Consider the following 61,457-nt stretch of genomic DNA (forward strand, 5'->3'; position numbering starts at 1 on the left):
ACTTTTGTGTCCAGTAAAGTTTTGCATTATGAACACTTAAACAACAATAAACCATTTTTATTTAATCAAGATAATGACGTTAAGTACTAAAACGAATCGCTATATTGGCAGCATTTTGTTATATCGGTGTCCTTTATGTTCGTTTAATTAAAGACATTAAACTACTAATTAACCTGTTGCTGCTCCACATCGTATTAAAATCAACCCACAGTTTGTTGTTTTCACATGCGTCGACCTGTAGCTCACTTCTATAAATCAGTTTCATTTATACAGAGAGACACGCATGTTTCTTATTATAAAATTAAAAAAAGTTTTTGTTTTAGCCTAAAATGTAATTCGGGTCACCTTTAAAAATGCAATAGCAAAACTAATGGTGCACTTGGTCACTTTATACTATCCTATGTTTTGAGTCAGAAGACATTCAGTATTTCTTATTTCTAAACTAATTTAATTAAAAATGTATACAACAAAATGAGTAAATTCATTAAGCCCCCCTTATAAACCCAGAGTCTGTGGGTCGTGAACAATGGGAAAAAGGTCTATCAAAAGTGTATTTTTCAGGGATAATAAACATTTTCTTCACATAAATCTTTCCTAAATGATCAAAGAAACATTATTCAGTTTATTAAATCAAAACAGGCTAACAGTGATGGAGATTACAGTTAACTCTCAAGTTTTTTGTTGAGTTTTCTATAATGGTTCAAAAATTAGTTTTTAGTGAAGCATAAATCAGTTTTGGGGGCTGGAATTTAAAAGGTTAAATTTACTTAGTTAGTTTTGAGTAACATTTCAACAGAAATTCCACCGTAAAATGTTGATACAGTTTTAACAAAAGTTAGCTCCAAAAACAGATTCAAAGCAACATTTGTAACTGAAATAATGAAAATAATAACAATCTGAGGACCAAATAAGTGAAATATAAAAATGAAAGAGATAAAGAAGTTTTTTAAATGTATTTTTATAATAGTTTTAAGTCACTAAAATACTTTGTTGCATTAGTCTGTCAGTAATAGTTTTGCATTTTTCCTTCCAAGTAGTTTAAGGCTAAATACACCAATCTTACACTACACACAACTACAGATATTTGGTTTGTGCAGCATGAAAAATAGTAGTAATTAAAAACATATCAGGATTAAAAAACAATCACAATTATGACTGCCTTTTTTGTTTTGTTCCCCTCTGAAATAAACCAAAATATTAACATTTCATGCCCACAGCGAGCTCAGAAAACGCTCATGTCCGGCCTTTCTTGCTTTCTTCTCAGATTTAAAACCAAACATCTGGATGTTTCGGAAACATCACAACCAAAAGGCATCAAACCACAACAGAAGAGCAGTCCAGTATAACAAACACAGGGCCGTCAGACAGGATGTATGGCCCAGACGCAACACTTAAACAAAACAAAAAAATCAACTTCTCTGCATTCATGGAAATAAATGTGCACAGTGACATTTTTTGACAACATTGAAAATGAGCACCCAATCTATGTTTTGTTTTTTCTAATATGTTTAATCGAAAAGAGTTGCAGCTATTAGTTACAAGATCAAATATTTTTTCCAAGATCATTTTACCAGTTGACAATGATTAAAGTGTATAACTGAAATGGCGAGACAGGCACATTCCTCACTCACCTTTACCTCTGCACTCTTCTCAGATGGATGTGGTATAAAGATACCAATCACAGTAACTAAGAAGATTTAGTGAAGTATACTTACAAGCAATTTTGAGGGTAAGTCTAAGACTTTCCATTTTATGATACTTTAGACTTCTACTTCATTACATTTCAGAAGGATGTTAATCCACTACATGTATCTGAAAGCTGTAGTTACTTTTGAAATGAAGATTTTAAAATAAAACAAATATGATAAACTGCATGATTAAATACAAAATCCTGGTCATGTTTCAGATGAGATGTTGGTTCCACCAAAGAGACATTTATCTAAACTTCTCACATGGTTTCATTTATCAAGTCTTTGAAGCCCAGAACAGTAAAATTATCCCATATTGAATAGTTTTTTTTACATTATTGTCTTGGTACTTATCCCACCCCTGCAGCTTTAAGAACAAATAACACAAATCCTTCCAAATGTGTTTTTGTTCACAACACAAAGATGTGAAATACAGTTAAATAAATTATTTAAAACAATGTTTTTCAAGAACACCGGGGTCCATTTTCATTGGGGCTGAATGACAAAGAAACAATGGGTGATCGCTCCCAAATTCATTACCACCTTTCCCCCCATTAAGTGAGTAATTTAGAGTATAATGGAGGTTTGAGAAACAGCAGCCAGGGTCTTAACCTTTCAATACAAAGCACTGGAATGACAACAACTCATTGTTATTGGTGATATGTTGAGAAGCCACATAAATGTAATGTTTCAAGGCAGACGTGCTAAAACTCAATCTTTTGAGGAGCGTAAAATCTGCCTCTGACCTCCAGTGTTTTTTTAATCATGTGTTGAATCCTGTGAATTCTCACAAACATAATGTATGACTGTGATACAGTATGGTAGCTGGCCAGCAGAGGGAAGTAGCAAACTAAACACTGTACTGTAAAGACAAGATTGCTTTTTAGCTGTTAGAGAAAGCTCTAACCACTACTTCCCCATCCCTGGAGTTTCTGCAACCTACTGTTTGGCGGATGCATCTGGTTTCCAGACTTTGTGTTCTGCTGCTGATCGATAACATTTCTCATGATTTAACTGTCTCTGGTTTTTTTTGCATGCGGATGTTGCTGCAAACTTGTTGTCCTCAGACAGGGATCGCACACTTTACCCAAAGGTGTACTTGATTTGAGCTTCACTCCTCCTGACCAACACATAAAACTTTTCATCCTGATTCCAGAATATCCGTTGTTCTTCTTCTCCCACCATCCCTGGACACATGGTGGTAGTGGGAGCGCTCAGTCATGACCCCCAACCCCCCACACAAAGCCAGTGGTGGGGCTAGTTCCTCTGCATATGGAAGTGAGGTGGGGGGTTGGTGGACACAGGGAGGTTGTAGACTTCACATCGTCCCATGGGGTCAGATAAAAGCTTACCGCTCTCCTTATTAAACCTCCCCCCTCCTCTTAAAGCTCTGGGCTCTTTGCACAAATGGTACTTAAAGATTTATGTAGGTATCAGTTGCAAAAGCATTTTAGGACACTTCTATATGATGATTCTTATTTTTTGGGGTAAAGATAACAAAAAAGCAGCAGTCACATGCAGGCATGAAAGCATTTTCTTTCTGCACAATTAAACTGAGCAGAAAAACTTCACAGGTGAAATGGGCAACCTAAAACACCAAGCTGGTGACACTTATGTTATTAAAGCCTGTACTTGTGATCCAAAACATCCTTTCTGATACAGCAACACTTATGCCCCTTTCTTTTTACAAAATGGCCTACCATATCCAAGCCCCTCCCACGACAGGGGCCATGAGCCTGGGGGTCTCTGTTTTGTTCTTCCTACAGAAGCCCGGCCACCATTGTCTCCACCTGACCTCTGAGGTCAACTGAACTCACCTCATCCGACCACGGCCCATTCAACTGTGAAGCTTCACGTAGGACAAAAACATCTCACAAGAGCAAGGATCTCTTCAAGCGAGGGGGTGGGAAGACACACACGCACACGCACACACGCACATACGCACAGACGCACACACGCACACACAACGAACACACCCTGCAGTGATTCAGAGTCAGAGGCTCGTTTGTGTTATATTGTTGTATTGTATGTAGTAAAGATCCATGTAGAGGTAGAACAACTTGATCAGAAATGTAATTTAAGTGTGGTCTATTGTAGTAGGTGTTTCCAACCTTTTTTCTTAAAGGACCCCTGACTAAGTGATATAATGCATAACAACAACAGTACAGAGCAACTGATACATTTTTCACTTAACCCAGATAGTGAATGCAATAACTGCAGGAAGTTTGTGTAAATTATTTTAGGAACCTCTAATACATTCTCTGTCTGTATTATGTATTTTTATGTTCTTTATTGTTAACAATCATGCATACTTAATTCGTTTTTTGACAAATTCAGTGTTTTCTGCTCCCTGCTGCTTGGCCTTTGTTCTATTAGCTCTTTTATTGTCTCAACTGTGTACTTTTCTAGTGCAGGAAGAGGCTTTTTAGCAGGAAAGGGAATATACAAATATAGCTTGTGTTCATGTCTTCACCGTGCCCTTATCCTATGAGACGATAGCTTAAATAATTCAAACTTTAAAAATAACAATTTCGTTTAGTTTTCTTCACATACATGAATGAAATGCTGACATGGGCCAACTGTATACATATATATATATATATATATATATATATATATATATATATATATATATATATATATATATATATTTATATATACAGTATATAGTTAAGTTTGTTATAGTTTGTTTTACACCACTAAAAATCAAAAAAACCTCACGACCCCCTGTGAGGCTTGGGCGACCCCCGGGTTGGAACCAGTGTATGAGGGTACGGCTCATTGTACTGAGGGTGGTTTCCCCATTGAAAACATCAGGGGATTGACCGAGACATGTCGGCCTATTAAGGAAGTCAATTATAGAAAGTGGTAATGAAGTTATCTTTGACACATTTTTTAATTCTTCCCACAGATATTTTAAATAAATCACTTGCCTGAGGGGAAAATTGCATTTTGCTGCAGGTTAAGAATGAGGCCATCCACACCTGTCATCTGCAGTCCTCTATTAGAAGTGTACTTATCAGGCTACAGGCCAAAAGGAAAAGTAGTGCAGTGTGGAAAACCATAACCATAATCACTACAATGTTCTCCTTCAAGTTGTGTAAAAACTAAAAGACGATTTCCTTATGTTGCCTGTATTGGTTTAACTTTAGCTGAGCAGCTTCGTTGCTGGATGCACAGAGCACATGTCCTGAAGATCCTTCAGTCTGGCTTTCGGAGGCAACAGTGTCCCCGGTGGACAGGAAGCTCATGGAAGCTGACAGGTTGAAAATGTGCAGCATGATGTGGCTGAAGAAGCATGAAACATGTTCACCCATGGATGGCATACACAGAGCCACAGGAGACACTGTGAGACAATTAAATACGGAGTGTTTTATATATAGATTTTCATTACCTTCACAGATAGCTTGCAGGCAGACTACACACATTTGTTGACCTGAAAAGATGACACTGCTAACACCTCCATGAGCGAGAGGTTTGGAAAGAGTTGTAAAAGAAACATTCTGAGGCCCTTTTTGTATCTTGTGTCCCTGTGGGTACGAGATGATATCATGACGGTAAAGACTCTTATATGAAGAGATATACTTCCACTTTCACACAAACTAAATCAAACTCAGGGTTCCTACGCAGTATGAAAGAGTGTGTCATTTAATTTGAGTAATTTCCAGGTCTGGAAAAGTTTGGAAAAAAGGAGGAGTTGGGAAAAATGTTTGTATTGTTCCCAGACTATTATCTCACTCTCTAAAATAAAATATATTAATATATACAAATCAAAACAAGTTTACTTACGCGACACAGCCGACCTGTGGATGATATGAAACTAATCAAGCTGGCTCTAGAATGGTGTCGGGTCACCATGGTTACCATTCGCCGTGCGACTGCATTTCTCATTTATGGGATTTTTTTCCATACGTGACGTCTACATTTTATTTCTGATTAATTTTTATGAATTATTATTTTATTTATTGACAGTATGTGTACTCCATCTAAAGCCAATGAAGCAATTACTTGCGTTTTCTTTTGTAGTTCCTGGTTTATTGTTCATCCCTACTGTTACTGTCTGTAGAGGTTTCATGTTCATAGTTATTTAGTTACACTCTTTAGCATTTAGCTTGAATAAAATGTTGTGCATTGAACATGTCTCACGTTTATGAGCTATTTTACGTAGGTAACAATGTCTTGTAATTACTTGGCAACATTATGGCATACATAGAAGTTAACATATATGTTAAAATTTGGAACCATTTATTTACATAATAAGCATCCAACAATTGGTATTCAGATGTTTAATATTGACTGAAAAATTACGAGAAATCTGGAAATTTGAGTCTGGAAAAGTCTGAAATTTTGAAATGAAAAGTGTGTAGGAACCCTGCAAACTGTATTTGTGCTTAATGACATTTTCCGTCCATTCAGCCAAACAAAACCTGGAGAAATGCTCACCATGGTGCTGTTCACTGCAGAATGACAGTCACTGTCCCATGAGCACCATTAAGCCATGATGAGACATGCTCCTCTGAGCGTCTACCCACCTAAAATCATTCTCAAAACTGTTTTGAGTTTAAAGTCAGTTTCACCTCAACCACAACTGAAACATGTACTAATGAAAATGTTTAAAAATCCTTTATATATAATATAGAGGCTGAATGTCACCACAAGGGTCTTAACACCATCTGTATGCAAATAGTGCTGCTGCTTAGTAATTTTATAACCACAGAGAAAGCTGTGATCGATCAGCAGTCGACTCTGATCAAAACTTCCTTTCTCTGTTCTCTATTTTTTCAGTTTTACTGCTGCTTTTCACTGTGGTTGGTTTTGGAAAGCAGAAAGAGAAGACAGACACAGAAGAATACTGACAGGTTGTTTTTTTTTTTTTTTTTTATTTTAACTTTCACACCTTTAGCAAATAACAAAATATTTTCCCAGGTTAAGTTGTTTTTTTTAAGCACTGTCCCCTGGTTGTATGTTGAACTGTTTAAAAATAAATGTGTTTAAACATAAGGTGACACAATATTGTATAAATGAAAAGCAGCCGGGAACAGAACATCTGATTTCGTTGGACAGCATTTCAAACAAAGTTAGCACAATTAGCTTTATCTGTTTGTTTGTTTTAATTTATCAATACATTAAAAAACAACAACGCACATTTGGTTTTCAAATGAAGCTGCCATGTGCAGTGGCCGTGAGAAATAGATATGTTTCCTTTGAATGATAAAAAAAACTTAAACCAAACTTGCATTAGCATGTGGTGGAGGAAGTACCCAGTCTCCTTTACTTAATTAAAAGTAGTTCTATCAGGGAAATATTAAAGTATAGAATCTCAATTCAGAGAAAAAATGTATAGCCTACAGCACTATACACTTCATTGTGGATATTTTCTTGCTCAATCTAAATATTGTTTGATTTATGAAATTGAAATCACCCAGAGCTCTAGTGACATCTTCACGTCTTGATTTGTCCAAACAAAACCAAAACCAAACCTCAAAATGATTCAGTTTACTGTCATGTAAGACAGAGAAAAGCAGCAAATCTTCACATTTCAGACCCTGAAAGCGTGAAATGTTTGGCATTTTTGAATAAAAAAATTACCTCAACAATGTGTAATCAAAACAGTCACTGACTATTTTTTTAAACCTGACTTAAACTAACCAGTAATCGACTGATCGTTTGCTCAAATTGCTTTGAGCAGGTCGCGGGTACAAGCGGCCGAAATGGGTTTTCTCAGGCGGGTGGCTGGAGTCTCCCTTAGAGATAGGATGAGAAGTTCAGCCATCCGTGAGGAACTCAGAGTAGAGCCGCTGCTCCTTTGCTTTGAAAGGAGCCAGTTGAGGTGGTTCGGGCATCTAGTAAGGATGCAACCTGGGCGCCTCCCTAGGGAGGTGTTCCAGGCACGTCCAGCTGGGAGGAGGCCTCGTGGAAGACCCAGGACTAGCTGGAGAGACCCGAGATTCATTTCTCATAATTTATCATATTTTTAAAGTTACTCAGGAGTTTTGTAAGTTTTATTAGCAAAATGTACTTAAAAGTACTAAAAGTAAAAGTACTCCCTGTGAGTGATATAGGCTCTATTATATGTTATTGGATTATTATTATTATTATTCATATTTTATGTGCAAAACTTTAATATCAAAATTGTACACAATTAAACTACTTATGGCCTAAATATAGCCTACTAAGGTACATCCCACCACCTGAACATGCTGCACGCTTCCAAACGAACTGAACACAATTATGACACATCAAGTTACTCAAAAAACAAAATGGTTCAACAGTATTTTGTGCAATTGTGACACACAAATAAGAACAAGCATGTGGTCAGTCAGGCTGTCCTCATCCACTGCAATTTGTGTGTAATCCACGTATTTATTACTGTGGAAATTAAAGCCAGAGCAAAGAAGGAAATCAGGTGCAGGTCGGGGTTGAGGACGGGTCCCAAAACATACAACTTTCCCCTGGAGGAGAGGTGTTCGTGTCCTGGAAGTGGTAAGCCAATAAAAACCTTTTTTCTAATCCTCACCAAGTGGTTTGAGTCCCAACCCTAAGCGACACCTCCTGTTTTAAACGCAACCGTCTTCGTCCACTTGCGGTCACCATTTGATGGCGTTAGATATGATGTCATATTTTGTAAGATATCATACAAACTTTTGTGCATAACTTATTGTAAGATATCATACAAACCTGGTTCGGTCAGTGCAGTACAGCTCTCTACGGAGGGCGACAATGACCATCCTTGCAATATTTTTTTTTAAATGCTGTTATCTTTTCTATTATGGGGGGCCTTTCGTGCTTTTAGTTGTATAGTATAGAGCTAGAGGTTGACAGGGAATGGGAGAGAGAGGGGATGACATGCAGCAAAGGGCTGCAGGTCGGAGACTAATAGGAGGAATTTTAGCCTCTGTAGCCCTAAATGCTTTTATCTTGAATAATCACAAGTTAATTATCTCATAATTTTTGCAATAACAATGCTCGTTTTCTCAAAATAACAAAAAGTTGTGATCTCGAAATAACAGCATCAAAAAATAGAATAATTGCAAGGACGGCTGTTCTCCGCCTCCATAGCTCTCACTGATCCCTCGTGATTTTTCTTCACACCCACAACAAACTTTCAAACTAGAATAACAGAAGTGTCGTGTGTGCCAGAAAGTTTAGGATTATCAGCCAGACTGGCAGTAGAGCAGCAAACATTAGACTTTGTAGTAGAGGTTAGTGGGACTCTGGGGCATTATCTCCTGAACGATGTACACAGGGGGCCCGTAGTCGCTGCTCACACGCTCATAATGACGACAGATCATGCTGTCAGAAGCTCGCAGAGGAAAGACGACATCGCTGCGGTCCGAGCCGTTGTTGTCGCTGCTGATGCTGTCCCGTTTTGCCACAGCCAAAGTGTTGAGGGACACGGAGGCAGACTGGTGGCTATCTGGGACACGGCGGCGGTGACGGTGCCTCCACAGCACGACCAGCAGAATTATGATGACCAGAAGGAGGATCACTACGCCACAGGCAACCCACAGGACCAGACCTGGCTCAGAGCCACCGTCGCCACTGGGGTTTGTTTGTCCTGTTTCTGAGCCCGAGTCTGTCGTGGGAAACAGAGGAGAGACAGAAAAAAAGGAGGGAGAAAGTGAGATGAAAGAGTGAACTAGGGCACACGACACAGATTTGAAAACAGTTTTGCTCTGTGTGTGTCCTGGTGCAGCCTGATCAGTACATGTTAACATAAAAAACCTCAGGCAAAGCTGGACACCAGAGAATATGCTCTAATCTTTAGTGTCTTGCTGGTAAACAGCCTGTCAGTAAACAAATGTTTCATGGTCAGGGGAGGTTTGGGCACAAGCAGGAACATGGAAACAGTACAAACTTTCTAATTCTATGCAGAATAGTAACATACTGTTTTAACATAGTTAAGGGTAAGCAAGACATTTTCAAAAAGGCATGGGGACCATTTGTGGATTTTTTTTAGCGCAGTAATGTGGGTGAAATAATGGCTAATGAGAGGAACTCTGGGTAATTTACTATGCTCTGAATGTATGTGGGGCGGCGGCAGGGGATATCAGATTGGCCTGTGTCCCTGTGTATAATCACAAATATGTTTTTTCCTATTGGATCAGACCACTGCAAAGGGTAATTCTGTTTATTTTATGCTGTGACTGTATTTTTCTCTCCTCTTTTAATATGGATTTTGTTGCATCAATAAACATATTGTTTACATATTGTTTAAATCAACATAACCTTTTTATATCCATCAGGAAATTAAATGCTGTATGGGATGTGGGTTGCCAATCAAACTTCACAAATACACAAAAAAAAATCTAATACCTAATACATAATAATAAGTATTTCATTGTGGGAGAATAGTGCATTTGTTTTATTTTAGTATTTAGTTTGCATGCTGTATAATTTTAGTGTTCTTTATTTAGTCAGTGTGAAAACAATTTATATTAAAAATCAGCTTTGATTTTGGATAGTATATCAGCGTGAGTGAAATCTATATACATTTTTGACGCTCTTTGAATTTTTTAAGTATGACTCATACAGATGCTTCATATGAAAGGCCTTAGATGACTGTACTTTTTCTGCATGTTTACCTTAAATTACATAGACTTTAATTTCTCTTCTCCAAAGCATACTTGTTTAATGTGTTGTTCCTTCCCCTTAAATGTAGGAACATTTAAAATACAAAGTATTTATCAGTAAAGATCATCAGTAAAAGTGAGGGATACGTCTGGTTATATTCTACTTTTTGTCATTGTCAGTAAATCCCATGAAAAGACTTAAATCAACAATTAATTGATCCTACTACAATGAATATGAACACTGGAGTTTATATTGAGACTGACCCACATATACTGTCCTGCTCAGTGGCTTAAAAAATAGTCCTCAAAAATATCCTTTATAATCCTGTTTTTGGACGGTTCCCCATTATTTTAGGTAAATATTTTGCCACTTGTGACCTGTTTGTAAAGATTTACATTTTCACTACAAACCAATAGGCTCAACGGCCTCAGCAAATATTTAAAAAAAAGTATTTTTTTACATAAAGTTTTTGCTTTTTCTTCATACCAGTTTTGCTTTTTATCTCCTTTTCTTTTGCAGAAGGGTCCTCGGACTTGGACTTTGGTCGTGTGGGTGGAAACCTGGTGGGGGACTCCTGGAGGGTTGAAAGTGGATCAGAAGAGTCTGGAAAATAAAACAGGACAGCTGAAAATAAAATCCCAACTCTTCTCAAGTCCCCTGTATGGTGGTGTTTTGTCATTCCTGCGTAGGTGAGGTTACGTCATGACAAAATGTTCCTATTTGATGTCCGTTGAATCATTAGTGTTTGGTGTCAGAGTCAAAGCAAGAAGAGCTTCTTCTTTAACTGATCATTTATTTTTGCATCAACAGTCATTAATGTATATCACGGAAGAAGAGAAACCATTTTCTAACCTAGTTAGACCACTAAAAGTTGTGTTCTTCTTTTTTCTTTCTTGACTGGAAAAAACATCACTAATGCTCTCTTTCCCTGCCTATACATTCATGACTGAATTTAGCCATCCATGCATCTTTAACTGCGTGTCCCTTTTCGGGCCAATCCCAGCTGACATCAGTCGTAAGGCGGGGTATACCCTGGACAGGACACCAGTCTATCGCAGGGCACACAGACAGACAACTATTCACACTCACATTCATACCTACGGACAATTTAGAGTCATCAATTAACCTAACACATGTATGTCTTTGGACTGTGGGAGGAAGCCGGAGAACCCAGAGAACACCCATGCAGACAGAACATGGCACATGAAAACATGCAAACTCCACACAGAAGGGCCCCGGCCGGGATTCGAACCAGAAACCCTCTTGCTGTGAGGCAACAGTGCTAACGACCACACCACCTTACGGCCCGATGACTGAATTCAGCCATTAAAAAAAAAAAAATGGAATTTGGGAAATGTAGGGAATCAAAAACCTAAAAGGGCACTCACAATTACACAGTTGTACAATGTCTCCTGGAGAAAAACTAGATCACATGACAGCACTTGAGAAACTTGTAGTGAGTATTTTAATTTTATGCCACTCTGACTTATCTACAGTTCAGAGGAAAATATCAGAAAGTCACCTGTTACTTTTCACATTAATTTCTCGTTTTACATAAAGAAAAATATGATTAGATGATTTTTAAAATGACCAGTGTGTGGGATTTAGGGCGATCTATCATCAGAAATGGAAAATAATATTCATAAATATGTTTTCATCAGTGTATATTCACCTAAGTATCGTTGTGTTTCCATTATCTTAGAATGAGCCCTTCATATCTAAACAGGGTGCGTGTCGTTGTTGCACCGCCATGCTTCTACGGTAGCCCAGAACTGACTAACTTGGCTGGCTCTAGAGAGGGCCTTTTACGTAACTTTTTGGTAACGCCTATATAAGTAAAATCATTCAATATTTAATGAAAAACTTACATAATATATAAAGTGAAGAAGTTTAATGAAAGGGTATTAACCTTTTTGATAGAAAATGTCATAATTTTATCTTATTAAGACATTTGTTTTAAATGGTGTCATAATTCGTGCAGGAATTCTTGAGTTACAGACATCATGAGGTCATACAGTAGTGACCTTGACCTTTAACCTCCAAAAAAACGGATCAGTTCACACTTAAGTCCAAGCCGACATTTGTGCCAACTTGGAAGAAAATCCCTGCAGGATTCCTGAGATATCGCGTTCACAAGAATGGGACGGACGGAAAAAGTGAAAACTAAATGTCTCCGGCCAAGACACGAGAGGGGAAACACACGAGGATCAAACCCAAACATCATAGCATGAATACTGCCAACTAAAGCAGGGAGGAGTATACTCTGCTAATGATCTACAAAAGTGAGTGAGGCTTTTAATATTGTAATACATTAATTACTCGCATGTATGAATCATACATCAATAATAGCCTCTTTTTACATACGATCCATGATGACGAAGGTAAAGAAAATAAAAAATGCATTTGAAAAGTAGCATATTGTCGATATTTTACCCCCCTAAAATTTCCCAAATCATGTTTTAAGATGAGCTCCCCCTGGCTCCTGTGGTTTGCATCCTGGATCTGTTCACTTCAGTAAAAGTACCTGAATACTTCTTACACCTCTGCGTTGTAAGACTCTCACAAGTCCCTCTGCTTTTTGGAAGTAAAATACTAAAGTGTTTCTCTTTAAGTCGAGGTAAGTGGCAGTTTTAATCGAATACAACCAAGCTAAGTATTATATGTATTAATAGCATTTAATGTCATTTATTAACAGACGTGACAGAGACGCTGATATTTTTTTCAACTTGTGAGTCTGTGTGTGTGTCATCATGACAAAATGTGGTCCTGGAGACACCTACTCTTGCAGGATCTCCCCCAGAGGCCGTTTTGAGTATTTTGCTGTGTGTCTCCATGTCTGTCTGTCTGCGGACAGATATTGTCGGCACAATAGTGTCACAACCATGCAAGTGTGACCCCCCAACACACATAAATCATCATTTGCACATCATTCATTCACCAACGGTGTTAAATGAACTTTAATCGCACTATATGTTGCATGGATGTTCAACATAAGTACATGATTAGATTTTTAGTTTTAAAATGTACAATCCGTAAATCCAAATCTAAACAGAGGGGTCGTCACACAACCAAAAATCTCATATGTAGAGATTAAGGCGAGATTACTACTAAATCTGAGTTATTAATGTTTTGCGTTGCTGTTAAAAGGCTTGTTTACATCAGTGATGGTTTGTAAACACAGCAGGAAAACAGCCCCCATGTTTGCAGTTATGATCGGTTGAGAAACACACAAAATGCTTATTTTTCATCTCGAATTCATGAATAATTTATATGAATAATACTTTAGATTCATGAGATCAAAAAATGACATTTTGGCTCTTTAACAGATTTAGCTCTTAAAGTTTTTAGCAACACATAGCATCTGTTTAATTTATCTGATTCTGTGCACCCCAGTAACACCAAACACAACTCTATATGCATGTTTCTTTATATATAATGCTACTTGCATAATAACATGATAAATTACACCACCATACTATTGAAATACATTAAAAATGATATGTTTTCTTATGGATAGGGTGTTACAGTGTGATTTATCCTCATGACATTTAACGTAATGGCAGTGGATGTGTTCAAAATCTGCTTTATTAGTGTATAAATATACTATGTATGTACACTATGTATAATAAGGGCACAAAATGGGAAAAATAAAGGACATTATTCTGATGTTAACGCAGGGGAAAAAAGGATTTTTGACTGCCACAGCCAGTCTGAATGATCGCATGCAGGATAATACTGATGGCCTTAAGCTGCCAGCAGCTTGAATTAAGGATTTAAGATTATTCATGTCGACAATCTCGCTTCAAGAGAATTAATTATGATTGAGATTATCTGACCACTTAATAACTCCAGAGAGGAGGTGATATTATTGCATTACACATAATTAACCAGAGTGAAACAATTGTTACTGTTCCTTTAATATTGTTTGTCAGATATCTGTGATTCAGACACACACATACACACACACACACACATGCGCGCACACACACGCACACACACACACACACACACACACACACACACACAAATGCACGCACACACACACACACACACACACACACACACACACACACACACACACACAAAGTACTTACTCTGGCCGACTCTCAGCACCAGCTTCATGGATTTGGTTTTACACACCCCTCCATTAGTATTATCCAGACCCTGCAAAGAGCCCGCAGAGGTGGCTGACATAGAAGAAGAGAGAGAGGGGAGGCAAATATTAAAGTGTTGTTTAACATTTTATATTTCATGCGACCATCTTAATAAAGATTATCGAGCAATGAATAGTTCTATTGTTATTTCTTTTCAGACGGTTAGGACGGTTGCTAAATGTTGCATGAGAGAAAGCAGACACACTAATGTTTAATACCATATACATATAATCACAAGCGTAAAAACAGCAAAGATTTAAAATGTCAGAAAACTGTGAAAAATGTATATTACAAGAGCCCAAATAGACGTCTCCATGCTGCTTGTTTTGTCTGATCAAAAGTCCAAAAGGAACCAGAGAACGTGTAGCTTTTGCCATAACTGTTAAGCGATTAGCAATATAGTTGCACATTGATTTTCTTGTTGAACCGACTATTCGTCTCAGCCCCAAATGTGTGGTGGGCAAAATGAGATTTTGATTTGAACTAACATAGTAGTTACTGAATATATACACAAACATACACACACACACACACACACACACACACACACACGCACACACACACATGCACACACTAAGAACTCTTGTTCACCCCATCACTCCCACACACACACACATAGACTTGTTAGCGGCATTTAGGTCAGATAACAACATCTCACAGTCTACAAGCCACGTTGCCATGAAAGCTCCCATCAAATCTGCCTGATGCCGTAAAAGCCTTGTGTGATTTGGGGCATGTAAGCCCTTGGAATCACACTGGCTTGCCAGAGCGAAGTGTGCTGTCAGAGCGTGGGGAGGCGGATGAGGCTACATGGTCAGACTTGCTCTCTATCTCATGCATCACTTGCCACTAAGATGCCGGTTCAACCGAGAGCGGCCCAATAACGAGGCCACATTTTTTTGATTCTCACGCAAACTGACAAATTGAGAGGGAGCCGAGGATGATGGCTTCCTCTTCTACCCAAGAAAAAAAAGAAACAGTTGCTAGAGTTGATTCAAATCCACCTGTAGGAACCGGCAGCTTGTGTTTCTGCTGACTTTTAAGTGTTAATATGCACCGAGACGTACACTGTACATGTCTGAGCTGAACATGAGGTTACAACAGAGGCTGTTTTTGAAACATCCTACTGTAATACCTACTGCGTTATAAAACTGTTAAATCGATTTATTTGTCATTATAGTAGGCCAGGCTTATCCAGTTTTAGAAAGTGGACCTGTTGTTGTGACCGTGCCAGCACTTTGCATTGTGGGACACGAGGTAGACTGGTCAAATGCATACTGGAGTTTTTTTTCCGAATCGGTACAAAATCTGACATACTGCAGATTTTGCTTTTGTTTGCATATTACCTGCTATATTTTGAGCAAATCAGTAAAGATGCAAAACTGAACTGTAAAACAAAACTGTTATAAACTGAACTGTTTACTACACAAACCAGAAACAAGTAACTCTTCTTCCGTTGCCTTTATTATTAATGTTTGAATAGGAAAGAGTATTTTTGAAATTAAAGGAAAAACACAAAGAATGAAGCTATACTGATTTCTTTGTTGTTTTAAATAACAACGAGTAATACTTTTGCTTGTGAAAGATTGTTGTATTTTTACAGTATAATCAAATCTGTGGATGGAGATACAACAAAGAGAGAACATTGGATGTTGTCTTGTTTTTCTTCTCCCTAATGTGAAAAACAAACCCAACCACAACTCGTTCTCATCCCCCACTCCGCAGATACCGACACGTTTTGATGCTCCACGGTCACAGCTTTAAACACATGATTAAAGTCTTGAATTAAAACAAAAACTGTTTGGTTTCGGCATAAAAAACGCCTGGCTTTGGTCATAATAAGTACGTCTGTTTGAGTCCTTTGCGTTCGACCGAACCATCCATCCCAACCTGATCCCTAAGTGGAGTTTGAAGCTTGTTACACTACGTCACCTGACTTCTAGAGCAGTTTACCCTAAACGTGTAATATCAATGTCTAGAATTCAGTCAGTAGAAATCCTGATAAGTTGCATATAGACCTAAAAGGATGCATAATTGTTTAATATCAATGTCTGTAGAACAGCCAACATTATTTCAGCCGATCAGGTTGACATAACAAACCAAACCAAAACCGAAATTGTGACGCAAAAAGCGCAACACAAACGGAAACAGTGGCTTGTTGAAGCGTTGCACCCCAGTACCTACTTACTAGTAAACTAGCAAATACAGTGACTCACATGTGATATAATAGTCCCTCCCCTTGAGGAACTCCAGACCCCACAGGTTGGGACTGAACTGTTGGAACTTGAACGTGAACTTTACGTCCTGGTGAGGCTTGTCACAGTTCAGCAGGGGCGTGTCCGTCTTGTCGATGGTGCAGCTCTCCATCTGACTTCTGGAGACCAGGTGCACTCGGTAGAACTCCTCCTTTCCCCCCAAGGCACGGGGACACACAATATCCATCTTGTCCCCGATCTGTGGATACAGGACCAGACCCTGACCTGGACGGAATCTGTGTGTGAGACAAGAAGGTTAAACGATGAAGTTGTTTCAGTCTTTGTTGGATCACAAAGTGTCAAAGTTTTATTATCAATACCAAACAAATGAAAATGTGGGAATGCTCTAAAACCTCCTGGCATAGAAATGAATGAATAAGCAAAAACAGCCAAACGTCATTTTCTCAAATGTTCTGTTTGGTGAACAACCCAAACATATTCAATTAAGCTGAAAGATTTGGCGAGTAATCTATTAGTGCAACTATTTTTAGAATCGATTTGTGTAATTTTTCAAGCATGAAATCATCTTGTTCGGCTTCTCAGTTGTGATGATTTGTTGCTTTTCTTTGTCTTGAATGGCAGTAAACTGAACATATTGGGTTATGGAGTGTTTGTAAAATAGAATAATTAATCTGAAGACATCTTCTTTGCATTTTTTCTGACATTAAATCAGATGAATAGAGAAAATATTCAGCACATTAATGGACAAAGAAAATAATTGTTAGTTGCAGCCCTATTTAATTTACAATAATGTCCAGTTTTATGTGATTAATGGACTAATTGTTTTAGCTTTACAGCCGTTCATATTCTATATATATTTTTTTTTTATTATTATTATTTAATCGTTGATCAACTAGGTCATGCTGACTACAAGGACATTGCAGCAGCAGAAAGTTGCACCATCCCTTACTTTGCGTTGGAGCCGCTCCAGTGGATGGACTCCAGAGTGACCGCACGACATGAGCTAATGACGGCCAGCAGGATCACGGCACCGCAGCTCCATGTGATTCTCCCCATCACAGGAATAACTCGCAGGTCCACAGCGGCTCAGTATCATAAAACCGAGTGGAAACAGGTGAAAACGTGTCGCCCCTGCATGTCTCCAGGTGCGCGCAGAGGACACATTCCTGAATGAAATCCAAGCAAGTTGCGAGTCTTCCTCCTGCAGTTGGATGAGGTTTTCCACATTGTGTGTAATTGGTTAGAAAATCATTGGTGTGACGAAACCCATGTATTGGGGACAGAGATTGTGTGGAGTATTTTAGTCATCAGCTGACTGACTGGACCGCCCATCCAACTGGCTCATGCGTAGGGGAGACCGGGGCAGGGTGGCACAGTTTATCTCTTTGGTGGAAATGGTAGAGATGGGTTTTATCCTCTCAGAAAACAATTTATCTATTAAAAAAAAAAAAAAAAGTGTACCCACTTCCCCCCAAAACATACTCCCAATATACTACTCACCTTTATTAGATCAGATATTTATATATCTGATTTTATATCAGAGTTGTTTCTCATCATAATTAAAGACTGTAAAGCCCTTTGAGGCAGATTCATATTTATATAAGTAAAAATAGACTCGACTTTTTGTTTGTGTTTGTGTTTCTCTTCATCAGGGTTATTACATTTCTTTTCACTTATTGCTATGGGTTTTTTGTATCTGATCTTGCTTCCTCAAACACTTTAGGTGTATTTTTTACATGTTATAATTACACTTTTAACTGAAAAAACACAAATCTTATTAAAAATAAATACAATTTCATACTATGTTCTTATATGTTATGTTTCCTGTTTCCTGCCACAAAACAGAACATACTCAAAAAGGTTTTTGTGGTAAACAGAACACTTCAGAGTACATTAAAGGAGGCAAAGGGAAACAGGAGGAGGGATGGCTGAAGATGCTTTTGTGTTAGCATCCTTAAAGACCACTTATGGGCACTTTTGGATATTAACAAAGCATTTACAGACAGAACCATCTGCACTGCTGTTTCCTGCTAAAGGGTTGTGAACAATAAGTTAAAGCTGCATTGTTTTATGATATATGATGTGTTTATTTAAGTGGGGAAAACTGTGAGGCGTTTGAATAATGATTTGTGAGATATGTGTTACTGTTTATAAAGTTATCTTACATCTACTGTATTAGGAAAACACACACACACACAATTACATTTTTATCCACTTTTACTCTTTTTTTAAGTTGGAATTCTTCTCAGTGAAGTAACCATGTGAGGAAGTTCATGACAAGAGAGTACAGATTTGATTGTTTGTGCATTTTGTGGTCTCCCCCGTTGATGTGGTGACAAACAGAAAGTCGAGCTTTGACTCAGTGATCACCTCAAATGAACCGACTCTACCCAGAATGCACAGACTTTAATGACATCAACGGTTCAAAAAGATGTCCGCAACTCTAAACACTCAGTTAATTTCTCAAAGAAAAAAAAAGCGACCACATGAGTTTGGGAAATCCCGAGCTTTATACATGATTTTGTGGATCAGTATAGTCGAAATTATCACGGATGGATGGGTTTGGATCAGTGTGTATTCTGCATTTAAGGAGCCAGGCAGTAAATCTCCTCATTTTCAGTGGTATTACAGACATTACACGAGACTAAAGCACCACAAATGAAGACTGAACTGAAATGTCCGTCGATATCAGGAACTGACTGGGCTGCATGTGTGTTTAACGTTCTGGCAACATCTTTCATATTTATAATTCATTTAAACCTCTTTTTTTTCCATGGACTACACAGAAGACATCAGATTCAGACACGTTTTCTTTGATTTTATTTTTCTTGACATACATTTACAGATTCCAAACAACATAAATTCAGGTCCCTTTTGTCAGAAGCAGTTTTCAGTAAACCAAAAGCAAAAGGCTTACAGAAATACAGAAAGTAAAACAAATAATTTAATCACAAAACAAGTCTCTGCATGTTCTTGGTATGAAACTGAAGAGTTTTTACCTTGTTGAACTGTTTTTCCTTCTTTCTCTCTAATTGCCACAGTAACAGTAGTTATCTCTCATTTATTCACAATATAATGGAGCACAAAGGGGTGCAGATTATGCTACATTATGATCAATTTTATGTTTCAATGAAAACACGTTGTGGCGATGCATTAACTGTCACATGGTTTATTTACAATATGAAGTATGAGAATTTTAAAGCACTGCTCAAGTTTGAGATTTTTGTGGAAAGACCCCAAAAACACACATTAAGGTGTTTATTTTACTATTATGCACTTTGTCTGTAGATGTGTTTCTAAATTCAACAGCATAATGCCTCATATAGCATTTCAAAAAACTTGTAATACAACAAATAACTGTCTTAATGTAAGTAATGAAATGGGGAAATCTATTAGTCAGAACTTTTATCCTATTCTCCTGTAGTGTCTCCCTTTGACCCCTGAAGGAAACAACAATAATAATGCGAGGTTACACGGCGTCTCTGTCTTTATATGGACATGTTTGTCTTTCACCACGCAGGCTGCTTTCTCTGTCAAAATGCTAAGATGTTTCTTTAAACCATGTTATACTGTACAGTAAGTGATACACACACAGAGGGGAGTATTCAGGAATGATTTGTGAGTCTGAAAAGTTGTCAAAGAGGAAATGTGTTCAATTTATTATATGAATTTAAAACTGCTCCACGCCTTTAAATCAGGCTGAGAACTTTAAGCCCTGTGTATTATTTCAAAGCCAGACAGCTATTTGTTCATTGTAGGGTTATCAGACTTCTTTTTATGTTTTTATAGTTAGTAGAGTTATGCTGTAAACTTGAAATACAGCCTACTCAAATTAAATCCTAAAGGGAGTCAGGGAGAAGTCTATCTTCACATTCCTAAGAGCAGGTTTACATTTGAAATCATGTCGAAGAGGTTGCAACTCTAATATATGTTGCACCAAATAAAGATCAAAGATATGCTCAGAATTTTAAATGGGCTTCGACTGCTGCAGCATCTTGAGATCTTCACAGAGAGAAGAACAATGTTAGTCAGTTCACTTCGTGACGGTTTAAAGCATCACGTCCCTCAGTTGAACGATGACTTCTTCCTCCCAGTAAACGGCAGTGTTGGATGGAGCCATTGGTGGTTAGTTTTATGTGAGATCTCCCAAAGTGAAGCTAATGCTAACATGTTAGGTGTCAGGTAATACACAACCCCTATCACGATTAGCATTAACCTCATCCTGGGACTGTTTGAAGGCTTTTCATCATCCACACGTTTACCTCACTGTTGGTGTTCAGGCTGCGGAGGACGTCCTGCAGGGGGGGACAGACGCACTGATCAGTGATTGGCTTTCAAACATCATGTATACGTGTTTCATTCACAATTATTCACTACATAAGTCAGTAACCAGTGGTGGAAAGCAGTACATTAACTCAATGTTGAGGTACTTTTCCTTTATACTTTTGACTCCACAGCGTTTATGTGATACCTTTAATTACTTTGAAGATTCAGACTAGCATTACAAAATATACATTAGATCAGCTAATATTAGAGGATGTGTTATTGTTGATAAAGATATGTATTTATTCCTTGGGGAAATTCAACAAACTACTCAGCAGTATATAGATTTTAAAAATCCTCCTTTAGCAGCTAAAGACACTTTAACACTAAAGTAATGATGAATGATTATAATCCAATAATATTAAATACATTACTCTGAAATGGGCTATTCTGCATAATAATTTAATACTTTACTTTTTGTACGTATACTATGTATACCTACAGTATATACTCTTACTAAGATATATATTGATGCTAATGCTTTTAATTAAGTACAATTTTGCTTGTATTTCTACACTGTGGTATTGCTATTGCATTGTGACTTTGTGGTAACCTAGGTTTTTTTAATTTACTTTTTTACTTTCCTGACACAATTTCTCCATTAATTAGAAAACCAAAAATACAGCACTGCAGACATTTGTCATTTTGAACCATAACTCTCTCACAATCCTCCCCATGCTTTCCCTGCAATTAAGTTTAAGGTTTTATAAGAAATCATTCAAATGTTCCCTATAATTCCTGGGTTGTTTGTTGCTATTAGTAATCTGAATTACATTTGTGCGGGTTTGAACCATGTTGTCTGTGGGTTTTTCAAAGAGTCCACGTGTGAGGCATGTTTCTCGTGTCTCTCTCCAGAGATGTTATGAGCTAAAGCAGGTTGTAACAGGTGCTGTTGATTGACGACTAGTTGAAAATCAACATACAATCTGAGCTGAGATGTTGTCAGGAAGTAAGTTTGCCTGTCTGTGTTTGTTGTAATAGTAGTTAGGTATTACTGACCTGCCCGCTTCCTCTTTCAGCAGCTGGTGTCTCTCTTCCGTCTGCTCTCCACCCTTTGTATTTGTCTCTCTCACTCCGACTGAACAGTAAACGAAAATGTGGCCTTACATGTCTTTTATACACTTGCGCATGACTCATGTGAAATCCCCCATCTAGCAGAATGACTATTAAGAAGAACAAGAAAATCACGCAACATATTTGCATCAAGATGCAATTTATCCTTCATGTAAATGCTGCCTACAGAAGATAAAATGTATAATTTCTTGTTTTCACGGAATATTTACAGTTTGAAAACAAGACTTTTGATTCAATTATATGTAAAGATAGGTAACAGGTCAAAGGGGGGCTGCATTGAGCGACATGAGTAAAAACTGAACCTCTTCTAACTCATATGAAGGGATTTTAATTTTTCAGATTTATTAAAAACAGGAGATGATACAGAGGCATCCACAAGTCACACATTAAATTTAATAACATTTTTTATATTTATATATATATATATATATATATATATATATATATATATATATATATATATATATATATATTTAATGTTACTTTTGTGGTTGTTTGCATTTCTGGAAGTGTCTCTCTGTCTGTCTTTGTGTCTGTCTTTGTCTCTCTCTGTCCATCGGTTTGTCTTTTCTCTCTTTCTCTCTCCTTTTCTTCCTCCCCAACTGGTCAAGACAGATGTCTGTCCTCCAAAGAGCTGGGTCTGTTCCACGTTCCTGTCTGTTATAGGGAAGGTTTTCGTTGCAATTGTGATCAATGGAGGAATTGTTGGGTCTATGTAAATCATAAATAAGTCATAGAGTGTGGTCTAAACCTACTCCTTATGTAAAGTGTCCTGAGATAACTTTTGTTATGATTTGCACTGTAAATAGAATTGAATCGAGTTGAAATCAAATTGACAATAACAATGCTAACATGTTGATATTAAGTTGGTGTAATGTTTACTATGTTCACCATCTTAGTGTGTTAGCATGCTAAAACACTAAGTACACTAAAGTAAATGTACTGATAATGATGGGAATGTCATTAGTCATTTGCAGTTATTTTGTTGTAAACCAAACTGTTGGACAAGTTAAAAATTTGACCTGAATTCACAGTGCTAACCACATGTTCCCTCGTGTAAAACAGCAAAGTAGTGAAGTGTCATGTGTTTTAACAGCAGGTCTACCCAGTGCATTGACGCCAAAGGTTCCTGACAAAACGGGGTTAGAGGAAAAGGCAGATACATCATGTGGTAACTATGAATGTATTAAAGACACATTACTCGATATTTAGAACAGCACACAACTATTTTCTGTTGAGTAATGGCGTCCTGAGCAGAGAATAAAGTCACTTGGGCGGCTGTGGCTTGGTGGCAGAGTGGGTCGTCCTCTGTTCGAGAGATTGGTGGTTCAATCCCCATCTCCCCCCGGTCCACATGTCGAAGTGTCTCTGGGCAAGACACTGAACCCTGAATTGCTCCCTGTGCTGCGCATGGGTGTGTAAATGTGGTGTGAAAGGTTAGATCAGATTAGATGGTATGTAGATGTCCACTGCCATCAGTGTGAATGTCTGTGTGAATGGGTGAATGTGACAGACACTGTGAAGTGCCTTGAGAAGTCAGATGACTAGAAAGGTGCTATATAAGTACAAGTCCATTTACCATTTACTTGCCCTCTGTTGTGACTGACGGTCTGGCCGTGCGTGTATGTTAGTGCATGTGGCCGTAAAAAAAGTTGCTATTTCACATATGGGGGTGAGAGCTGTGTGTAGGCAATCCCATCAGTATTATGAGTAGAGCATCAAGTTTGTGCCAAACAATCCAAGAGATGTTGAGAAATTTCCCTGGATAAGATTCTTTGTCTGGGAAATATGAATGTCTGTACAGAAATGTAATTAAAAACACAAACGAAAACCTCGTAGTGGCGCTAGAAGAAATGTCAGAAGTTTGTGTCCTTGAGTATTTTGAACTTGGGTGAAGGATAATTTAATATATTTTCTATCTGTGATCATTTCATTGTGCCAGTGATGCTAGAATCTGTCTCATGTTATTTTCATATTTACACATTTACTCACACATTTATTACACATCCATTTCTTATCAAGCCACCTGTACAATCGCTGAACGTTATGACTGTGCAGGGTGGTGAAATGACATTGACAGTTATGGGAGTGACACCAGTGGGGATTTTGAAAGAGACCCTTTTCCACTAAATGACTGTGATCCTGCACACTATCCTCATTACATATCTCAGATGCCGCCTATAAACTGGCCCATGAATCTCGCTGCCTGTAGTGTTTGGTTGTGGTAACCCAGTAACCAAGTCATACAACTCGATTTCTGAGAAGACAAGGTGCCTCCCCATCCTTTCTCACTACTTATCCCTCCCCGTCTTCTCTACTCCAGCAGTGAGGATTTTTTGACTTTCTGGCTGCACACTTTGGCTTAGGGCAAACTTATGTTCTTACACTCATTCAGTGGACTTGAGTGTCGTGTACATCCCATCCCTGCAAGCGCGTTCAAGAGGAAACATTAGAAAAAACAGATCTGCGCTGTAGTAGTTGAAGGGAAAAGCTTGAAAGTACACGAGGAGGCGGGGGAAGAAATAAAGACGCAGCAGGGACCCTCCCCTTCATGTAACTGGAAATTCACAATGTGTAATTATGCCAGCTGAAGAGGCTTCAAACACAATCCTCTCATGTCTGGCTTTCTGTCCCCTCCTTCTCTCATAAATTACAAATTTAGGCAGGAAGTCACTTTGTAAGTTTCCCTTTTTTACTTAAAAAAAAAGATTGTGTAATGTCTTGGTGATCAGAAAATATGATATCATATGAAGATATACAGTATAGTGTTGAGGGACAGAAAGAGTGCATCTGTCAACTCAAAGAGGACATCATAAGCAGATCCTAATCTGCCTTTAAAGTTCAAGTGAAACAACATTTTGTCAAGAAAACCTTTATCAACATTACCCCATAACCTCTCACCTAGTTCTGATTATTTTTGTGAGCTACCACTGTGGAAACCAGGTATGAAAGACGGTATGAAAGTTTGTTCATAAGTGCAAACCTGTAGTGTTGTTTTTTACGTCTAGTCAAAACAAATACTTTCTATTTCTCCGTGCTATTGCAGTGCAGAGTTCTGTTTCATCGTTTCCACGTGGGCAACCTGAGGGCTTGATTTCACCCTGTTTTCCCGTCATATGTGGTTTATGCATGAGAGGCCTGACAGACGTACAGCTGATATGATCTGATAACATTTCTAGCCCTCTATGTCGTCCCCTTGCCTTGGTGTCCTCAATGTGTGACATACAGTATGTGTTTTGAGACAGAAATATAGTTTAGTTTCATTTCATTAACCAACATCTGTTTCAGACCAAAACATGAGCAACAAAGAGCAACAAAGAGCAACAAAGCGCCGAGTTGTCTGTCATTCCTGCTCTTTCAGAGCGACATACACATGCGCTTGGTTTCCCCGACCAAAACCCCTGAAGCTAAAATTAGCAGGTTTAAAGGAAGTGTGGGTGAGAATCAGAGGTGGAAAGACCAACGATGATGATGACGATTATGATTCAATTCCACAAACTACTTTAAATACACGCACTCTTCTCAATCTTTTGGGTTATTGGAACCAATAGTCCACGGTGACAGATCCAATGCAACTTGAATACTTGAAATACTCGCACAACTAAATACCACTTTTTGTTGAATGTTGAATGATTTTTTGTCAAAAATTGTTGTCTACCACACAAAGTAATTCATATTTCCTAAATTAGAAGTTTGTATTGTAAACCGGCTCCACGGTTTCCAAACAGAAACTAAAACGTCTTCTGACCCCTCAACTTGTGACGTCACACTGATGTAAAACAATAAAAACCGATACATTAGTTTCTACAGCATTTCATTTCCAAATATAAATGCATTTACAGCACCAGTCAAACGTTCGGACATGATTTCTCAAATGGGAAAGTGTGTCCAAACTTTTGACTGGTTCTGTCGGTATATAAGTATGTTTGTATGTAAGTAAGACAGAGGACAGAAAGAAAGACAGGGTGACAGAAAGTAAAAAAGACAAAAAGAAAGACAGAAAGAAAAAAAAAGACAAGAAGAAAAAAAGACTGAAAGAAAGACAAATATACAAAAACAAAAAGACAGACTGACAGAAACAAAGACAGGAAAAAATAGAGAAGACAAAAAGAAAGACAGACAGAAAAAAAGACAAATAGAGAGACAGAAAGAAAGTTTGAAAACCAGTTTTCTTTTAATGAGTCAGAATGGTAAGATGATAAACTTCATTAGCGTTCTGTAACTACAGCTGATGTCAGGATGGTTAAAACAAAGGTTAACATTTTAAAGAGTAACACTGACATGAATGTCAACACAAACATAATCCGGCTTCTTTACACACACACAGCAATTTCTCCGCATTAAAACCTTAAACCAACACTGTTTAAGTTCTAAAAGATTATTTTAGTTAATATCTGTTGTGAAATGATGTTGTGTATGAAATAGTCCCATACTTCCACTCCTGTTTATTTTTACTGTTAATTAATAAACAAAGACAGAGAGATTACAGATTAAAAAAAAAACCTGTGATGTTTCACTTTAATAAAGACGTATTCCTAATAATCTAGATCCAGTTTGAATTCGCTTTAAAGTGACTGATCAACACAATTCTTCAGAGCTTACGATGTGAAAAATTTACATTATACGTCAGAACTTCAAATGTCGCCATGTGTCAAATGTGACAATAAAATCCCCTAAAATTACCAATTTTCTAATTCATTCTAGTTGTGCTCATGTGTCACAATCATCACAAAAAATGGCTGATAAGATGATTTCCTCATCGTTTACCAAATGAGCAGCACTGTCATCTACTGGAGAAGCTCGACTATTGCAGCATCACTATTAAAAAAAACATTAATGTTGTTTCTTCAGATCACAACAGAGCTTAGAGGAGAGAGAAGTAAACATCAAATCGGACACTGATATGAAAGCTTACTTTTCTTTAAAAAAAAAAAAAATATATATATATATATATATATATATATCTTCCAAGACAAACAACCAGGTCCAGTTGCTTTTGACTTAAATTTCTTTGTGGATAACGATGACCTTGACAAATGAGAACATTTACAGGCTTATATATTTATATAAATATATATATTTTTGTATGTTAAATAATCAGTGTGGTGATGTGTGTGAGTTTTTAAGTGAGTTCTTAAAATATTGTAAAAACATCAGTGAGCCACACTGTTGCACTGAGACAAGTTGCTTTATTACCAACATGGATACTGTGGTTTATTGAGTCAACCTCTCACTCACACACACAAAACACACACATAAACACAGAGAGACAGAGAGAGAGAGAGAGAGAGAGAGAGAGAGAGAGAGAGAGAGAGAAAAAAGAGAGAGAGAGAGAGAGAGACAGAGAGAGAGACAGAGAGAGAGAGAGAGACAGAGAGAGAGAGAAAGAGAGAGAGAGAGATAGAGAGAGAGAGAGAGAGAGAGAGAGAAAGAGAGTGTCCTGCTGCCATGTCTGAAAATATTCTCCCACAAATGTATTCCTTTTAGAGTAACTTTTTTCCATCTGTTATAGGAAAAAAAACACTTTTAACTTTTTGTTTGGCTATTTAACAGAGATAATAGCCAAATAGAGATATAAATGAATGTGTTTGGACAAAACAGACTATTAAAAAATATAGAATAAAGTCAGCCTTCTGGTATGAAACTACCACAACTATAAAAAGCCTAATTTTGTGTCTTCATTTAAGCTGAAAGCCAGTGCTTCAGTGCATTTAAAAAAGCCTTAAAACCCCCGAGCAACATGCTCAGTACTAAGCTCAGTATCATGGTAGAGCGAAGTGGCTGCAGTAACTTCAGTAACACACTTCTGGTGTTAAAAAAACAGTTGGTGATTGTGACAATGTCACCAGTCACTGTGAGCTTCACACAGACAAAATGATCTTAAAAAATAAAGCAGCCATGGTACATCATGGTGGTTTAGGAATCTAATCTGCAGCACCCTCACTTCGAGGACATCTGGGGGACCTTTGTTTCGTGTCATTCTTTCTCTCTCCCCTCATTTCCTGTCGCATCTCACCATCTACTGTTCAATTAAGGCAGAGTTACAGCTAAAAAATGAAGTAAGTCCAGAAGAACAAGCGGAAAATGGAGATTATGCATGTGCTCCACTGAAGGAAGCACACCAATGAGGGTCCTTACTGATGAGATTGTATAAAATTATGAAAAATCTAAAACATAATTATCTTTTCAATGCTTTTAACCTTTTTAATGATTTCCCATCTTGTAGTTTAATGCATAAAAAGTATTATTAGGTTAATGTTCACTCAAAAGTGATGAGATACAGAGGAAATGACATTTCATTGGTAGAAAAATATTATGATTGAAAGTCATGTTTCTGATGTTCATAGATATCTTCATAGGAAGGAGTGTGTGTTGCAATCACACAGGAAAGGGGGGAGAGTGAGAGAGAGATTGTTCTTATAACAGCCAGAAGGCACTCCTTTTTTCATTATCTTCTGCTCCATTTCTCCCACTCACAAGGCAAATAAAGCAGGTAAGAAGCAAAGTCTTTGAATTAACATACAAATGATGTAAAGCAGCTTTGAAACACAGTTATATTGTAAATCCTTTTTCAGTTACTGCAGATTCTGTGAACTTTACAGGCTTTTAATCAGGGAACTACTGCTATCAGTAACTTTGGCACAGTTAAGCAGCTTATGCTACTGTGTGGAAAATCAAAGGAGGTGTGTTCATTAACACAGGAGTGTTTGCATGCACACAGTTTTCATTCCAGTTGCACCCAAACAGGCTCGGTCTAGATGTACAGTCAGTCAGGCCCTGGGGCTGTGGAAGATGCATGAAAAAGAACAAACAGATTCCTTTCTCTGTAATCATTACTGCTACTACAACACCTGACACGAGCCCTGTAAGTGTGTGTATATGTATGCTTGCAATATTCCGGTTTTTGGATGACAAAAAGGTGGTTCTTGTGTGATTAACCATTGATTTTCTAAGGTTAAGGAAGGGTTTGGGGGTAAACCGTGTGGCTACCGTTAAGGTAAGCCTCCAGCAAATGCAAGTCAATGCCATGTCCTCTTAAGTGACAAAAACAAGTGTGTTTGGCAGAGTTAAAGAGATGTCACACAGATTGCAGTGCTATACTCACTTTGTTGCAAGATACTATATAATATGATATAGTTATTTGCTCTTTTAATGTGAACTTGACTGCAAAGAGAAAAGTTCTCAACAATGAAACTAAACTGAGAAAATGTAAGGAAGGAAGTCTGTGGTGTCATGTTGTGATGTGGACATCAGCCTGTCTACGTTTTAGGCAACTGGCGTGAAATACATATGCAATCATGCATGTTACACATTTTCCATCTTGGTCAATGGTAAAATGGACTTCTTTGTTGTTTTTTTCTAGTCAATGTCAGAAAAGAAATCTGTGCATCTGCGACATATCACTGTCTACTGTGTTTCAGCTCATCACCTCAGCGGCCGATATGAATGGGACACTTCTCACCAGCAGCGGCTCTTGGCAGGCGGAGGCAGTCAGGGGAGTCCAAATAGCAGCTACTCTGCTCATCTTCCTGGTGAGAAATCCTCTATAAATAGTGTAAACTACCACTGCACATCTGTTGGTTACATAACCTTTCTCAAGAAAACAGAATGACAGAAACCCTCAAAGCTCACAAGACATTATCCATTGTTTAAACTGTACAAAAACTTGTAGCGTATAAAATGAGAAGTTGTGGTTTTACAAGGTTGTTATATGTGAGACTATTTCGTGGCCAGGAACAGTGATTTCCTGGAGTGTGGCCAAGAAATAGTCCACATAACCCCCTGAAAGAAGCAGAACATGTCTTTTTTACACTTTGCTTTTTTTAAACTAGAGATCAAAATTAGAGAACAAAGTATTTATACTTGATTTATTCTGAAATATTGTTATTTTCCATGTTCAGAATTTGACAGAATATCTGTTGTGGCTTTACCACTGCTGTACTAGCACTTCAACAAAAACCTTTATTTTGTGAAAAAAATAGTGAGCAATATTAGAGAACAGTAACCATTGTGTCAGAAGAGAAGAGAAAGAGAAAAATGAATAGGAAGTGTAGAGGCCTTTGCTTTGTCTCTTCCACAACAGTGACTATAGTTTTTTTTTTAGCCATAACTTTGTTGTCAAGGATTTTACAGAGATTCTCTATGGGGTTTAGATCTAGCCACAGATATAGCCACAGTTGATCTTCTATAAAAATGATGAACAATAAAAATAAACATTTGAAAATAAATCAAATATTATACTACTATACTACTGATTGACGGATTGGACGGAGATAGCGGTTTCTGCAGTAAAACAAGTGTATTTCTGTGAATGTCTATTGCTTTAAAACTCAGTCATTCTGAAAGTAATTGGTTCTCTTGGTTTCTCAAGGTGGGCGTTCCTCTGAATGGGCTGGTGGTTTGGTCACTTGGAATGCGCCATAATCGTCACCTGGTGCGCAGAGGAAGCGGTGAAGAGACGCGTGCTGCCAGCAGTTTCCGTATTTATGTCCTGAACCTGGCCATGGCTGACCTGGTGCTGCTCCTACGAATCCCCCTCATGGTGGGCTACCTCGCTCACAACTACAGCTGGCCGTTTGGTCGTGTCTTCTGCCTCCTGGTGATGTTCCTTCGAGGCCTGGGATTATACGCCTCCGCTTTCCTCCTCTGTGCTGTGGCCCTGGAGCGATGCCTGTGCCTGCTGAGGCCTTTGTGGGCTCGACTGCGGCGTCCCTACTGGGCTGTTCCTCTAGCCTGTGGCTTCTTATGGCTTATAGCCATCATCTTGTCTGCCCCCTACTTCCACACTGCCACCCTGAAAGACACAAACGGGACATACCAGTGCCAGGAGAGTGGGAAGTTTGACATTGGGTTGTTCGTCACAGAAACAATAGCAGGTTTCATCTTGCCCCTGCTGGTGTTCCTAGGAAGTAACCTCGCTGTAGTCCTCACCATTCAACAAGTTCCTTTGACCCCCACCTCCTCCTCCTCCTCCCCACCTTCAACTTCCCGCAGGATGACCAGGATGTACCATGTGCTCTTTTTCACCATGCTCCTCTTTCTCACCTGCTGGGTGCCATATTTTGTTTGTCGGTTCCTGCGGGCCTTGGCCGCGGGACGACCTGAACGGGCTTCGCTGTATAAAGGAGCAAGTTATGGCGCATACATATCTCTGTTCCTGGTGTACATCAAGTGTGCTCTTAACCCGGTGTTGTATGTGTTTGCTGCCAGAGGCTTAGGGCGTGCTATCAGAGCTTCAGTTGTCTCCACTATTGAAAGACTTTTCAATGATGACTCAACAGAGTCCATGCGAAGGAAGTCCCTTAAGAACTCACTTAAAAACTCACAGATGTAGCAGAGAGGTCAATAATGTTTTTGAGGAGTAAATGCCTTTGAATTTCGAAAAATGTTTAATGTCTTAAATATTACTCTTAACTGATTGGTTTGACCATTTGCGCACTTTGCTCATACCACCCTAAAAGTGCGCTGTGTAAATGAAAGAGGTGTGAGGATGGGTCATTACTGTAATGTTTCAGGCCAATGTTTTCCAAATAGGTCATAAAAGCCACAGCAAATGGAGAAATGGGTAGATTAGATATTATTGATAGTATATTTCCTATATGTAGAGTTGCAATGTTGACAGATTTGCAGCTAACTTAGAATTCCCTCGGCTACAGTGTCGTTGGCATGGAAAGGTTTGATTTAAATGCTTGGATCAATGATGCCAGAAACTGTGATGAGCATTACAGAGAAAGACAGTCAGAGAACAAGAAGAGATATGTACGCAAGTGTCATCAGTAAGAGAACGTGACTGAAGACTCCAGAAATGCTACTTCTGTTGCGGCATGCTGAAGGCAGGGTCATAATTTGGCATGAAAATGAATTCATGAATCCTCTTGTCTGTTAGTTCGTGGGCAGGGAACACCTACATGGTGAATAACAAGCCAAAGGTAAAACAGAGTTATTTCAGTGCCAGTTTCCTGGCCCCTTTGTTATGTGGATTCCTCCAAGAAAATGCACCATTACGCTAGCATGAACTATCTTAGTATGGTTCTAGGAACTTGACTGAATTTATTTTACAATATCAGATACATTCATCGGCTGAACTCATGCGCAGGACTCAAAGCTAGTCCATGTCTGTATCTGGTACTAGTTTTACCTATTAAACCAATGAATGTATGTCTGTAGGCTTTGAGAGGACTGAAGCAGAACGTGCTAAGCAGGAAGTAAAAATGTTGCAGGATCATTATGTGATTGTGAATGTACCACATCCATGTCTAACTGTCATTTATGCACAGATAGCTTTATTGTTGTTTTTAAAAAGCACTCCTATTGTCACAGTTGACAAAAGGGATAAACTGTAGTTAATGGTGGCACTTTAATATATTAAAGCATGAATAACAAAAGTCAATTTCTTCAGATAGCAGTTATTCAGTTACATCTGTTACAGATTATTCTTGTATACAGCATGCACTCTAGAGGCTGACATTTTTTGGGACTCCTGTGGGATTGCCGTGGGAATGGAAATCAATTTCAGTAATCATCACATGACTGGGACAGGAAAAAAAAGTTAACGGGAGGGGGGTGGGACGGGATTCCTTTTAACAATAGATCAGTATATATATGCAGTTCTACTATGAATAAACAATTTTTAATGTGTGAAAATGTGTGACCCTTTAATGCAGGGGTAGCCAACCCTGCTCCTGGAGAGCTACTGCATGTTTTAGGTTTCTCCCTGCTCCAACACACCTGAGTCTAATGATGTGCTCGTTATCAAGCAGGTGAAGCTCGCCAAAGGTTTGATAATCATTAGAATCAGGTGTGTTGGAGCAGGGGAAGCCTAACACATGCAGGGCAGTAATGTAAACGTCCTAAACGTTCAACAGGGAAGAATTTCAATTATGAACAACCAGTTAGTCTTGAGATATTCAAGTACAGTATTTCTTTAATGAAATTTGTGTTTTGGTATTAAGGCTCAAATGATGAAAGAGTAATCGGATATCTGAACTTTATACCCACACAAAAAAAAAACGAACAAAAAATAAATACGTCCACAGTTAAATTCATAAAAAAAAAAGGAATGGTTAAGGTGTATACCACAAAAATCACTATTATTTAACAAGTTCAATTTTCCAAATGTAAATAAATTTGATGGTTTAAACTTTTCTTTCAATAATCACTGCAAAAACTGCTGTCCAGTCCAACCAGTGTCTCTTTTTACTGTAACAGACAAAGTTGCTTTTTTTTTTGGTTGCAACTGTTCCATAACTACTTAAAGTGGAACTGAGTAATAAACTTTGTCTTACTTCCCTGTACAGCAAAGATCCAAACAATGTATGCACACTTTCAAACTTCTTACATCTGTAAAAGTCCTTTTTCTTTTAGACCTGGGTAGGCAGAGATTTGCTGAGGTTTCAGTCTGAACAAGGTGCACCACTGACCGGGATGAAGCTATGATTGAAGAGCTGATCGGCATGTTTCTGTGCCTGCCGAAGCAGGTCCTGGGAATCCTTAATGGACTCTGGTTTCTGCAGAATTTCTCCAAGTTTCCTGGCAGTGTTCTCCCATTCACTGTCTGGTATTATTTTTCTCAATCGAGCCTGAGGACAACAAAAATATTAAAGCCCTGCTGTGTGGTGCATTTATAGTAAATGTGGAGTATTATGACAATATTTTGCAAAATGTTCTCTGAAAGAAAAAAATATTTATCCTGTAGCTGATGAGCTCAACCGAGACAATACAGAACACCAGATGTCATATTCTCTCTCTCTGAATTTCGAAACACGGATTTCATTTTTTTACCCCACAATATTACAAAGAAGTTGCACAAAAGAGAATATTAGACTTTCCTGTAACATTATAGAGGAAGTCCCCGCTCAGACATTTTTTTTACCACATTTTATTCACAAAAAAGGTGACTGAACAATATGAATTCTTGTGAAAACAGCTATTGAGCAACAGGGACAAGTCAAGCGGATACTAGATGTTCTGTACGCCCATGCTCACCTCTAATGTTGGTTCATCGTTTTGAAGAGGGAGAGGGGGAAGGTTGAGTTCTGCATGTTCAGCTATCTGAAAGACCTGTGTGAACACAGACAGGAAGAACGGGACTGCGTGAGTGCAATTTTATCTTTATCTCTTCATCTAGTAGGTGAGGTTAAATTGCTACTTATATCATATAAATGGATAGAGACTTCCTGCAGATATGGCTCACACCTATTTTCTCAAGAATACACCCATTATGTCAGAACTTACAGCTACGTTTCAACACATTGTTCAACTTAATCCACAAGAAATGTATAAACTCACTTATGACAAACAGGCTGACATTTGTGTGACACTTCTCTTTCTGGGTCACCTCAACTCTGATGTCTACAGTAAAAACACGGCCCATTTAATGCAGAAAAGTCTAAAAGATGTTTTGTCAGAGTAAAGAATATTTGAAAATGATAATTAAAAAAAAACCTTATGACAATAAAAATGCTGACCTGAGTCTTTTCGAAAGAGCTATTTCATGAAAATAAAAAATGTACCAAGAAAGATTTTGTCATTGTGATTATTGTTTGTTTTTGTTTTTAGAAGTTTTATCTCTTCCAAACAGATTACTAACAAGGTTTACACATGAAATCTGCATGTTTGAGAGATTTAAAGATGATCCGTTTGATACTGTAGACCAGTAGGAGGGATGGATTGATAGGATGGTTTCATGCCTGCAGATAAAATCATTCAATCAATCAATATAATAATATATATATTGATAACCCTTTACATGTCCGAAAACAGGCAAACTCTAACCTTGCTTTAACTAATCAATAATCCATTAAAGAATAAAGGCATAATGCATTCTGTTCTCATTCCAAGGCCGTAAAATATTGACATTTCGTCAAAGCCCTTGGCTTTTGATACTGACACATCGGCACCCTTGAGCGTCTGTTTAAAACACAGCGGCCTTTCAACTGTAAACCCGTCTGCGGCATAATTAGACACTCAGAGCAAGTGCTCCAGGATTAAGAGTGGTGAAGTTCCTGTATGGAGGAGGTCAGGGTGGTGGATAGGTGTCACAAACACAGGACTTTCTTTCAGGAGACCACATTTTGTGTCCCATGCGTCACATGCGTGTAGATACGTTATAAACGCACTTAGTTTGACCCCACCCACTAACCCTTACCAAGTGGTTCTGTTGCCAGAACTTCACCTCCTAACATAAACCACGTACTGCTCTGGTTTAAGACAGCAACAGCAGTGGAGCATAATAGTTTGAGATGCAAGGCTCCCTGGTGCCGCCATATGCGATGAGTTACAATGAGCACAGGATAGGAGTAATGATATATTAAACGTTTAGGGCACAAAGACATTTTGTGATGTATGCTTTTTATTTCTGTATGCTGGCATGTGTGAGTATTTTGCACCTCTTTGGCTTTCTCCTCCTCCTCCTCCACCTGGTCTCTCAGCATAGTGCATCTTTGCTGTAGAGAGTCAATCTGCTCGTTTGTCTTCTCCAGAGCACGGACCACCCCACTCAAGTTTTCCTGGAAACACAGACAAGACAAGACATCATGTAACATTATTACAGACACAATTTATTACTTGTATTACAGGAAATTATATACACTGATTTAATACACACATTAGAACCTTTTAAAGTTAGTTGCACTACATTGCAGCTGCAACTACTTATTGGATTATGATGCTGTTCGTTGCATTAAGGACTACAGACAACAACTGTTGTCATTGATCAATCAGTTGATTAATTTTCACACAATCAATTAATAATTTAGCCTATAACATTCCACAACATGGTCCCAGACATTGATATATTACACTTTAAAAATACATTTTATATATATATATATATATATATATATATATATATATTTAGTATCACAGAGTAGCTGTGCCAGGCTCCTCAGAATAAAGTGTTTCTCACCTCCAAAGTGCTCAGAGTCGTCGTTCCAACAGCCGACTTATTGGCCTCCTCCTGGAGGTGAGATGTTTGCTTCAAATTGTTTTGTTTCTGCACTGGAACTCTGAGCTCTGCACATTGAGCAAGAAACCTAAAAAAAGTCGGAAATATATAAGAAAAACAAAACAAAGTGCAACTAAAACATTATCCAAATGTTTTTTTTCTGTTCAATACTTTGAAAGGATTCTGTTTGAATCAGTACAAAAAGATCTGATGAGGATTGGGTTTGGGTGATGAATTGATGTTCATTCATCAACTTTCACTTATTCTTTTAAATGTGTAGCTGGAGGGGTTATGACATATATAACCATAAGAGAGCAGGTTCATGCCTTTTTATCTAAATTCATGACTTCTTGCTTACCTGGTTTTCATTTTATTCAGATGTCCCTGGCTCTCTTTGCTCTCTCTGTGCCTCACAGCAAGAGTTGCTCTGGGAAAACAGAACAAAGTTTGTTTATAAAATCCTCCTAGTTCTGGGGGGAATTGATGACATCAATATTTGTGAGTTTTTTTAAAAATCAGATAGACTCAGACTCAGACAACTTGATTAATCCCACCATGGGCAATTGATTTCAGCAGCTTGCATACTTGCACAGTACAAAAACACAGTACACACAATAAATAATTAGGGAATAAGTTTCACCTCTCATCCAAGAGGCTTCATCAGTTGATGTACGCATCTGATGCGTACATGAACTGATGAAGCCTCTTGGAGTGTCATCAAGGATCAATTAAATAAAGTGAATTAATAGTTGCACATGTTTGACCAATAAGATGTACATGGGAAAAAGGAATAAAATCATGTAAAGAGTTAAAGAGACAAATAGCAGAGGGGATAAAAGATCAAAAGAAAGTCTTACAGGTGAGACAATTATTCATGAAATTGTCAGCGCTGTCTGATGAAGAAATAAACTATGTTAAGGTAACATTTTTTCTATTATACATCAAAACTAGTAAGCATTTCTGTACTGCAACCTACTAGTTGACATACACCAACACATCTGCAATAAGCTGCCTGGTGTAGATACATACAGAAGTTTACAACATTGACTCGCTGGACACTTTATCACGCAAACTAATGCAATCCAGTATAACACCTTTACCACATTTGCTATCTTTAAGAGGCTTATAATAGCCAGAATATAGCTTTTGGAGCTATCAATTCAACTGCATGTCTGTTACTGATGTTGGGGAAAAATAAGATTTGCTCAGATATCTTGGTTCTGGAATTTACATACGTCCATAACTACTGGATGTCTGCTCCAAATGTGTGTGCAAAGGGTTGTTATTCTGGTGCCTTAGCAGAAAAAGTGGTGTCTCTGTCTCTATGTCTCCGTACGTACATGTGATGACACTATGTCTCTGGAAGCTTTTAGTATCTGATTGTGTCTTTGCAAACATGTACCAAAAACTTCAGATATCAGATATTTGTATTAAACTATATATTCAAGTAAGGACAGCTGACACTCTTCAAGTTATTCTTTATCCATCATTGGGAAGGATCATCAAGGAGTGCAAGTTTTATTTCATCAACTGAGTACCTATGTAATGGTCGTGTTGTACCGTAATGAATTATTATTAAAATAGTGTTTCCCCTTCCCGTCTATAAATGGGTTGGACACAACAAATAAAAACACCTCTAAATATAACGCAGTCCAGTTTAACACAAACTGCAAACTAAAAACAATTGAAAATCTGTTTTTATAGTCTTGTGTTGCCAGACCATACTCCAGTGCTGGAGTATATTTTTTTTATAGAGCTTTGATACTTTCCATACTACTGAAGGTGGGTATCTATCGCTTTGAATGATGTGTTATTAAAAAGTATTAAAAGGTGCGATCTACGTTTGACAACCTTATTCAGCTGTAAATCAAGTCAATATGGTAAAAACTCACAGTATTGACAAATCCATTATGTTCTCCAGAGCAGTGATGGACGATCCTGGCATCAGCTTCCACTTTCCCTCGCCTTTGACTTTGTTAGGGACTGAAGATGAGCCTGCAGCTTTGTCAGGACATTTAAGAAAACAAAGTTATTATTGTTATTACAGATAGTGCGACTTGCTGCTGGTCATGATGGAATTGATGGGTCTCTGTAAATCATAAATAAGTCATAGAGCGGGGTCTAGACCTACTCTATATGTGGATATAACTTTTGTTATGATTTGCCACTATAAATAAAATGGAGTGAAACTATATTCTGGTTTAACAGGACACGGTGTATTTTATGGACAAGAAGGCAGCACACTTTTTAGATCTAGCAGAACTGTGTCACCAGTCGGGCAATTTTTGGCTAAATTCTATCAAACTTTTCGTTTAACCTAAGGATATAAATTATGGTGTAATGTTTTGAGTTAATTGAATTGTCTTAAATTAAGGTCTAACTTCTTATCTTTGTAACCATATATCGTTTTAGCAGCCTAATTTATCCTTGTGTTTACAAGAATCGTCAAAAGGACGCTAACAACGGTGAATTAGCCGTGGGCCCTAGTCGGACACCCTGATCTCCTCGCCGTAAACACTGGGAGCTGCTGATCGTCCACATTAACATCAATGCTGTAAACACATCCTGGACCATACTTCAGTCCTCCACAATAACATAACATGTTTCAACAGCTCCAACATAAACCGTAAAGTCTTCTTAATTTCCATTTTGATGTAAACCACCACCTGAGCCGCTCAGGATGAGCGTCGCTCATCGAGGTCACTTTATTTTTTTACTAATTTGACATGTAAATGCTCATGTACAAATATGAAACTTCACTTGTAGATTCCTAGAAGTGTTTAAATTAGTTCTTCTTGCACTTTGGTGGCGACCACCCAGTAAAAGCAACACGAAAAGACCGGAAACTGCAGCAGACCTGATCCGTCCGGATATGGATAATACCAGCGAACTGCGTCCGACTGATGACACATTCTCTACACATAAAAAGCGCTGTTCTGACCTTTCCTCTTCGGTGCTGGTTTCGGTCGGGTGCTGTTGCCATGGTTATTAATTCCACTGGGCCCAGGCTCCTATAAAAAATATTATAAAAGCGCTTAAACAAGAAAGATACGGAGACTGTCAACAACCGCTGAGTTTATCGTATCTTACCTGGTGCTCCGTTGCTTGTTGTTCCGTCGTCTCATCTGTTTGTTTCTTGTTTTTCGGGTTAACATTGGGGGCTTTTGATGCGGCCCGGTTAGACCCTCTGACGGGCTTCATACCTGCTAACCTCAGCTAGTCAGTTAGCGTCCACGTCTGGATAATGTCACGTAAATAAGTAATCACTAGTGAAGCAACAATAAACATAAACTTTCTTACTGGACAAATTAAGACACACATGTAGTAAACGTCTTTGCAAAATCTCAAACCAGGAAGTTTGTTGTCAACAGCCGAGCTCCTTTTTCGCGCTGCTGGTTTCAAACCGACATTTTGGTGCTCAGTGCGCATGCGTGTAACTTGGTTTTTTTTTTTTTGTTGTTTTTTCATCAACTTTATTAATGATTTACAAAATACGCTAACAGTGCATCAAACCATATGATGAGCATCACGTTACATAACAAATAGACGTAACAACAAAACAAATAAATACATAAATAGATGTATAATAATTATCTTCTTTTATTATTTTAAAAGGGGAAAAAAGATACTCTAGGGGACATGAACAATGAAAATTAAATAGAGTTAAATATATTAAAGTGGGAGCACAGATTTAAACTTTTGATAGCTTTCTTGTTATTAGCAGAGGATATTGACTTAAAATACCTCTACGAGTTCTTTCATGAAAACATTGTAGAGGTCGCCCCTCACCCGGAGGCAGCCTTTCAAGCTAAAGTTACATTATCAAAAAACAAAACAAAAACATAATATGATTTGGATACAAATGTATATTTCTACAATGTGATTCTATTTTGCTCTCTGAAGTTTTTTGTGTATTTGTGTCAATGATTTTAATTTCTGATAAATAATAACCTTTTTTTTTTTTTTTTAAAGTTACATTACCAGGGCCAAACTCTTAGAGAGGCTTCATATTCAGAAACTAAACAAGTTAAATAATTAACTTACTAAATGAACAGGAGTAGAATCATCAGCCTTCCTCTAGATAAAAACAAAAAACAACAAACAAACAAACCCCAGCATGTTCACACCAGGACGTAAACGCTACCTGTGAGGTGTGACACAGGGCAAAATAATAATAGTAATAAAAATAATAATACATATTTTCTCATTTTTGTGGAGATATGAAGTGTGATAATGTAATATTTGTTTATGTGAAAGAAAATTATGCAAAGCTATTGATGCTGTTTTCTTCTTTTTGCACTGTTTTTTGCTGTTGTTTTTGTTTTGTTTTGTGTGTGTACCTATGTGCCCTCTAATTTCCACAGACCACGTGATTTATTGCTCAGATCAAATCGAAAACAACAAATGAAACTATCGACCTCACTTAAACCAGCTTTCAGTTCAACTTTTTTCCCGTGTCTAGGCATGTGAGATGTCTGATCACATATGAAATGTCTTATAGATACATCCTGATTCCCACGACTCTTGGTCACTCAGTTTGCACACCGATCTGATCTTTTCATTTATATGAAATAACCCTTAAATACAAATCTTTGTCTACAGTTTATTACTTCTCACCAGTTAAATTGTACAATTTAGTACTTGTGTACACACCGGTGTCACTGTTGAATTTTACAGGCATACGGTTACTTCTACAAAATGTACACATGTAGAATTTATGTTTCTATATTTTCATAGGAAAAAAAAGTTGACATTTACTTCTAAACCCTCTCTGAATACAATATTACTGTAAAAATGTTGTTTTGTTGTTACAAATTATGGAGTGGGTGATAATGCACCGTAGCGACAGTTGCTATGGTTCTTTCACGGCACAGAACTGCTCTAAGTAGATTTACAGATGTGACATATTCTTAGCATTTTTTATGAGCTTTTTGCTCTCTTATAATTTATCTTATTTACTTGTTTATGCTATTGACTATTTTTCTATTTGTTCCAAATTTTGTGAAATCTATGGAGATTTGTTTTCACTTCTCTTTTACATCATGTGCAGCCGATTACCCAGAAAGACCTTCAAATTCAATACTCAGTATACTTAACAATACTTAAACCACCATGTGAAACTGAAATACATGAACTGGTTTATTTGTATTTTAAGCAGAAAAAAAACAAAAAACATCCTTTAACAAAATGTGAAGAATTGCTTCCTCCATGGTGTGGTCTGGAAGGTGTTACACTATGACACTGTAATGACTTCTGTCCATCAGGTCTGTCACACCCTCCTTGGGAAGAAAAATTTGCCTGTATAGCGTCCGTTGTTGTGCAGGTCAAGGGGGCTGAGCACCTTTCTGACGCCCAGCATGTTTCCATGCACTATTTGCTTGAAGGTCCATGGATTCTGGTTGTTCTCCTCCATATCAGCATGCTTCTTTTGCAGGGCTGCTAGACTCTCTCTGCTCACCACCTGAAATAAATTAATTGGGAATGACGTATTGTAACACACAGACACCAAGGGGGAAAAAACTCATTTCATAACAACAAATACAGCAATTCTTACCTTTTTGGCATTTCTAGACTTTTCTTTTGTAATCTTAAAATGCTCCTAATAAGCGTATCGCACACTAAAACGTAAAATAAATCCACCAACTGTCTCAAATATTTCTGATAAAAGTCTGACCAATAATTTTCTTCGGTCTAAATAAAATAATTTGCCGAGCTTCCTGCCTGTCATCTGTCGCTCTGTTTCAGTTATGCTGCTCATGCTGCATTCCAGTGCCATGGGAAGCCCGAAGTTTCGGACCTCCAACTAGGCAAAGTGCACAGGAATGCCTGTCAAAGTGGAACCTCCTACTACTGAATTCAGGGGAGGTCGATCTCCCTCGAGGACAGAGCGTCAGAGGTCAAGCAGGGGGAAGAGGGTGGGAACTTGAATTAAATTCAATTTTATTGACAGTGCCAAATCATAATAAAAGTGATCTCAAGGCACTTTACATAAAGAGTTTGGAGGGAAGCACTGTGACACATGGCAGAAAGGTAAGAATTGCTTTAAAGTGAACAAAGTTCTGCCTGTAACATTTTAATCCCAACAATAACAGATGTTAAAAGATTACCTTTTTATTTATTCATGTCATTTATTTATTTTTCAGAATACATTGAACATATTAGGACAGCAACTGGCTGAGTTGATACTATGACCCACCTTGGCAGGGAATGGTAGCTTCTTTGCCACTTCGGTCAAGATATTCTCGACCTCCCCCAGCTCCACTTTTCCTCCCACTTCCACGATGAAACGGCCGCAGCGGACAGGTGTCACATAGTGGTCAATGGCTCCCTTGCCCCCACCCATGCGCTGACCCAGACCTTTGCGTGTGATGGGTTTATATGGGCTATTGATGCGCCAGCGGGCAAATGTAGTCTGGGAATCCATCTTGCGGTTCACGGTTAGACGCATCATCTCTATGTGACCCCAATGAATGTAGCCCCCTCCCATGGCCTGGGCATCAAAGAGAGAGAAAGAGGGAAGTCACTTTTTAAATGTGGCTCTATAAAACCCCTTTTCTCTTGGCATAAGTGTAAAGTCAGAACATGTGTGTGAGGGAGAAGGCTAGGTGAAAAGATAAAGTTATTGATGATTTTCCCTAGGTTTAGTGCTACTGTCATCTACACAAGACTGGATAATATTTCAAGTAATAAAATATGTCGAATCACAGTGAGTCATCCCATTTTGCATAAATGTAAAACTGAAGTAAAAACGTTGCAGTGTTATTCTCTACTGGAAATAAGAAACGTCTGACATGTTGTGATTATATCATCTAAGGGCTGTGAAATATGTAACAGTTGTCTAATATAATTTAGAAAATACTGCAGCTACTTCAAATACTTCAGCTGACAGATTTTGATATTTGCTTACAAAGAATAAATGCACTCACTACAATAGCGTACTGTCCCGTAGTGAAGGTATTTGCTGCCTTCGCAGGGCCTTGGATATCCCGTAGCTTCTTCATCTCTTTCTTGACCTTTTTAAGGTTAGGCACCTTGTTCAGAAACTTCAGTTTGGGTTTCTCTGGCAGCACCACATCTTCAGATGTAAAAACAAGAGAGAGGTTTTAACAACATTAACATACAGCGTCAGGCAAACATGTCCACTTGAACAAAGATTAAAAAACACACACTTTATGGTGTGTTTTTCTCCCCATGTCTTCCCCTTTACTGTATACATGCATACATATAACAATGTCATGTGTTAAAATTTTGTAAATTGCTTAAAAATACAAAAAAAAAGGGAAAAATAATGGCAAGAAAATGAATGATTACCACTAAAGTCTGGAGGGATTTCATATGTCTTCAGGCCAGCAGCTGGGACTTTCAAGTGGCTGTGCAAAATACCTGTGAACAAACAGCAGAAAACAGAACTGTCATATTTTATTATTATATCATTTATTATATATTATATTTCATAATATAGCACTGCTCAGTTTAAATATGTGAATTTGAACAAATGTCTCTGAACGACAGAATGAGAAAATCTGGTATGATTATACCAGTTATTTTCTGATATTTCCATTTGAATAGAATAAAACCAATTTGGATGTGGTACTGTGGTATGAGACTGTTCTTGTGTCTCCACATTGACAAAAAAAGTAGCACAGACATATATATTATTTTAGCAATCTCTGACATTTATAACAATGCTTATTAATGGTATGGTACCTGCAAAATAATACATAATAAAAATATATACATTATTTTAGCAATCTCTGACATTAACAGCAATGCTTATTAATGTGTATGATACCCGCAAAAATAATAAATAATAAAAATATACATTATTTTTGCAATCTCTGATATTTATAACAACTCTTATTAATGTGTATGGTACCCGCAAAAACAATAAACAATAATAAATATACATTATTTTAGCAAATGTATAACAACTCTTATTAATGTGTATGGTACCCGCAAGAACAATAAACAATAATAAATATACATAATTTTAGCAATCTCTGATATTTGTAACAACTCTTATTAATATGTATGGTACCTGCAAAAATAATAAATAACAATAAATATACATTATTTTAGCAATGCGTAATAAGTTGTGTTACCTTGGTGACCGTGGGCTCGACAGATTCCGCCGACAGCAGCCTTGATGAAGGACAACATGGCGTTAACGTTGAAATTGACACTTTAAACACCAAACCTTCACCTCGTGTGGTGGATATAGAGCATCATAAGGTGGTTAAACTCATTGAACAGTTATGAACACGGTGCTCTGTAGAAGGTCGCTGCCATTGCTGTGTTGCTTCTTTTACTTCCGCCGGAAAAAGAGACACACAAAGTTTTTCACAATAAAAGCGCCATCTCTACAAATCGACACTGTTTTACCTCAATTCTAAGGGAGATGATTAGGGTCATACATGAAAATGTTTTCAATCAATGTTTCTATCTTATATTCCGGGTTTAAAGTCATTTTTCTGTGATTAAAGTCAGAACTACAATAAAAAACTTTTTTTCATGTTTGACCCTAATCCTCTTCCGTACGAACTGGAAATTACGCTGCGATTCGATAAATGCAATGAAACCATAAAACAACTATGCATTAGGGTTCGTACACCTCTTACGAGGTCAAATTCAAGCACCTTTCATGGTCCATTTTCAAGCTTTTCCTGCACCTTACAGTTGTGGTAAATAACATATTTACACAAATATATATATAGATATTGCAAATTATTATTTCGCCTTTATTTTTTCCAATACAATCACATTAAAAGAGATGGTATCATGTTATAAACACCAAAACATTTTTCGTAATACCAGAAGGATAAAAAATTTAATTATATTCCTATTCTAAAGCAATTTGTTGTGAAATAAATGGGGATACAAATCCAAGCATTTTCAAGCACTTTATCAAAAAATTCAAGCACTTTTCAAACCTTGAAAACAACAAATTCAAGCATTTTCAAGGATTTCCAGCACCCGTACAAACCCTGATGAATAGATTTCATTCACATTCAGATGGAAGTTAATTGGTATCCACTAAAATACCAAAGCTAATTACACCATTTACCATTTTCTTTTTTTTTTTTGTTGCCACAATTTAGTTAACATAATTCCCTACGCACCCTATTTGGTATATCAGTAAATCCTGATTATGGCACGTTAAATTAATGCAATCACCAGCACATACAGTATGTATATTTTATATTCTATATATTTACAACTTGTTAATTGTTCTTCTTTTATGGTTAATGTCCTGATTTCTCTGTTACTTCTACTTTTACTTTATTCCTTCTGTGTATTCTATTTCCTTCTGTGTATTTCTGTACTTTTCTGCATCCACTTTGCACAAAACACCAGGTCAAATTCCTAGGATGTAATCTGATTACAAACTTGGCAATAAAGTAGAAGCTAAACCAAGAGGTAAAACAAGAATAATCATACCAAAACACACATGGGAATTACTTTTAGGTGTGAAATACGAAACTGAGTCTCGGTGAGTTCATATAGTTTCATGTTTATTAAAATGGGACGGATTTACAGTTTGTACACTCCATCCACACTGGCATTGATTTAGAAAGCAACAAACAAGTACAAATGCAGTATATACATACCAGTATACATATATTTATAAAATACAATAGTGTTTTTTCTCCACACAACTGTACTGTATTTTTAAATGATTTGATGTTATGGTTAGGCCTTTTTGAGCAAGCTATGCTTAAACTGTTCAGACAGAAAGATGTTGTGCATACGATGTGAATCTCTGTCATGGAAATAGAGTCAAGTCTACAGAATCTACAACATTCAGATCTCCATGTTAGAGAAAAAACATCCCATGTTTGCACAAAGTTCTCTTAATAGAAATGTGTTGCGATTACAGGAGTAAAGCATCAACAGCACCAGAGAAAAAGCAGAACCCACAACAGCGATGTGCTCAAGAAGGTTGGACAATTGCTAATTAATGAGTCAGAAATAAATAACTGGAGAGATTTGTACTGTCTTGTAGAGTTTGAAGTGTGCAAGGATTCAGTTTCACATCTTCTGATCACAGAGAAGTCACGGCGGTCACAATGTATTATTTTTTTAATATAATTGTTAATCTGGATGAGCATCTTCAGTGAGAGACGAACAGTGGCACATCTCCAGGATCAGAAACAAGTGTTAAATATGGAAAAGAAAAAAATGGAGGTACACGATGATTTAAATCTATAAAGAGTGTATTCTGTGTAGAGCAGCTTTACAGAGACATGTTTAGTTTTTGAAAGGAAATTCATGAATAATCTGACACCTCAGATAACACAATTTGTCAAAATGAGATAGTTTGACAAACATTTTAGCAAAGCTTAACCTCCAGCAGACATTTAGGAACATTCCCTGATTTTAGACCGTTGAAAGAATTTATACAAACACATTATCCACCTGCCATAAATGATGTCCATCTGGGAGAAACATATGAGGTCCAAGCTTCACTTAGACATTTGGGATACTAAAGGACAAACCTGTAAAGATTTAAGGACTTCTTTATGTCGTAATACGCGTTTCTTTCCGTTTTTGAGAGGGTTAAAGCCATAACTCCAGCAGTTAGGAAAGCCATCAGAGCCGCAGATGAAACATGTTTTGGTTTCTCTTAATTTCCAAACATTAACACAATTTCAGAGTTATGTGCACTGCAGTATCATGCATTATAAAAGGTATTTGTTGAATACTTGATCCTTATTCTTCAATCACGACATTCTGGGCACAGTTCTGATTGCAGGACCGTTTTTAAATTAAATCATCTTTAAATCAATGTTTTGTGTAAAATTATTGATTTCTTTAATAAGCAGCGGTGTAATAAGCGGGGTAATGTAGAGCGAGCAGGTTATTAATGAGAATGAAACCTTTCAGGCTGATTCATGACTCCAACACGTCACCCTGTAACCCGCTCGCTCTACATTATCCCTTACTTATGAAATGACCATAATCTGCGACAGTCGTTCATTACTTTCATTAGGAAGGCGGCAGAAGTGCATCCTCGACCAAATCGACTTTATGAAGATACTTTAACAGCAAAGTTGACAGTCAAAGCATTTGCAGGGTTTGTTTGAGTAGAAAATAAGGAAAAACAGGTTGGAATATTTGTTCAAAACAACCTAATATAGTGTCTGTTTTTAAACCATTATTTTAAAAGAATATTCTGGGTATTTATTAGAATAATGGTACAAATACCATGAAGTCATTTGCATTATGTTCCACCTGAAGTTCATGTAACTTGTTAAACATTTGACACATTAGTGCCATCTTTTGGCTAAATGCTTTTTTACAGCTTGAATAAAAAAGGATATCTTATCCCTTAAATTAGATTGTGTAAGCTGTAATCAAAATGAATGAATAAGCCACAGATCGTATTAACAGCAATAAATTATGGTATTCAAATTGAAGATGTTTGGGACAAATGAGCTCCTGAAGACAAATTAAATGTACTTAAACGTAATTTCAGAATAAACGCATCTGTATGTGGCCTTTCTATTTATTATTTAAGTTTGTCACTGACTGATGTTGTGTTGTTCATAGGATTCAAATTAACTTTATCGATATCACTGTAGGCAAACTGGCCGAATAAACAAAATGGATCCATGACAGCAGGTGAGCAGTCAAGATCCCTCTTGATTTAATTCATTAGTTTCTCAAAACCAGACAAAACAAATGGAGCTTGATTTCACATGATTTGATGATATTCTTCATGTCCGGCACTTATATCTGAGCCACAACACTTGCCGTCACAATGTGTCTACAGACATATTATCGGTGATGATTTTTGCATGTTTTGAGGGTCAATCTGATTGGTCCTTGATGCAGTTTGAGTATTGACTCCTCAGTTAAACTTAGTGACAAGTAGTGAAGTAATGTAAGATCTCAAGTAGTGTTTTTACACTGTTGTTGCTCCACAGACGAGACACTGAGACAAGGTTTAAACATGGGAGTTTGGATCAAACTGCTGAGTTGAAATACTGTGAAAACGACATCCAGTGGGAAATAAAGCAGCAGTGAGACCAGATCCCAGAGAGTAAAAGACAGACATAAAAGACTCAGTTTCAATCGGGACTGACGAGTCCTTGTAGTATTTGACATTAAAACCCAACAGTGCAGTATGCAAGTTGGGACAATATTAACACAATACCCATATGAGGTGATTAGACCAGAGCTGTAAAAATGGTAATACTGTGCATGCTTTGGAAATATTTGCAGGTTTTTAAATGTTGTGTGTTCAAGCAATTTCTCAAATTCAGGTTTAAAACTGTTCCAAGCAACGGCGATGACCAGTACAGACCCGAACCCACAGATAATCGCTGGAGCGTGTCTTTAATGAATTATCTGTTTAAATGGATTAAAGGGCCGGGTGACTCAGCTGTTGTTTCTGACTTCTATTAAAAAACCTGCAGTCTGACTGTGTTTTAAATGCGACACAGGAATAAATAGATGAAATCATCCGTTTCACCACTGTACTCTCACACGCTCGCTTGTATAGCTTTTCATTGTGTTTCTCATCAACTCCGTAGCTGTTTCTACTCTGGCAATGGGTGAGCTGTGCTTTCTTTGTTATCCCCACAGTCCTCAGCATGTCCTGCTTTAGTTTGGTGCCTCTGATCACAGATTACATGGTGGTTTGTAGGGTCGACTCTCACGTATGGTTGCTGCTATTAGTTAACTGTCTCTTTGTAGGAGAGTCTCTTACTCTCTGGGCGACACAGTGAGTGTGGACAGGCACTCCCCCTGGCAGACACACCACGTCAGGCTCACTGAAGGTGTTGTGGCACAGGTGGCATCCTTTCTTTTCAGACACAAAGATTGGTTTCTTCCGGTCTTTCAACTGTGAAGAAAATGCATGAAAGCAGAGTTATACCACAATTAACACAGTAACTAAAACAAATATCACACTACAGGTGTAAATGAAATAATAAATGATATGGTTAAGAGAATATATGCTAACTCCCCAGCGTGTGCTCACACCAAAAGTATTTGTTCACTCTTAGTTTCACCTTTATACTTATGGTAGTTATAACATAAATTCACAATGATTCGCAACAAATAAATTCATAAATGGGATCTATAAATTATACAATCAGATCTCATTCAATGGAGTAATTTGTCAATTGAAGCGTCCAGTAAAATTTGAACCATTTAGATAATTAACCTACCACAAATTATTGATTTGTTCTGCTCGCCCCCCCACCTGATTAATGGGACATTAATTATTGGGACTTCTTTTTATATATCTCAGTCTACAGCAAGAAAGAAAGCTCCAAGACTTCAGTTGATTAATTTACAAATGTTTAAAATTGGGAGACTTAGGAGTTTTAATTGTTAGAAAAGGTTATCAAGGTTCGATTGAGGGCTGCAACTAAAGACTATTTTCATTCGCAATTAATATGACGACCATTTTCTTGACTTATTGAATAAACGTTTGGTCAATGAAATGTGAGAAAATGGACTTGGAGATTAATTAAAATATTTATGCAACCAACAATCCAAAAGCCTAATTTATTTACTTTACTATAATAAACAACAACAAAAAGCACCAATTCCCTAATTAGTAAAGCTGGAACCATCGAAATTTGTCATTTGTGTTGGGAGAAATGACTAAAACCATTTATTGAAAAAAAATAAAAAATAGTTGCAGATTAATTTCCTGTCAATCGATTATTGATTAATCAACTATTCTGTGCAGTGATCTGATAAATGATGGTGTCAAGCCTGTAAAGAAACATATTAAACAACCATAGCAGTTCAAGGAAAAAGTAGGCGTTTACTTATTTAACTAACTTGCATGTTTCTGTATTTTGTGTTTCTCACCCTGTCGTGCAGCAGTTGAAGGTTTTCTGAGTGAGCTAGCCCCAGAGCGATCTGGGTGGTGCGGCATACATGCATACTGGCCCTGATGGCTCGACCGAGAAAGGGCCGCAGCAGCTGAAGCGACCAGCCATCAGGGAGCATGCGCAGGACACGGACTGCATCGAACACCTCGCCATGCCGATTTAGGAGGTCCACCGCCGCCATCTCCAGGTCTCCGCCCCCTGCTGCAGTCTGGGAATTTCCAGGAGGGTTCCCGTCTAGATACACCCCCAAGAGCAGGTGAAATAACTTCTGTCGGTACGCAGAATCCCGATAAGAAGAGGCCCACATACAAAAGCCCTCAGCAGACGGGAAGTCTCTCAGCTTGTGCACCAATATATGTAATGCTTTATCATGCTCCTCCAGTTTTCCGTGTAGTGTTGCACGCTCTAGCAGCAGTTGTTCACTGTTCTCCATCTTACCTAAACAGAGCAGAAGGACAAGAAAAATTAATGCATAATGATCTCTCTTTTTGATTTTGGAGAATAGCGCTTTAATATCAAGGATTCACCTTTACACCAAGAGCTGCAATAAGTCTGAATTGCATTTATGACGCTACAATCTGTCACACAATGTGTGTTAAGTCTAAGATGACACAGTTATCTATTATTATTATTATTATTACAACTAAATCTTTTTGATCTGCAAAAAAACATTCATCAAAGTTTACACACAAGTAGAACAATACATCTTAAAAATACAATATTCAAGTGTAGTGGCATCTTCACCCAAAAGTAACTGTGCACGGTACAGGTTGGACTCCCTGAGCAGAGCTTGGAGCCTCTCTCGAGCTCCGGCGAGCTGCTCCTCATCTGTTGGTGACTCTGACAGCAGTGACAAGACCCTCTCCAGATACAACACGGCCAAGTGTGTGTGGAATTTCTCCTTCTGCATCCACAAACATGGAAGAAAACACTGAATTCAATAAACTATCCTTTAGGACGGTTCTTGGATGAAAAGAATAGAATATATATTCTTGCATTGAATGCAAATTGCACTATTCACATATTAACTTAAACAGCATTGTTCTAGTTATCCTAATCTCAAGGTTTCTACTTTAATGTTGAAAAGAAAATGTTTTCTCAAAGTCTGTCTGATTATATCTTTATTCACTCTGTCTGAAACGCTCTGTTTTAGCGCCTGTCTGTTTAAGCCCTCTCCTTAAAATGATCAGTCTGTTCAGATTGGTCAACATTTCTGTGTTTTTCTCATCTGCGCTTTATAATGATAATCAGAAAAAGGAAATCTCACTTTTTACAGTGTAGGACATTTAAAGAAACTACACCACATAAAAAATCCTGAAAAAAAGAAAGTGCGTCTGAGATTGGATACAAAGGATTGAAGTTCTTATCAACTACCGACATGCTAGGGGTGTAACTGTGTGCACAGGGCACACCTGAAAAAGTGCACTGCTCTAAGTTAAATTATATCGATTGAAATAAGTTTCAAAAAACTCTCAAACTTTAACTCTCTTTAAAAGGTAACCTAGCTCAAAGGTCAGGGTGGTAGGAGGAAATCAAGGAACAGTGCAAACCACGGAGCCAGTCTCTTGAACCAGGTTCATATTTTCAGTACCTTGAAGAACTGATACTGCAGAGAAATGACTCTACTGATGCTAACCTGCAGGGAGAGTAGTGTTTGGATCAGCTAGAGACCCAGGGTCCTCTCTCACAGCTTGTTTTAAAAGAACTCTTGTTTTATTGTACCTTTATCCTTCTCTCCAGCACCAGCTGTTCCAGGTAGAGAAGCCGCGCCTGGCTGTGCTTTCCCAAGTAACTGATGACATCATCAGGGTTCAGGTCTGACAGATCTTTCGTGGCGGGCCTCTTAGTAAAGATGTGGACACCTATCTATGAACAAAAGAGAAAGACGTTACCACTACAGCTCTATCACTTCATGAAAAATATGAGAAAGGTATGTCATAAAATCATGTGGAAAATAATCTGTCATGAATGAGAAAGCACATAGAAATAAGATACTCCACAATAATTTTCTATTCATACATTGATGGACTTGTATGTATGAGGAAGCTGAAACAGGACATCTTTTTATTTAATTAGGAACTGAAGAAAATGCTAGTGAGCACTGCAAAGATCACGTCTCTCCTGCCAACCTGACTGTCACATGTAGAGAATTGTTACTTGTTTTTACCTTTATATAGTTATGCTGACATGCTGTGGTTTATGCGCATTTGTTAAATTTTGATTGTAACGTTTTTGTCTTTTATCATCTGAAAATGAACCCTCAAACTCTGGTCTATTGGCAGCTTTGTTTTCTGTTACTCAGTGGAATTGTTTATGCTAAAAATCATCTTCACGTTAAGTTGACTGACACTAATAATCTTGACAGCACAGTTACATTTTTGAAGTCATTTAAGCTCCTGATAACCTACGGTGGGATCCTTCTGCAGGGCCCAGTCTGCATACTTCCATACAAGGTCCAGATTTGAGCAGGAGCAAAGAAAGTCCACAATGTACTCATAAAGGTCAGATCTTGTGGAGTCCTGCAGATCCCCATCCACCACACGAATCCACAACTGTCAGAAGAACAGAGAGACTACGTTAACATTTCTAAACATGATGTTGGTGCTGCTTCTTCTATGACAATATATAATAGAATAATTTTATGCGTACATACCTGAAGTGCTGCTGAATCCTGACCATTATAGTGATAGAGCAGCCCAAGTGCAAAATATCTATGAGAGGGAGGAAGATAAGATATTCCTTTATTAGTCCCACAAAGGGGCTTAACCAGGGTGTGTGACCCTGTCAAACCGTGACGCTCCACTACGATCGCTGGTTTTAACACAGGGAACATGTGGTTGACATTGTGAATTCAAACAAAACTACTTGGTTGGTTTAAGGCAACAAAACCCCTTGGTTTGGGTTAGGAAAGGTTCATGGCTGGGGGTTAAAATAAGTAAGCTTGAAATGTTACAACAGTTACACACGGGACATGAACGGGACAGGAATGAAAAACTGGAAAGTCCCTATAGAATAACCATTATAAATATTCTCAAGTATAACCAATCACCTTCCAATTGACACACTGCGTTAATTGGCCTCCACCTGACATCAACTGTAGTGAATTTGATTATACTTCAGAATAAAATCAGCTGTTCGTTGAGGATTACACTCCTAGTAGTGCATGGTAACACAAATAATTCGACATGGTTGAAAAGATGCTTTTAAAAGGCACTGCATGCTAAAGGGTGCCTTGTGCGCTGGTATCAAAAGCTGAGAGCTGTGACAAAGTCCTGGGAATGAGAACAGGCTGAAATATTCCCACAGTTTTTCTGCCGATTAAGTGAAGTTTTAAGCACAATATGACACAATCAAAGTGAGACTAATCGTTTAACCTAATCACTCTTTATCGAGTCATCATTTACAAATGTGTGGCTGCTGTTTCAGATTAATCGTATTTGTGTGTCAGGCTTTAAAAAAACTATAAAAATGTCTGTTTTTCATATGTGATCATTTATATTAACCGATGGTATACACACTTGTGGTACTTCTCCAGCCATGGGACGCTGTCTGCTAACAGACAGGAATTGTCTGAAGCCAGCAGGTCCAGAAGGCTGTCATGATCCTGCTCAGCATACAGCTTTAACAGTGCAGTGTCCACGTCCTCTCTACAGCCATTGGCCACCTCTGTGCTTCGTACCTGTGTGTGGCAATGAAGAAAAACATTATGTAATACATATACAGGTATATTACAACAAGGACTTCTGAGACCTCACTGCAAAATTATGTGTAAATAAATAATTTTTACTCTATTCACCTCTCCCAAATAAGTGATAAGGAATTTCTTGCATCGCAGCACTTTGTCCTGGTCGCCCTGTGCCAGGTGGTTGAGATCTGCAAACTCGTGGAGAGGAGGGTGGCAGCGTGTGAATGAAGAGGAAGCTGGCAGCAGCAGTGGGTAAAGAGATATTAGCTCCCGTACATCCAGCTGACCCTTCCTGCAAATATAAATAAAGCAATCAAGAACCGAAAGCCAGAAACTAGAGGAAGTAGAAAACACACATAAAACGTAAACATACGACACATTCTTCAAATGTTGTTATGATATTAATACATTTGTTTTTCAATGTGCATTGGCATGTAAGAAAATAACACATTGATGGATAATTATACAAAATAGAAGTGGATCGAGATTCACACCAAAAAATAGAAAAACAAATTCATGTATATATTCATTATATATATATATATATATATATATATATATATATATATATATATATATATATATATATACAGTATATATATATATATATACACACATACATACATATAATTATAATATTTTTTAAAATTTGGAACTAAATGTTCCCACTAAAGGTGCAAAAGTGCAGTTAGTACGGAAACAGGGGGGCGGCAACTTTGGTAGAGTCACCAAAATTGGTTGTTCTGTAGAAAATTAGAAAAAATAAGTCGAAATGATTTAACAGGAAATGAAAAGACAAAAAAAAAAATAGAAATTAGATAAAATAAATGGTTCAAGGTTGGACAATTTATTTCAACAGTGACTTCATTTCAATTCTTGAAAGACCACAGCCTAACATGTACTTGGTGTGAGGGCGAGTAATAATTAAAATGCAAAATAAACACTATATTCCAATATTAAACACTAAAAAAATGTTTTTAATGGGGGTAACATGAAGCTTTTTTAAGGCTCAATGGTACTTTATGGACTCAAGTCACAGACACAGTTCAATCTCATGACAAAACAGAGCAGTTTAACAAACTAGCTGACTCGGACTCTTACCTGAAGTGGTCTTTTGCTTCTAGAAACTCAAGTTGGCTGAACTGTATGAAACCCGCCTGCTGGAGGATTCTTTTGTGCAAAATCTGTACATGCAGAAAGTGACGGTATGTGAGACAGTTGAGTAAGTTTTGAGATATTGTCAATGTTGTAATAGTTTACATGAAAATATCCCAACCCAGGCAAAGTTATCATATCATCATTGATTATAAGGGATACCAGCATCATTGAATAGTCGATAAATAACGCACATCAACATATTTCAGCCATAAAGTCTAAACAGCAGTGTTTGTTACCTGGAACTTGTCTTTGGGAATATTTTGCTGTGCTCCCTCCGTAAGGACGAGCGCCTCCTCCACCCTGTGACTGGCCAGTAAGTCCTGGATCTGTCTCTCCAGCGGCAGGGGTACCAGGACATACACTGCCTTAGTGGAAGCCAGAATGACCTTTCCTAAAACACACAACACTCACAGGTCACAGCTTCGACACTCTCAAACAGCCATTACGCACACTGTGTTATTACAAGTGGCTTGTTTACATCCAACAAACAGACTCAGTTTCATTTTAGCGCTCAGTCACACTCGATCAGGCAATCCTGCAAAAACTCCCGTTTATTTTGAACGGGTGTAGAGCGTTTAGGCTGCAGCAGTGAATGAAAGCACTGAAAAAACAGCAAGCGGTGGGGAAAGCTTGAGACAGACTCAACCTGACGTCATGCTGCAGTGCCAATGTGATCAGAATTGTCACAGAACATTTTGAGGGAGTGTGAGAGTCAGTACAGTAAACATCCATGCCACTAAAGTCGAAATCATTACAACGGTCTGATAGTAAACAATAAGGATATATAAAGCCTACTTGTGCTACATTAGGGGGTTAAAGAACACAACAGGATGTTGTTTACAAGTCTGCTGATCACCAACACAACACCACCAAGAACCTTAAATTGGCCAAAGAATTGTCCAAATAATAACGAACATGTTCCTCTTTTCATATAAATGCTCTTTTATTTTTTTAACAGCTGCGTAATCATTTCATTGTTGTTATAACAAGTTATGTAGCTATAAAGCTAAGCAGCTTTAACAAATATGTTTTTATTTTGACATTTTAAGTTTAAGTGATTTAATCAATAATAAATAAATAATTTTAAGTTCCATATTCTGTCACCTAATATTTTGTTCCATTACTTTTGATGATATTTTAGTTTTACGCTGTGGTATCGTTTCATTATCGAGATATTTTAGGCAGGTATCGTACCAAAGTCATAGTTTTGGTATTGTGACAACACTATAAGTGACACACATAGACCCAGCTGTAACAAGGAAGACAACATGATTTAATTTAATTTTCAATAATCTATTTGGGATGGACTAATTACAGTAGACCTCTACAGATTTGACAAAAGTCGGTTTATGGGTCTGTGGAGGCACTGATGGTATGATGTGGAGTACTGCTGCATGTGTGGTAAACAAAACGTATGAAGCCTTTTGTGGCTCCAGAGGGAGCTGCACAAAGTATGATTCATGTTTCTTAATGTCCATTGTGAGTCAGACAGTGTTATAGAAGTGCAAGCTATAATCGGTAAAGCATTCTTTTAAACCCACGTACAGATACACATGTCACACCTGGGGGGCTATGTTTAAAAGTAAACATAATGCTACCGTCAGGTGAAACTCAATATATCAGTTTTATAAGTGTTTATTATTAAAAGCGAATAATGGCAAAAAATACATGAACATCACATAGGAAATCACTCCCTCTAATTTCTTTTGGTTATAGTTGGCTTGATTATGTGAGGATACCTTCAAAGTCTTGCAGAATGTGTCCATCCCTGAATGAGAGGGTCTGCTTTAGCTGTTGGTCCAACATGCTGTGGATGGTGATGAAGCTTTCGTCCAAAGCTACCACATACGGAAAACACACAGCAGCACCAATCACGCTCTCAGACCAGTTGACTGGAGCCCGCTGAGAAACCCCTTCTGCATTGGCAAACATTCCTGGAGGGGGATATGGAGAGACACTTTAAAGATAAAAAGAGTTGTATTATGAAAACCCTCTCTTAAGTCAAAGAAATATTCATATATTTTCAAACATGTTGTAATTTTGCAACAGTCTGCGCAAGAGGGTTTAGGCGGTATAGTCACGTCATCAAAATCTTGTCAATACACCCGCCCGACCGATCACGAGACGATCACAGCTTTCAATTATGACGTTTCACACCGTTTTTAAAGCATCAAATAACTAATTAAAACAAAATGTATAAGAAAGATTAGCACTTGAACAACCATCGAAGTGATAAAAACTACCTAAAATGACAGGAATCATCTTTGTATTGTATACATTGTATGTATTTGAGGTGTACTTTGACTTTTTAGTTTTGCCCGTGTCCCATCTGCTAACGTAGAGGGAGTGGGACTTATAACCTATACTGCAGCCAGCCACCAGGGGGCGATCGAGTTGTTTTGGCTTCACTTTTGGGGAGCCATCAAGCCGCCCATCTTTATATGCAGTCTGTGTCGCAAACAAGACATGAAACTATTAAAAATAACAATTTCTGAGGTTCACAAAATTAAATTTAAAACGGTTTAAAAGCCATTTTGAATCAACACTGAATGCAATTAATGCCCCATTTCATGGTCATACAGGCTGAAGAATGATTGAAAATCAGAAGGGGGAACAATAAGGCCAACAATTATATATAACCGAAGAACAATAGGGACTATTCAATTTTTGTCTGTTTTTCCTTGCTGTAAAAAAAATATGAAATAGATATATAAATAGATGGATTGATAATTCATTCAAAATTAAATTTGAGATCTGCTAAAACTGACACCGTTACGTCAGTCTCACTATCTATAGAATAACACATACCGTTATTGACCTGAATTCAATGATTTTGAAGTTTTGTTTTAGTCCTGACTTACCCAGACCACCAGGAGCTGCTAAGAGGAATTCCTCCCTGCCGATCCTCTTCACAATGGGTCTCCGGTCTTCACTGTTGTAAGGGAAGAGGTCTTGGGAGGCTCCTGTGTTGTAGTTCAGAATCATGTACTGTGTGGCGAGGGCCAGGCACAAGAAGTAACCATCGACGCTGATGGCACAGGGCTGCTCAGGAGTGCTCACCTCTTTGACCAGCTGCACTCTGTCCTCATACACCATGAAAATCTGCACGGTCCGCCGCTTGGAGGAGAGCACGCCCATTTCCACACAGAAGGGATCACCGTTCACCGGGTTTTCATTAATGCAGAACGCTGTCACGCCTCTGATCTTGGCGCCACCTCCTGCCGCCGAGGGCACGGTTTCCAGCGTCACCATGTCGACCAGGAACACTATTCCATCGCAAAGCACTATCAGACGCTCCAAAGCGGAAGCGGCACGTAGCTCAGCGACTGGTTTCTTGAGGCCCAGGTACTTGTGCAGCAGCTTCTGAGCCGAGTAACTCAGTTTCCCTTTAGAGGAAGTGAACTCGTCCAGCAGGAAGTGGTGGATGAAGCAGTCATTGGTTCCCATGTACAAGTGCTTCCCACAGCATTCAATGCACTCGATGTTGATGCGAGCCTTGTCGCCCATGAGGAGATCTCGCTCCACAGCGGGGACTAGCTCAAAAGCCTTCACACTCATCTCAGCCAAGGCATCTACACTAGATGACACAAAACAGGCGGGCATCAACAAAACTGCAGTCAAATTAAACAGTTAAAATGACAGAAGTTTTCTGAAAACATTTTCTTGTGATACATTATAAAGACACTGTACTCGATATTCAGAACATTAACATAGCAGCAAACAGTGATTTTCTATGTAATGATACTGCTGTAATGGAGTCTTGTGTGTTGTAATCAGAGTTTCTCTGTCGTGATAGATGCTCTGGTTGTGCATGTGGTCGTGAAAAAAGTCTGCATTTCAACTATTGTGGTGAGAGCAGTGTGGAGGAAATCTCAGCCCACTTTTCCCCCAGTATTTCAAAGAGAGCATCTTTGAATAACTGGCAAAATAACTATTCCTAAATAGGATATACTGAGGCATGGGCATGTCCCTCATTCACGACTGGATAGGAGAAACATCATCTTGGGCTCTGGGAAATAATGGGAACATTTGTCACAATTTTCTAACATTAGACCTGGTCTATATGTAAAGTGTCAAGAACATATAATGGCTTGGCACTTTGGGGTGTGTGACATATGAATAAAAAAACTACTTATGGCCTAGCGCCCATGGTTATATATATAATTGATTATATTTAAATTACTGGTGTGTATTTGTTTAGCCATGACTGTTAAAGATGTTGCCAATGAATGTTAATATTAAGGTACCTGAGCTCCTACCCTGTCAATGTATATTTGACATCATTACCAAAATCTCCTGAGTAATATCTTGAAGCTAAGTTAGTCATCTTTCCTATTTAGTATTCATGTTCACTCTAGTTAGGTTTTATTGTAAGCAGTTCTTGGAAAACATGAACGTTGCTAAGGTACTCATGTCACGTTGTTAAGGCACTTTCTCATGTAACATTGTTAAGGTACTTTCGCATGTAACGTTGTCAAGGCGCTCTCTCATGTAACGTTGTTACGCCAGCTCTCTCATGTAACGTTGTTAAGGTACTTTCGCATGTAACGTTGCTAAGGTACTCTCTCATGTAACGTTGTTAAGGTAATCTCTCATGTAACGTTGTTATGGTACTTTCTCATGTAAAGTTCTCAAAGCACCCTCGTGTAACGTTGTTATAGTACTTTCGCATGTAACGTTGCTAAGGTACTCTGTCATGTAACGTTGTTATGGTACTTCCGCATGTAACGTTGTTATGGTACTCTCTCATGTAACGTTGTTATGGCACTCTCTCATGTAACGTTGTTATGGTACTCTCATGTAACGTTGTTATGGTACTCTCTCATGTAACGTTGTTATGGTACTCTCTCACGTAACGTTGTTATGGTACTCTCTCATGTAACGTTGTTATGGTACTTTCGCATGTAACGTTGTTATGGTACTCTCTCATGTAACGTTGTTTTGGTACTCTCTCATGTAACGTTGTTATGATACTTTCGCATGTAACGTTGCTAAGGTACTCTCTCATGTAACGTTGCTAAGGTACTCTCTCATGTAACGTTGTTATGGTACTCTCTCATGTAACGTTGCTATGGTACTTTCGCATGTAACGTTGCTATGGTACTCTCTCATGTAACGTTGTTATTGTACTCTCTCATGTAACGTTGTTATGGTACTTTCGCATGAAACGTTGCTAAGGTACTCTCTCATGTAACGTTGTTATGGTACTCTCTCATGTAACGTTGTTAAAGTGCTCTCTCATGTAACGTTGTTAAAGTGGTGACAGTCAAGGCTAATAGAAGGAAGCTGTGTCACAAAAAAGGGGTCTGAGTTTTGGGATATGACGCATGCGCAATGAAACATTAGCTAGAAAGAAAAGTGATTCCGCTCAGATGCACTTCGGGTGAACCTTCCGCTCGTTTCTTTCATTTTCTTATGTTTTATCCAATTTTTTAACACTTTAATACTAATAAAGTTAAATACAGTGACAAAATATGTGCCATTACAAATTAAGTATGATTATTTTCCAGAACAAAAGTCACAACTCTTAAACATAATACTTGTACTAGTTCTATGACTGTGCACCAGGATGTTGACCAAACCAAATATTACTGCGCATGAGTCAGCTAAAGCTAAGACGTTTGTGTGCGTGTCCCAGCCTCCTTTCATTAGCCTTGACGCTAGCTATAATAGCTTTGAAAATCCATAAACGCTAACAACATTAGCAAAACAAAGTTCACTGGTTAACACTGGCTGTGTGGAGGTGAAGTAATGTGTTTCTATATGTAGTTTAAGCATGTCAGGATTGTCGTGGTCGGATTTAAATCGATTTACTAGGTAGCTTCTGGCCCCAGCTAGCTATGCTAACGCTAGCTTAAAAAGGCGAGTGATGCCGATGCAAACCTACCGCTGCAGACAGAGCTCAGGACGGCAGGCCGGACCACCGCAAAACAGAAGAACTACTCCAAAAACAGCCACCACGACATATATTTACAGGCAAACATTAAATCAGCCATGGTGCTTGGGTTAGGAACTGCACCGACGGGCGGTAGATGTGGCTTGAATTGTAGCGTTTGGTCTTCCTTATCCAGTGCAAAACACCGCCCATTTGCATGAACTCCTGCTGGATGCAAGTGACACAGTGGTGCGTTCAAGACCGACTCATATTTCTTAGCACATTTCAAACTGAATTCTTAAATATGACTCTTTTTTTTCTATATTTTTTCTACAATGTATTGTTTCTTATTGATGCTTCCTTTATGTGTGTTATCTACTTTTCTGCTTTGAATAAAACATTTCCCTCTGTGGGACTAATAAAGGAATATCTTATCTTAATATTATGATATTGCACAGAGATCTTCAACAATTTAATACAATATTTGTAGTAAAGGGTAGTCGTAAACATTTGAAAACTATTTCATTTCACTGTAGGCTATTTTAATACTGTGTTGTCATTATAACCCATAAGACAATAGAACATTTAAAAGCATGTAATTATTTATTTAGTCCAAAAAACAAATCAAAAAAGTTTAAAAGTGTTCCAAGCTTCACAGTGGTGTTTTATTTGGATTTTATTTAGTTAGCCTACAAGATTTTTTTAAAGTTTAAAAGTAATCCAAGCTTCACAAACAATTAGATCTTGGTGTTTTATTTGGACTTTGTCCTGTCGAAAAATCCATCAGGCGTCTGAACGTGCGTGCCCAGAAGTGCGGGGATCTGACTGCTGGTCTCCGGATCTGCAGCAACATACTACTGAGCTTCATCTCTCATTCAGCTAAGGGGTCCTTGGCCTAAAAAAACGCTGAAG

General features: G+C 38.0%; 5 protein-coding genes across 7 annotated transcripts; 1 reads left to right on the top strand and 4 right to left on the bottom strand.

Annotated features, from left to right (window-relative positions):
• Positions 1-8,872: 8,872 nt before the first annotated feature.
• Positions 8,873-17,728, bottom strand: LOC310947516 (ephrin-B2a-like; the record flags this gene model as incomplete). Its single annotated transcript, XM_083914344.1, is given in 6 exon segments — positions 8,873-9,264; positions 10,749-10,865; positions 14,357-14,449; positions 16,633-16,907; positions 17,582-17,701; positions 17,703-17,728. Coding segments are annotated over 6 exon segments (1,023 nt in total).
• A 10,754-nt stretch (positions 17,729-28,482) lies between these two features.
• LOC310958417 (prostaglandin D2 receptor 2) lies at positions 28,483-32,560 on the top strand. 2 transcript variants are annotated; one of them, XM_083929347.1, is made up of 3 exons: positions 28,483-28,522; positions 29,451-29,561; positions 30,401-32,560. In XM_083929347.1, exons 2-3 carry the CDS (start codon positions 29,472-29,474, stop codon positions 31,361-31,363), a joined length of 1,053 nt encoding a protein of 350 aa, XP_083785473.1. In that variant the 5' UTR covers positions 28,483-28,522; positions 29,451-29,471; the 3' UTR covers positions 31,364-32,560. The 2 variants fall into 2 exon arrangements, with proteins under 2 accessions (XP_083785473.1, XP_083785472.1); XM_083929346.1 differs by lacking the exon at positions 28,483-28,522 and adding an exon at positions 28,782-28,894.
• A 286-nt stretch (positions 32,561-32,846) lies between these two features.
• cenpq (centromere protein Q) lies at positions 32,847-39,307 on the bottom strand. The gene is made up of 8 exons (XM_083916051.1): positions 39,065-39,307; positions 38,916-38,985; positions 37,867-37,975; positions 36,333-36,401; positions 35,936-36,062; positions 35,418-35,537; positions 34,015-34,089; positions 32,847-33,608 (listed from the first exon to the last, which is right to left on the bottom strand). The coding sequence occupies exons 1-8, from the start codon at positions 39,173-39,175 to the stop codon at positions 33,423-33,425; spliced, it is 867 nt and encodes a 288-aa protein (XP_083772177.1). The 5' UTR covers positions 39,176-39,307; the 3' UTR covers positions 32,847-33,422.
• Positions 39,308-41,089: 1,782 nt separating this feature from the next.
• mrpl16 (mitochondrial ribosomal protein L16) lies at positions 41,090-44,253 on the bottom strand. The gene is made up of 5 exons (XM_083917731.1): positions 44,077-44,253; positions 43,286-43,357; positions 42,901-43,049; positions 42,171-42,464; positions 41,090-41,435 (listed from the first exon to the last, which is right to left on the bottom strand). The coding sequence occupies exons 1-5, from the start codon at positions 44,132-44,134 to the stop codon at positions 41,244-41,246; spliced, it is 765 nt and encodes a 254-aa protein (XP_083773857.1). The 5' UTR covers positions 44,135-44,253; the 3' UTR covers positions 41,090-41,243.
• A 1,284-nt stretch (positions 44,254-45,537) lies between these two features.
• tgfbrap1 (transforming growth factor, beta receptor associated protein 1) lies at positions 45,538-60,728 on the bottom strand. Of its 2 annotated transcripts, none has more exons than XM_083913891.1 (13): positions 60,558-60,728; positions 57,532-58,242; positions 56,410-56,604; positions 54,907-55,061; positions 54,614-54,696; positions 53,624-53,804; positions 53,346-53,506; positions 52,481-52,538; positions 52,236-52,379; positions 51,550-51,693; positions 50,572-50,731; positions 49,805-50,265; positions 45,538-48,821 (listed from the first exon to the last, which is right to left on the bottom strand). In XM_083913891.1, the coding sequence occupies exons 2-13, from the start codon at positions 58,226-58,228 to the stop codon at positions 48,633-48,635; spliced, it is 2,628 nt and encodes an 875-aa protein (XP_083770017.1). In that variant the 5' UTR covers positions 58,229-58,242; positions 60,558-60,728; the 3' UTR covers positions 45,538-48,632. The 2 variants fall into 2 exon arrangements, with proteins under 2 accessions (XP_083770017.1, XP_083770018.1); XM_083913892.1 differs by having other exon boundaries at positions 57,532-58,247.
• Positions 60,729-61,457: the final 729 nt, after the last annotated feature.

Source organism: Echiichthys vipera, assembly GCF_963691815.1.
Source record: "Echiichthys vipera genome assembly, chromosome: 1".
Lineage (NCBI taxonomy): Eukaryota > Metazoa > Chordata > Actinopteri > Perciformes > Trachinidae > Echiichthys > Echiichthys vipera.

Coding starts and splice junctions, on each gene's coding strand:
- LOC310958417 (XM_083929346.1), top strand. CDS start 28,826: ATGAAAAAGAACAAACAGATTCCTTTCTCTGTAATCATTACTGCTACT. Junction 28,895..29,450: donor CAACACCTGACACGAGCCCT/GTAAGTGTGTGT, acceptor ACTGTGTTTCAG/CTCATCACCTCAGCGGCCGA. Junction 29,562..30,400: donor CTACTCTGCTCATCTTCCTG/GTGAGAAATCCT, acceptor TGGTTTCTCAAG/GTGGGCGTTCCTCTGAATGG.
- cenpq (XM_083916051.1), bottom strand. CDS start 39,175: ATGAAGCCCGTCAGAGGGTCTAACCGGGCCGCATCAAAAGCCCCCAAT. Junction 35,538..35,935: donor CGACTCTGAGCACTTTGGAG/GTGAGAAACACT, acceptor CTGTGTTTCCAG/GAAAACTTGAGTGGGGTGGT. Junction 33,609..34,014: donor ACGATGAACCAACATTAGAG/GTGAGCATGGGC, acceptor TGTTGTCCTCAG/GCTCGATTGAGAAAAATAAT.
- mrpl16 (XM_083917731.1), bottom strand. CDS start 44,134: ATGTTGTCCTTCATCAAGGCTGCTGTCGGCGGAATCTGTCGAGCCCAC. Junction 43,358..44,076: donor TCGAGCCCACGGTCACCAAG/GTAACACAACTT, acceptor GTTTGTTCACAG/GTATTTTGCACAGCCACTTG. Junction 41,436..42,170: donor AGCTACCATTCCCTGCCAAG/GTGGGTCATAGT, acceptor AATTTATTTCAG/GTGGTGAGCAGAGAGAGTCT.
- tgfbrap1 (XM_083913891.1), bottom strand. CDS start 58,228: ATGAGTGTGAAGGCTTTTGAGCTAGTCCCCGCTGTGGAGCGAGATCTC. Junction 53,507..53,623: donor TTATCACTTATTTGGGAGAG/GTGAATAGAGTA, acceptor TGCCACACACAG/GTACGAAGCACAGAGGTGGC. Junction 50,266..50,571: donor CCGTGCACAGTTACTTTTGG/GTGAAGATGCCA, acceptor TGCTCTGTTTAG/GTAAGATGGAGAACAGTGAA.